This window comes from Balaenoptera physalus, assembly GCF_965194825.1.
Source record: "Balaenoptera physalus genome assembly, chromosome: 1".
In the NCBI taxonomy this organism is placed as follows: Eukaryota; Metazoa; Chordata; class Mammalia; order Artiodactyla; family Balaenopteridae; genus Balaenoptera; species Balaenoptera physalus.
The window spans coordinates 91857516-91929604 of record NC_138882.1 but is presented as its reverse complement, the minus strand read 5'-3'; the positions used below and the strand labels follow the sequence as shown (position 1 = coordinate 91929604).

At 37.8% G+C, this 72089-nt stretch overlaps 2 long non-coding RNA genes across 2 annotated transcripts; one reads left to right on the top strand and one right to left on the bottom strand.

Moving 5' to 3' along the window:
* Window positions 1–23358: 23358 nt before the first annotated feature.
* Window positions 23359–29853, bottom strand: LOC309638059. Its single transcript, XR_014250978.1, has 2 exons — window positions 24113–29853; window positions 23359–23740 (listed from the first exon to the last, which is right to left on the bottom strand). It is a non-coding gene; the product is annotated as an uncharacterized lncRNA (long non-coding RNA).
* Window positions 29854–37806: 7953 nt separating this feature from the next.
* Window positions 37807–44599, top strand: LOC309660228. Its single transcript, XR_014263288.1, has 2 exons — window positions 37807–39907; window positions 40266–44599. It is a non-coding gene; the product is annotated as an uncharacterized lncRNA (long non-coding RNA).
* The last annotated feature ends 27490 nt before the right edge of the window (window positions 44600–72089 follow it).

Genomic DNA, 72089 nt, shown 5'->3' with positions numbered 1-72089 from the left:
GATTGGTTCAGCTAGAGTAGAGAGTGCAATTCAAGAAAATGGTGGGACCCTAGTCATGAGATGAGGCAGGTTCTCCAGAGCATACAGGGAAAGACTTCTTTCTGAATATTTCTTTCTGAAAAGTAAAACTCCATTTTTAGTCTTTTTGAGATGGAATGTGACTGAACATTCCCCCTTCTATTTCTGTGCTTTGGCTCCCCAAGCCCTACTGCTCCAGGGGCTCTGACCTTTCCTTAGTTGCCTGGCATCCAGGCAAGTTCTTAGCCATCAAATTTCAATCCAGGTGGCCTCCATAAATATATCAACAGAATTTATTTTCTTTAATTTTCTTTGTCCTTGCTTGAGAATTTGCTGATTGGGAGACTGTTTGGAGGCCAGTATGCCCAAAGATGGATAACCACATCTGCTAGCCATTTGGATTAATTATTACACCTGTGTCATAAAACCTGCATTAATAAAGAGGTGGCAAGGAAACTCATACTACATCCTAGACAGGACTCTCATTCCTTCCCAACATTCTGTCCCTATCAATGGCATTCTACCATCCTGTTCTCCTGGCACATCACCTGAAGTGCTACAGCTTACTTTCTCCAGCACCCCCATGTCTAGTGTGTCTCTAAGTCCTGTTTCTTTACCTGAAAAACCTTTCAGAGCCATCCTTTCCAACTCTTTCTAGTCTATATTCTAGTCTGAGTCTTCTCTAATCATATGACACCTAGATTATTACAAATTGTCCCTCTTGCCAGCTGCCAGCCCCTTCTGTCTGCCCTTTTATACAGTAGAAAGACTATTCCTTCTCAAACATTTTGATCAAGTTACACTCCAGTGCTTTGACTGGTAAGCATGAATCTCATCTTTGATCTATTGATAGACTCTCAGAAATTTACATGGTTTTCTGTTGTCTTTTTCTTTTTAATCAAATACATATGCTTCATATGAGTCTTTAAAATTGTCCATCAACATCCCTCAGCATTCTTGTTCTTATTTATGACTGATCTTTAACCCACAATTACTTTCTGCCCCAGCCAAGCAAACCTGCTTGTTCTCTCATGTGCACAAGTGTCTGATTCTTGACTGCATGCTGCTTCAAACCTTAATTACACATAGTACCCCTAAATACCTTCCCCCTTCCTTTCCACCAAGTTCCTCTGCAAAATGCTCTCCAATGGTCATCCCTGACTCAGCCTTCAGACCCCAATATGTGGGGTTCATATTAATGAGAGATCTACAGCATTATGGGGAACTGTTGAGAATCCAGTACCCGAAAGTCCAGAGTAGGTACTGGAAATGAAGAAGGGAAATAGCCTTTGTATCTTTAACCTAGGCTGAGGCTGATGAAAAAAAAGACCACCCTTCATAATGTATAAGTCCCTGGCAGAAGTTTTTTCCATGTTGCAGAACCACGTGACACATTTGGGGAAGTGAAGAAGAGAGCAGACACTAGCCTAGGTAGTCAGATCTGGAAAATCAACTATGTCAATAAATGAGGAGATGGATATTACAGTCTCATATCCCTCATGATATATCTACATCTATTTAAACATAGCTAGCTAGCTAGATAAATAATTATAAATATATATGTATACAACATATATCATGCAATATACATTAATATATGCATGTGTATATATATGAAATAGGAATATATATGAAATAGGAACCCTGGAGGAAGCAGAAAGAGAGAAAGAATATTGATGTGCCAAACAGCACTCCTGTCAATTCCTTGCCCCTCCCAATGTATTTAAATTCTTAAATTAAAGCCATTAGTGTACAATTATAAAGAGTACTAGTGAAGCTTTTTTCCTTTTTGAGGTCAGGAATAGATAACTTAAAAACAAAAGTGTTGTAGGGTGATACAGAGCCTCTTTAAATTTTCCTTTCTCTTTATTGTTTCCAGTAGAGTGTATCATTTAGATTATATGAACCTAAGTAACGACATTCTTATGTAGGGCAGAGATGGAATCCTTTGTATTAGGAGAAAATACACAATTCTGGCTAATTCTGTTTCATACTGAGAAATTGTATCTTCCCTCTCGTCTCCTCCTCACATATAGTTTCTCCTTTTTTCACTTTTACATCTCTGCCCTCTCTCTTCCTCATCCCTCTTCTTCATTCTATTTCTTTCCCTTCTTTCTAAAACACATTGCTCTTAAATGTAAAGGGAAAGAAAAATCATTAATCACACTGCAGGATACAGTGCTTAGATGGCTGTAGTTGCTGAAGGAGGTCTGTTTAGCATCAGTCAACTTTTCATTTCCTTTCAGTGGGGATAGTGGGCTGTTCTGAGTCCCTGGGGCCAGCCATGAATGCAGGTATTGAGAGTTCAGGAGGAGACTATTAGAACCAAGTGCTGGAGATACAATAGCATTTAAATTAATCTACTACCTGGATTGGCGTCCTTCAACCCTCCTTTCATTTCTCTGGCTTAAAGATACAGATTTTACAGGGTAGATATTGGTCAGGATTAACTCTGCATTGTCTGCTAGACAACGATTCCTTCCAACATAATTTATTCTCCTCCTCAGCTGAAACTAGCCTGTCTGAACTATAAAAATTAAACTACACAGTTTCAAAAAGATTGAAACACATGACCAGTTTTTCCAACAGGACATTTGCTGAGTTCTGGAACAGCAGAGGAGGCTAGGGATGTGGGCTGCAAACTTTTAAAAATTAGAGTGAAATCTCTGTTGTCTTGGAGAACTTAGGAGATAAAGTTCCATCAAAGTGCAAGACTCAAGATTATTGCTATATTTTAAAACTGCATGGGGCAGGAGTCTCAAAGATATGTTTGAAATCTCTTCAGGGTAAAACTGAATCTCACATAGTATTTCAGGGCCCAAACTTGCCAGGCTGTCAATCAAAAACCAATATATAAGAAGCATAATACATTATGACCAGGGTGTTTTGTTTAGTCCAAGGTTGTCTTAATACTCAGAAAAATCTACCAATGTAATAACAGAATAAAGCAGGGGGAAGAACTTATCTCAACAGATGCAAAGCATTTGCTAAAACACAACTTATGTTTATGTTAGAAACTCTCAGCAAACTAGGAATAGAAGAGAATTTTAATTTGATAAAGGCCATCTACAAAAACCCTACAGATAGCATACTCAATGTTGTGACATTTAAAATTTCCCCCTGAGGTCAAAAACAAAGCAAGTATATCTGTTCTCACTACTTTCATTCACTACTGTAATCCAGTGTAATAAGTGAAGAAAAAGAAATAAAAGGTATAAAGGTTGGAAAGGAAGAATCAAAACGGCTTTTATTCATAACTGGTGTTGTTTTATATTTTTAAAAAATCGCCAAACCTATAATTTGAATCAATGAGTTAATTTAGGAAGGCCATTACTAGTAAAGTAATTCATAGAAGATAAATATGTAGAAATCAATTGTACTTCTAGATCCTAACATCAATTTGAAAATTATAAAATACCATCTACAATAGCATCAAAAATAAATACTGGGCACAAAGCTAACAAAACATTGCTGAGGTCCAAATAAATACAAAGATATCCCATGTTCATGGATTGAAAGACTCATGTTTTTAAGTTATCAATTCTCACCAAATTTGTCTATAACCAATATGTAATTAATTATTTGAAAAGATTAATAAAACTGATAACCCCATACAGGGTTGATCAAAAAAAGAATAGTGAGATATATTCATACCCAGAAAATATAAGTTGCCTAAACTTACATAAAAAAGAGATTTTAAAATAAGATTAAAAATGAACAGCCATATTTTGTTTACCTGAAACTAACCCAAATATAATGACACAAAAATGAGTGGCGTTTACGAGAAGAGGAAATCCAAATGGCTGTTGAACATGTGGGAGGTCGTGTAATCTCACTGTTAATCAGGGAAATGCAAATTAAAACAATAATGAAATGCCACCTCTCAAGTGCTTCTGTAACTATCGATGAAAATGTGGGGAAATGCATAAGTCCTAAACAGAACAAATGGGAATATAAATTTGCAAAGAAATATGTCAATGTGTAGTAGAGTGAAAATATGCATATCTATGGATCAGAACTTACACTATAATATTAGAGGAAACTCTTGCACTTGTACACCAGGAAGCATGCTTGAAGTTATTCTTTGTATCACTATTTATACTATCTGAATATTGGAAACAATCCAAATGTCAATCAATAGGAATTCATATAAGTAGTAGTATAGTCAGGGTGACCCAACCTCCTGATTTGCCTTGGACACCCCTAGGTTATGCCTGTTATATTGGTGTAATCATTAATTGACCCTATTTTAATTTTCAAAAGAGACCTGCCTTGGATAATAAATTATGTAGTCACCCTAGGTATATCCATATAATGAAATACTGAATAGTTACTTAAATGAAATAAACATTTCATAATATTTGTTAACCTGGAGAAACCTGCGAAAAAAAGCATAATGCTGAGTGAAAAAAAATCAACTTGCAAATGGATATACACCCCTTCCATACCATTTATGTAAAAAATAATTTTTATTTCCTTAGGTGTTATTTATTTATTTACTATTAGAGTATAGTTGATTTACAATGTTATGCTAGTTTCAGGTGTACAGCAAAGTGATTTAGTTATGCAAATACATATATTAATTCTTTTTTTAGAATCTTTTCTCATATAGGTTATCAAAGAATATTAAGCAGAGCTCCCAGTGCTATACAGTAGGTCCTTTGTTGGTTATTGATCTTATATACAGTAGTGTGTGTGTGTTCATCCCAAGCTTCTGATTTATCCCTCCCACCCATGTTTCCCCTTTGGTAACCGTAAGTTTGTTTCCCATATCTGTAAGTCTGTTTCTGTTTTGTAAATAAGTTCATTTGTTTCTTTTCTTTTTTGAAAATTAGATTCTACATGTGAGTGATATATGATATTTATCTTTCTCTTTCTGACTTACTTCACTTAGTATGATAATCTCTAGGTCCATCCATGTTGCTACAAATGGCATTATTTCATTCTTTTTTATGGCTAATGTTCCATTGTACATATGTACCACATATTCTTTATCCATTCATCTGTCAATGGACATTTAGGTTGCTTCCATGTCTTGACTGTTGTAAACAGTGCTGCAATGAACATTGGGGTGCATGTATTTTTTTGAGTATGGTTTTCTCTGGATATAAGCCCAGGAATGGGATTGCTGTATCATATGGTAGCTCTGTTTTTAGTTTTTTAAGGAACCTCCATGCTGTTCTCCACAGTGGCTGTACCAATTTAAATTCACAACAACAGTGTAGGAGGGTTCCCTTTTCTCCACACCCTCTCAAGCATTTATTGTTTGTAGACTTTTTGATGATGCCCATTCTGACCAGTGTGAGGTGATACCTCATTAAAGTTTTGATTTGCATTTCTCTAATAATTAGTGATGTGGAGCATCTTTTCCTATGCCTGTTGACCATCTGTATGTCTTCTTTGGAGAAATGCCTACTTAGATCTTCTGCCCATTTTTTTATTGGGTTGTTTGGTTTTTTGATGTTGAGCTGCATGAGCCGTTTGTATATTTTGGAGATTAATCCCTCGTCAGTCGCATCATTTGCAAATATTTTCTCCCATTCTGTGGGTTGTCTTTTCATTTTGTTTATGGTTTCCTTTGCTGTGCAAAAGCTTTTAAGTTTAATTAGGTCCCATTTGTTTATTTTTATTTTCATTACTCTAGGAGGTGGATCCAAAAAATATTGCTGCGTTTATGTCAAAGAGTGTTCTGCCTATGTTTTCCTCTTAGAGTTTTATAGTATCCGGTCTTCCATTTAGGTCTTTAACCCATTTTGAGTTTATTTTTGTGTATGATGTTAGAGAATGTTCTAATTTCATTCTTTTACATGTAGCTGTCCAGTTTTTGCATCACCACTTATCAAAGAGACTTCTTTTCTCCATTGTATATTCTTGCCTCCTTTGTCATAGATTAATTGACCATAGGTGCATGGGTTTACTTCTGGGCTTTCTATCCTATTCCATTGATCTATAAGTCTGTTTTTGTGCCAGTACCATACTGTTTTGATGACTGTAGCTTTATAGTATAATCTGAAGTCAGAAAGTCTGATTCCTCCAGCCTCGTTTTTCTTTCTCAGGATTGCTTTGGCTATTCAGGGTCTTTTGTGTTTCCATACAAATTTTAAGATTTTTTTTTTTGTTTTAGATGTGCAGAAAATGACATTGGTAATTTGGTAGGGATTACATTGAATCTATAGATTACCTTGGGTAGTATATTCATTTGACAATATTGATTCTTCCAATCCAAGAACATGGTATATTTTTCCATCTGTTTGTGTCATCTTTCATCAGTGATTTCTTTCATCAGTGTCTTATAGTTTTCAAAGTACATATATTTTGCCTCCTTAGGTAAGATTATTCCTTGGTATTTTATTCTTTTTGATTCAGTGGTAAATGGGATTGTTTCCCTGATTTCTCTTTCTGATCTTTTGTTGTTAGTGTATAGGAACGCTAGAGATTTCTGTATATTAATTTTGTATCCTGCAACTTTACCGAATTCATTGATTAGCTCTAGTAGTTTTCTGGTAGCCTCTTTAGGATTTTCTATGTATGGTATCATGTCATCTGTAAACAGTGGCAGTTTTACTTTTCTTTTCCAATTTGTATTCTTTTCATTTCTTTTTCTTCTCTGATTGCCATGGCTAGGACTTCCAAAGCTATGTTGAATAAAAGTGGTGACAATAGGCATCCTTGCCTTGTTCCTGATCTTAGAGGAAATGCTTTCAGCTTTTCACCATTCAGCATGATGTTAGCTGTGGGTTTGTTATATATGACCTTTATTATCTTGAGGTAAATTCCCTCTATTCCCACTTTCTGGAGAGCTTTTATCATAAATGGGTGTTGAATTTGGTCAATAGCTTTTTCTGCATCTATTGAGATGATCATATGGTTTTCATTATTCTGTTTGTTAATGTGGTGTATCATACTGATTGATTTGCAGATATTGAAGAATCCTTGCATCCCTGGGATAAATCCCACTTGATCATGGTGTATGATCCTTTTAATGTATTGTTGGATTTGGTTTGCTCGTAGTTTGTTGAGGATTTTTGCATCCATGTTCATCAGTGAGGTAGGCCTGTATTTTCCTTTCTTTGTGACATCTTTGTCTGGTTTTGGTATCACAGTGATGGTGGCCTCATAGAATGCATTTGGGAGTGTTCCGTCCTCTAAAATATTTTGAAACAGTTTGAGAAGGATAAGTATTAACTCTTCTCTAAATGTTTGATTGAATTCCCCTGTGAAGCCATCTGAATGGACTTTTCTTTGTTGAAAGTTTTTTTAATCACTTTCAATTTCAGTATTTGTGATTGGTCTATTCATACTTTCCACTTCTTCCTGGTTCAGTCTTGGAAGGTTATATCTTTCTAAGTATTTGTCCATTTCTTCTAGGCTGTCCATTTTATTGGCATACAGTTGTTTGTAGTAGTCTCTTATGATCCTTTGTATTTCTGTGGTGTCCGTTGTAACCTGTTTTTCATTTCTAATTTTATTGATTTGAGTTCTCTCCCTTTTTTTCTTGATGAATCTGGCTAAAGTTTTATCAATTTTGTTTATCTTCTCAAAGAACCAGCTTTTAGTTTCATTGATATTTGCTATTGTTTTCTTCATCTCTATTTCTGCTCTGATCTTTATGATTTCTTTCCTTCTACTAACTTTGGGTTTTGTTTGTTTCACTTTCTCTATTGGCTTTATGTGTAATGTTAGGTTGTTTACTTGAGATTTTTCTTGTTTCCTGAGGTAAGATTGTATTGCTGTAAGCTTCCCTGTTAAAACTACTTTTGCTGTGCTACAGAGGTTTTGGACTGTCATATTTTCATTGTCATTTTTTTTCTAGGTATTTTTTTATTTCCTCTTTGATTTCTTCAGTGATTCATTGACTGTTTACTAGCATATTGTTTAGCCTCCATCTGTTTGTGTTTTTTACAGTTTTTTTCCTGTAATTGATTTCTATTTCCATAATGTTATGGTTGGAAAGGATCCTTGATATTATTTTAATTTTATTAAATTTACCGAGGCTTGGTTTGTGGCCCAAGATGTGATCTGTCCTAGAGAATGTTACATGTGCACTTGAGAAAAAAGTGTATTCAGCTGATTTCAGATGGAATGTTCTATAAATATCAACTAAGTTCATCTGCTCTAATGTGTCATTTAAGGCCTGTGTTTCTGTTTTGGTTTTCCATCTTGATGATCTGTCCACTGATGAATGTGGGGTATTCAAGTCCCCCACTATTATTGTGTTACTGTTGATTTCTCTTTTTATGGTTGTTAGCATTTGCCTTATGTATTGAGGTGCTCCTATTGGGTGCATATATATTTACAGTTGTTATATCTTCTTCTTGGATTGATCCTTTGATCATTTTATAGTATCCTTCTTTGTCTCTTGTAACAGTCTTTATTTTAAAGTCTATTTTGTCTGATATGAGAATTGCTACTCCAGCTTTCTTTTGATTTCCATTTGCATGGAATACCTTTTTCCATCCCCTCACTTTCAGTCTGTATGTGTCCCTAGATCTGAAGCGGGTCTCTTGTAGACAGCATTTATATGGGTCTTGTTTTTGTATTCATTCAGCCAGTCTGTGTCTTTAGGTTGGTGCATTTAATCCATTTACATTTAAGGTAATTATTGAGGACTTCTCTGGTGGTCCAGTGGTTAAGACTCTGTGTTCCCAATGCAGGCGGCATGGGTTTGATCCCTGTTTGGGGAAGATCCCGCATGCCCTGTGGCATGGCCAAAAAAAAAAAAAAAAGAGAGAGAGAGAGGAAAAAAATGGTAATAATCAATATGAATGTTCTTATTGCCATTTTGTTAATTGTTTTGGATTTGTTTTTGAGGGTCTTTTTTCTTCCCTTCTTCTTTTGTTCTCTTCTCTTGTGATTTGATGTCTGTCTTTTGTGATGTGTTTGGATTGCTTTTTCTTTTTTGTGTGTGTATCTATTGTAGATTTTTGGTTTGTGGTTCCCATGAGGTTTTGATTTAGCAGTCTATATATGTACAAGATTGTTTTAAGTTGCTGATCTGTTGATTTCAAATGTATTTCCAATATTCTGCATTTGTACTTTCCCCTTCTCATGAATTTTTTTTGACATCATACTTTTGTGTGGATGATTTCCTACCTTTACTCTATGTTTGCCTTTACTGGTGAGCATCCCCATTCATAATTTTCTTGATTTTAATTGTGGCCTCTTCTTTTCTGCCTAGAGAAGTTCCTTTAGAATTCACTGTAATGCTGTTTGGTGGTGCTGAATTTTCTTAGCTTTTTCTTGTCTGTAAAGCTTTGATTTCTCTGTCAAATCTGAAGGTGAGCCTTGCTGGGTAGAGTATTCTTGGTTGCAGGTTTTTCCCTTTCATCACTTTAAATATCTCATGCCACTTCCTTCTGGCCTCCAGAGTTTCTGCTCAGAAATCAGCTGATAGCCTTATGGGAGTTCCCTTGTATGTTATTTGTTGCTTTTCTCTTGTTTCTTTTTTTTTTCTGTGTCTTTAATGTTTTCAGTTTGATTAATATGTGTCTCTGCGTGTTCCTCCTTGGGTTTATGTTATATGGGACTCTGAGCTTCATGGAGTTGAGTGACTGTTTCCTTTCTCGTGTTAGGGAAGTTTTTGGCTATAATCTCTTCAAATATTTTCTCAGGTCCTTTCCCTCTCTCTTCTCCTTCTGACACCCCTATAATGATAATGTTGGTGTGTTTAGTTTTGTCCCAGAGGTCTCTGAGACTGTCCCCACTTCCTTTCATTCTTTTTTCTTTGTTCTGTTCCATGGCAGTGATTTCCACCACTCTGTCTTCAAGCTCACTTATTTGTTCTTCTGCCTCATTTATTCTGCTATTGATTCCTTCCAGTGTATTTTTCATTCCAGTTATTATATTGTTCATCTTTGTTTGTTCTTTAAATCTTCTATCTCTTTTTAAAACAACATTTCTTGTGATTACTCAGTCTGTGTCTCCATTCTTTTTCCAAGATCTTGGATCATCTTTACTATCATTATTCTTTTTTTTTTTTTTTTTAAATTATTATTATTTATTTATTATTTATTTTTGGCTGTGTTGGGTCTTTGTTTCTGTGCGAGGGCTTTCTCTAGTCGCGGCAAGCGGGGACCACTCTTCATCGCGATGCGCAGGCTTCTCACTATCGCGGCCTCTCTTGTTGCGGAGCACAGGCTCCAGACGCGCAGGCTCAGTAGTTGTGGCTCACGGGCCTAGTTGCTCTGCGGCATGTGGGATCTTCCCAGACCAGGGCTCGAACCCGTGTCCCCTGCATTGGCAAGCGGATTCTCAACCCCTGCTCCACCAGGGAAGCCCTATCATTATTCTAAATTATTTTTCAGTTAGGTTGCCTGTCTCCTCTTCATTTAGTTGTTCTTGTGGGTTTTATCTTGTTCCTTCACCTGAAACATATTTGCTGTCTCAGTTTGTCTAACTTTCTGTGTTTGTGGAATCCTATCTGCTGGGTAGAGAATTGTAGCTCCTTTTGCTTCTGGTGTCTGCCCTCTGGTGGGTGAAGTTGGTCCTGAGGCTTGTGGAGGCTTCTTGGTAGGAGGGACTGGTGCCTCCTACTGGTGGGTGAAGCTGGGTCTTGTCCCTCTGGTGGGCAGGGCCATGTTAAGGGGTGCGTTTATTGGTGCCTTTGAGCTCAGTGTGGCTTTAGGTACCCTGTCTGCTGATGGGTGGATCTGTGTTCCTATCCTGCTGATTGTTTCAGCTCAGGTGTTCCAGCACTGGAGCCTGTAACCTATTGAGTAGGTCCAGATTTTGATGACAAAATGGCAACCTCTAGGAGAGCTCACACCAATCAATATTCTCTGGGCCTCTGCCACCACCTTCCTTGCCCTCTCAGTGAGCCACAGTTGACTCCCACCTCCCCAGGAGACCCTTTATGACTCGTAGGTAGGTCCAGCCCTGGCTCCTATGGAGTTACTACTTTGTGCTGGGTCCCAGTGTATGTGAGATCTTGTGTGTGCCCTCCAAGATGGAGACTCTGTTTCCCCCAGTCCTGTGGGGCTCCTGCACTGAAGCCCCGCTGGCCTTCAAAGTCAAGTGCTTTCAGGATTTCTCATCCTGATGCTAGACCCTTAGTCTGGGGAGCCTGATATGGGGCTCAGGACTCTCACTCTTGTGGGAGAATCTCTGCAATATAATTATTTTCCAGTTTATGGTTCACCTACCCGTTGGGTGTGGGATTTGATTATGTCATGAAAGCGCCCCTCCTGCCATCTTGTTGTCACCTCCTTTTTGTCTTCGAATGTAAAATATCTTTTTTGATAGGTTCAAGTCTTTTTTGTCGATGGTTGTTTAGCAGTTAGTTTTTTTTCTTGCTCATGATTGGCCTTCGTGATTTTGGTGTTTTCGTGAGAGGAGGTGAGCTCAAGTCCTACTCTGCCCTCTTTTCTGGGATCGAGGGGCTACTTTTAATTTGGATGTTTGCTGCCTCTTTCCTCAGCATGTGCTGGCCGTTATCCCTTTGATGTAGGGTGTGCAGATACAGCAGCTCTTTCATGCTCCTGGGACAGCAAGGGCAAGGCCTAGTGTCTGCTCGTGGATTTCCAGAAACACCTCTAGTGGCCAGCATGAGTACCTTATTTCCTTCACCACAAAAATCAAAAGTGCTGTGGGCCAAAGACGCCTGGGTGGCAGCAAGCACTCGGGGCTGTCCCTGAGGCAAACATGCTCAGGCAGCTGCTGGACAGGCCCCAGGAGCCACCACCAGCTGGGTCACTTTGCCAAGGGGAGATGTCCACTTGGGACTGTGCCCCACCTTCGGTGTCAAAATTATTACCAAACCAAAATTGGGTCCACTTGCTCACATACAGTAAAGCCAAGCTACTGACCCCGGGTCATGGTGATGGAAAGTGCAGTGTTTCTTGCAGTGCAACAGATTAGGAGTCTGAACAGCTAACACTCCCATTTATGTAAAATTTACAACAAAAAGCAATACTATATATACATGTATACATATGCATGTACATATATATGATATAATATGTGTGTATGTATATACATACCTGTGTGATTACAACTTTATTTTTTAAACATCTGAGATAAAAATTTCCAAAGGACAGCTTTTGTTAAATCTGGTATTTGCTATACTATTGAAATTATTTGTAATTTAAAAAAATATTTTTTTAAAAAATGTATTTATTTTGGCTGTGTTGCGTCTTCGTTTCTGTGCGAGGGCTTTCTCTAGTTGCGGCGAATGGGGGCCACTCTTCATCGCAGTGAGCAGGCCTCTCACTATCGCGGCCTCTCTTGTTGCGGAGCACAGGCTCCAGACATGCAGGCTCAGTAGTTGTGGCTCACGGGCCCAGTTGCTCCACGGCATGTGGGATCTTCCCAGACCAGGGCTCAAACCCGTGTCCCCTGCATTGGCAGGCGGATTCTTAACCACTGTGCCACCGGGGAAGCCCTAAAAAAATATTTTTAAAATAGCTTTTAACTGTTGGTAGTCCCATCCATCTTTGGCGCTTTAGAAAATGTTTTTGCTATGGGAAGGAGATTGGGCTGAGTGAACTTTAAGGTATTTTTGAATTTTTTTATTCCACAAATATAACAGACTTTCTTCATTAGAAGATGAATCGTTGTCGCTTTGAGATCATACAATAGCCTGAATTTGAACAAGCCTATGCACTTAGAAAAAAAGAGCTAGATGTGTTGGTCTCAGATAGGTCTTAAACTTTGAAAACATTTATTTAACCATTTTCTGTTACCCAGTATACAACAAAAGCAGCCTTCTGTATTTGGCTAGATCTGAGAACACTCTCTGGTGTCTGGTCTGACCTGACCAATTGATAAAAGGAGGAGGCAGTTTTTACTGCAGTGAAAGTTCCATGTTATTACTCATCTGTTTGATATGATCTGTTTGTGTCTGGGGAGCTCACAGGCGGAGTCATGAGCCTTCTCATAGATCACAGATCTGAGAATGGCTTTGTGATGAGCCTGTTTGTTGCTAAGACAGATGGGGCTGTATTTTAAAATAAGATGGTTAACAGCTGCACTCTGAACTTGTTTCTTCTTGCTTATTGAGTTACTTCTTTTGATGGAATTTGGAAAAAGTTGAGGCTCTCTGAGCACAGGGAATACCTTACCCTAGTCATGAGCAAGAGAAAAAATGTCTAGTGTGCCTCCTGTCTGGGGTTATCAGGCCTGAGTGACAAAACACTGATGTGAACCTGGGTCCAGGTGAACTTCTAAGGCCTGCACATAGCCCTGGTGAAGCAAGAAATCTGGGCCAGTGCCCCAGGCCTTTTTCTTCTCAAAGGCCTAAGCTCTTTGCTCTAGTGTAAAGCTTAGTATGACAAAAATTCCAAAATTGAATAGGACATTGAAGATAAATTATAATTTATAATTCATAAATTATATCACCTCTCTACAGATCCAGAGCCCAACATCTCCCATAATATAAATCAAAGGATGTTTTATCATCTCACTCAACAAAATACAACAAAATAAAACACAGAGACATTTTATAATAGAATTTTATTTATTATTTAATAAAATGAAGATCATAGGAGTATTTGGACTAAGACCTTGGGTTGATTCCTGGTTGTAACACTTGCTAGCCTTAAATCCAAGGGAAAGGCCTTAAACTGATTTCCTTTTCTATAGAATGGGTTTAAATGTGTTAACATTTATTATTATCCCCTGAATCATCTTACCCTGAATCACTCTAGCAATTTCATTGTACCTGAATCAGTGTCCTCGATGTACCATGTGTACCTCATTCATGTTTGCTTTCCTAAAGATTTTTTTTATGTGTATATTTTGATCCCCAAGCAGAGAGGCAACTACATGGGATGGAGTACATATCCTCATTTTCCTTATTTCATTTCTTCACCTCCATCATCTATAGTGTATATTTGCTTTGCACTGGATACTCAGTACAGCAGGAGAGTTCTAACCTCAGGCAGTACTTCCATGGCAGAGATAAAATGCCTCAGTATCTCCATTTTTGGAGCATCTTGTTTGCTATGACTTCTTTATTCCACCCAGGTACATATTAACTTATGCTGCATTTTTAAAGAAAATATTTAAAAAATAGGAAGTGGAAATAGAGTGGTGGAAGCAAGTAATTTTAAGATAATAATGATGCAGAAAGAGAGAGAAAGGTGTGGGGGTGGGGAATGGACCAATTCTGAAATGTGTCTGCCAAGCAGAATCTGGCCCGAAAAAATTTTCAGAAAATGTACAGGTACTTTATTTAGGCATGTTAGGTATTTATGTATTTTCACATGAAAACCTCCAGTGTAGAACATAGTTTTTTAATGGAAAAGTTGCTAGTCAGGCCTGAAATATTGATTTATAGGACATTAATGACATACAGTAAAAATTGATGATTTGCTTTTTGACGAGAAATCCTTAAAGCATTTCACTATAAATAAAAGAGACTTGGGATATGATATGTTTTAATGGTAATGTAAACCAATTTTTCTGATCATTTATTGGTTCATTCTTTTAACCAGCTTCCTCTACTTCTAAATATGCATACAAACAAAAATAACATGGGCAATGCATATGGGATCCTAATTTAAAGGCTGGAGGTGGATGATGGATACAAGGTAGCTAATGGCAACAGACAAGTGTGTTATATTGGAATGACCACCGGACTTAACTTCAGGAGACACAGGTATGCCCCCTATTCTGTCATTGACTGGCTTACTAGCTAACTGTCAAATCTACCATGTATGTCTCACATATAATACATAGGGACATCAATACATAGGGAAATACATTGTTTTATTAGGCATTTTTATAGCATCCAGTTGTACTCTGTATTTCCCTCCCACATGTTCACATTCTTCTTGTTCACTTGTGAATAAAGTAACTATAGTTGAGTGACTTGTCCAAGTTGAGGTAAGCCAAGGGATAAGTCCATTTCTGGAATTGTTGGAAGACCTTGGTCCTAGTCCTGATTTTACCACTTACCATCTGGTAGGCTTTAGGTATCTGAATTCATCTTTGTGAGCCTTAGCTTTTACATCTATAAAATTACTATTATTAACATAATAATAGTGCATGACAGGTTGTAGATAGAATTGAGTTTATCAATTACCAAATGAACACTGACTACAACGATTAAAGAAGACATACATAATTAATTCTGACACAAGGAAGATGGTAAAAATGCTATAAAACCATGTGCTGTAGGATTATAAGAGTGTAAATAAAGAGATATGACTTCCTGCTGAGGTAATCGAGAAGGAATTCATGGAAGAGATGGGATTTCCATTGGGTCTTAAAAGATAAAAGTGCTTTGGTGGCAAGTAATGAATAGTAAATGGGTAAAGAAGGATCCAACAGAAGGAATAGTATCTTGTAGAATGACACAACTAGTGAAAATGTAGGTTTAATTTAGAGAATTGCAAGTATATGATCAGCCCTTTAAGAATTGGCACTATGTGTGTATCTTGTTCATTGTATATCTCTGGGACCTAGCACAATATCTGACATAGTGATGGCTGAAGTTTACTTATAATTTGACAGTCACTTTACCTGTTTTGTTTTATAATCCTCATAACAATAATGTAAGGCAGAATTTTATTCTCCCCCATTATAGACAGGAAAACTGAAGCTTAGATCAATTAACTAACCCAATGCTGTGTAACTAGTAAGAGATAGAGCAGGGATTGTAATTTGGGCTTTTAACCTTTACACTCTACTGCCTCCTCAGGTAGTAGAGGAGGCTCAGTCTTTGCTTGCATTAATGCAAAAATGATATGTCTATGTATAGAATAAATGGGAAAGTGTTTTTGGAATATAACTAGAATGGGAGCCAAGCTGTGTAGGACTTTAAAACCTGCCTGCATAGAGCTAAAACCACTCTGAGGAAGAAACACTTGAGCACCGGATTGTAAGTGGACTTATAATGTCCTCTTTTTACTTCTTTCTTTTAAAAAAGGCTAGTATAGAGCCATGAGACTTTCATCAGGACTGTGACACTTTACAAGTTATGTGACCTTGAGGAGACAACCTCTCTGGGACTCAGTTTCCTCATTGGTGAAAATTAGGTGACTGGACTTAGTTATTTGAAGTCCCTTTCAGCTGTCTCATCCTGTGACTTTATGATGTTAGGACTTTATTCAGTTTCTGCCCTATGACCTGTCTACCCTTGAGGTAGTCCTGGCTGCATAATCCTTGGAGTTGCCTAATCTACCTTTCTGCCCTCTACCTGCCCAAATCTTCAAGTTTCAATATCAGATGTGAATATAAGACTGAATTTTCGCACCTTTTTTCGATATACATAAAATATCTTAGAAAATGAATACCCACCAATATGGGAAGGCAGGTATATGCATATTATGGAATATTATGGAGTGGCTTATAATAATAAACTGGATATATGTGTATATATGGGTTTTTAGGAACAAGAATCTGGTTTTTTCTTTATAAATTTCTGTACAGTTTGACTTTCTACCATAGCATTATTTCCTTTGTAATTAAAATAATGTGGAAAGGAAATAATCACCTTAACTCCCAAGAAAATGTGCTTTCACACCCTCTCCACAAAATACTGACCACTCTTCATCTTCCTCCTCTGATATTATGCCTCTTCCCCTCTCCTCACACAGTCTCTGCGTCCATATATTCTTCATCAGCTAAGCAGATTTTCATAGCGGTTTACTTAATATTAGCAAAACACAATGCTCCTTCTCCACACATTTTTCCAGATAGCACACTTTTATTGTGCTGTCGAATGTGCTTTTTCAAAAAACCCTCCTAGAGCCTGACTACCACTCCCTGTCCCCACGGAGAGCCCTCGTCAGTAGTGAACTCCCACTCCAGGAGAGCAATTTATGACATTTTATGTTGCTGGCAAGGTACCACTGGGATCATGTGTGTGTTCATATGTTTCAAAAGAAAATGTCTCTTTAACGTTTTTAGAAGAATGTTAAACTATCCGTTTTAATGTTTGACCCACAGAGAAAATCTGGGAATGTTATTGCTAATCCAAATCAAATCCTTTTGTGGCTCATAGAACAAAGGAGAGGGGAAACATAACAAAAGAAAAGCAGCCCATCATATTTTTTTCAGTACCATTTGATATGTTAAAATCTTCAAGGAAATTAGGAGCAATTTGTGTATCAGAGTGTTAGGATGTCAAAGCTAGATGTGAACTTAGAAACCATTCAATCCAACCCTTATATTTTACACACAAACTGAAGCCCAAAGAAGTGAGATTATTTGTACAAGATCACACAACAAGGTGGTAATAGAGTTGGAATTTCACCTCGCAGTATAGAGGTGCAAATACGCAGAGCTCTGGATGCAGGTAGACCTGACTTGGGGTCTTGGATCTTCCGCTTAGTAGTTGTGTGACATTTTGATTCTTCATCTGTAAAAGGGGGAATATATTAACATCCACCTCATGGAGTTGTTGCAAAGATTAAATGAAATAGTGCATATGCAAGGCTTAGTACAATCCTTGGGGCACAGGAAGTGCTCATAAAACGTTAGGCTTAGTATCCATTCAGATGTTCTGTCCACTGTGTGTATTTTCTTTGCATTTCATCAATTACCTCTATTTCCAGAGCATTTTATCTTGTTCTTACATTCATGAGGCAAAACAAGGCCATCCAAAATCATCCTCTTACATCACTGTTCTTGTCTTCCCATGTTTTTCATGGCCCAGATGTTCTCAGACTTCATCTGATTACATCCTACTGTAAAGCTGCCAAGTCACTTCTGTCTTAGAAAAAATAAATATAACAGAGTCTTTGGAGCCTAGGCCATGATAGCAGGCTGTCTAGATAGTTTTCTTATCCAAATTATCTCTGAGCTGACACTTTTTAGCCTAGAAATGACTGTGCAAGGAAGGAAGTTTATAATTGTGTAGAACTTTGCTCTCGAATGTGGTAGCCACTACCCATATGTGAATAAATTAATTAAAATCAAATAATATTAAAAATTAAGTTTCTCAGTCATACAAGTCACATTTCAGGTGCTCAATAGCTACATGTAGCTAATGGCTGTTATATTGAACAGTGAAGATTATAGAACATGTCCATCATTACAGGAAGTTGTACTGACCATACACTTATAGAACATAATTCTTGAATAAATGAATGATTGGAGGAAATGTAGTTATTAACCAGAGCCTGTAGATAAGGGTCACTATGATAAGTATAGAACAAGTCTTAAAGAAAGGTGACCTTAGAGGTGCAAAATGATTAAGACCAAATCCATGTGACAGGAAAAATATGATAAGCTTTGAAATCCAATATAAGGGACAATGAAAGGAATGATGGCTATCAGAAGATAGTGGGCATCAAACTCCTCAGAGCTTCAGTTGCTTCTTGGCCACATGAAGGTGTTTTCTATAGTCTCTTCCTTGCCCAATATTCTAGGATTGTAATCTTCAAGGGGTATTCTTAGTAGATGACAAAGACTGCCAAGAAATAGAGGGTCTTGAGATGACCATCCTAGAAAACTGAAATGTCAGCATAGGAATTTCCTTTTGGGTGTAAGGGGGAGGGCTGGGAAGTGTTCTCTTGGGTGTGTTCTAAGAGCAGCCTGGAAGAGGGCTCAGTAAGCACTTCGGTATGCATACATTCAGAGCGGCAAATTCCTTTCTAAAATGATCTTAATAATTTTCTTTCTCTTGGAAAAGGCTGAGATGGTGGAAAGATAGAAAGCAGACTAATCCCCTTCTACAAATCCAGATGGGATCCAGTTGGATGTCAGTCAGCTCAGGTCTCCTTCTCTTGTGTGGGATCCCTATTGTAACAAATTCCTTCTCCACTCAGCAGAGTATACAATCCAGGTTTTCATTACAGAGCTTCCTCAGAACTACAAACTCAGCATTGTCCATTGCTAATAATAGTTCACCCCTATTAGTCCATGACTGTAGTCTCTCCATCCTTAATTTGTGGAGTGACAGAATGCACTAAGCAACTGAACTAAACTCACTGTGCCTGGTGTTAAGTCTAAAGCTGCAAATAGTATGAGATATTTTCCTACCTGAAAGCTAACAAGTCAGCCTGCATAGTTATACAAACACACACACATACACACACACATTTCCAGAAACACCAAATCTGTGAATCAGGGAACTAACCTTTTATTTGCTCAAAGAACATCTTGCATCAGTTTCCCATGCCACAATGTGTCACATGATGACGTATTGAGAGTCACATGTACTTGCATGTGCAGCAGGGTATGCACCACAGAAGAGGAACACAGAAATTATGAAACTTGGATCTTATACTGGAGGTTCTACTACACATGACCCTCCTCCCCTCCAGAGACAGAGACAGAGAGAAATTTGCTCTAAGCTCTAGAATATAAACAGATCTCCCCCAGGGAGAGGAAAGGAGGTCTCTACCTTCCCTTCACCACCCTGAGATGAAAATAACTGGCCCTAGGTAAGAAAAGACTTTAAATCCCTCTTAAACAATACATATTTGCCAACTTCCAAGGGTTGTTTGGTATGCAATAATTCTTTAACCCACATTTCCAGAAATGTCTTTTCAGTAGTAAGCCCTGACCATGCAGAAAGATGAAAATAATTTATGGAGAATTATTTTCTTTACAATTAAAAAATGGTATCTTTAATACAGGAATCCATGCTCCTTGTTAAAAAAAAATCGAATAGTACAGAAGTATGTGGAACAAAAAATTAAAATTTTCTTTTTCACCCCCTCCATCCCCATGCCTCTCCTAGAGATAGCAGTTATTAATAAATACTTGTTTATTATTTCAGAACTTTTTATTAACCATTGCATATATGTGGGTTTCTCATACACAAATGGAATCATGTTAAATACATTTTTCTACAACTTGATTTTTGTAACCAAATGTTAGAATTTAGAATCTTTCTATGCCAGTTCATTTCATCTATCCCAATCTTTTCATTAGTACTCAGTAATGCAGTGTGTATATACCATATATTTATAATGTATTATAAGTGTATATAATAAAATTTATATAAATTTATAATACAATTTATAAATATATATTTAACCATCCCCCTATTGATTAACATTTAGATTTAGATTATTTCCAACTTGGCATTATTATAAACAATGCTGGCAGGGAGCTTTCTTATATGTATAACTTTATGTGTGAATATATGCTTGTGAATACTTTCTATAGGACTAATTTCTAATAGTGGAATTTATGGGTTCAGTGATAAGGAAATTCAATATATTCTGCTAAATTGGCCCCTTAAAAGGGCAATAGATGGAGGGAAAGATTCTGGGAAGATGGCTGAGGAAGCACCAGAAATCTTTCTCCACACCTAGACAATTGTACTGCCAGAATTTGTCTAATGTAACTATTTTGGAACTCTGGAGCCTATTGAAGGTTCCTAGTTTCCAGGGGAAGACTTGGACAGTAAATTGCAGTTAATTTCCATCAGTTTCAGCTCTTACCTCAGAAGAGGCTACACATTCTGCCCACCCCCACCCCCCATCAGCCTCATGGCAGGCAGCTGTGTATGTGTACCTGTAGCAACTTGCAGGAACCAGGTTAGGTAATAAGGATCCTGTTATCCAAATATTGAAGATCTGTGTTCTGACTGCTGATTGCTGCTTCTGATCATAAAGGTGCAAACACAGAGACAGACAGCATTTTGCACACCTCCCCCCCCCCCAATTGTTACAAGCCCCTCCGTCTTCAGCTGAAGTTATTTACAGAGGATTTAAAGGGCTGGTACCTTTTTTCTGCCCTTCATTTTTTTTTTTTTTGGAAGCCTGACTAATATTAAAGACTAGGATATTCAAAAGCAACTGCATACACAGGAAAAATTAGAAAGTCACTGAACATGCTTAGGGAAAGGTACAGGCTCAGAAAAGGCCTGAGAAAACTTACGTTTATATCTCAGGCTGGTCATCAGCATGGAGGTAGTCTATAACAAACAGTCATTTATAAATTATTAAATGAAAAAAAAAAAAAAACAACCAGCAAACCATGGGAATGGAAAGAATCTGATTTCCAGAATTGCCATGCCATTAGATTCAAATGTACAGTTTTCAACAAAAATTACAAGGCATACAAAGAAACAGAAGAGTATGTCCCATTCAAAAGGAAAAAATAAAACAACAGAAATTGTTCCAGAGAAAGATCAGGTGGAGGGCCTAGTAGATAAAAGACTTAAAAATAACTGTCTTAAAGAACTCAAAGAACTAAAAGAAGACATTGGAAAAAGTCAACAAAATGATGTATGGACAGAATGGAAATATCCATAAAGAATATAAAACCTAAAAAGAAACCAGAAAGATATTCTAAATCTAAAAAGTAAAATAATTGAAATGAAAAATTCACTAGAGGGATTCCAAGGTAGATTTGAGCAGGCAGAAGAAAGAATCAGTGAACTTGAAGATGGGACAATTGAAATGATCAAGTCTGAGGAACAAGAAGAGAATAGAATGAAGAAAAGTGAACAGAGCCTGAGGAAATTGTAGGATACCATCAACTGAATCAACATTTACACTGGGGAAGTTCCAAGAGGAGAAGAGAAAAAGAGGCAGAGAGATTATTTGAAGAAATAATGCCCAAAATTTTCCCAAGTTTGATGAAAAACATGAGTATAAATATCCAACAATCTCAATGAACTCCAAAGAGAATGCATTCTAAGATACCCAGACCAGGACACATTATAATCAAACTGTCAATATCCAAAGACAAAAAGAATCTTGAATGCAGCAAAAGAGAAGTGACTCCTAACATACAAGGGACCCTCAATAAGATTAACAACAAATTTCTCATCGGAAACTTTGGTAGCTAGAAGGCAGCAGGCCAATATATTCAAAGAGCTAAAAGGAAAAAAAAAACAACAACTGTAAACCAGAAGTTATATATATGGCAAAACTGTCCTTCAAAAGTAAGGGACAAATTAAGATATTCCCAGATAAATAAAAGATAAGATAGTTCATTACCATTAGACTTGCCCTTCAAATAATGCTAAACAGAGTCCTGCAGGTTGAAGCGAAAGAACACTAGACAGTAACTCAAAGCCATATGAAGAAATAAAGATTTCAGTAAAGGTAAATACATAGGTAATTATAAAAGCTAGTATTATTGTAAAAATGGTTTGTAAATCCACATTCTGTTTTCAATATGATTTAAGAGACTAATACATTAAAAAAGTATTAGTCTAAAAGCTACTATTGTAACTTTGGTTAGTAACTCCACATTTTGTTACTACATGATTTGAGAGATTTAATGTGTAATAAAAAAATTATTAAGCTTAGGTTTTTGGACACACAATGTATAAAGATGTTTTGTTACGTCAATAACTGGAAGGGGTGAGGACAGAGTTGTACAGGAGCAGAGTTTATTTTTTTATTGAAGTATAGTTGACTTACAATGTTGCGTTAGTTTCAGCTATACAGCAAAGTGATTCAGTTACATACATTTATTCTTTTACAGAACCTTTTTCATTATAGGTTAATACAAGATATTGAATGTAGTTCCCTGTGCTATACAGTAGGTCCTTATTGTTAATCTGTTTTACACATAGCAGTGTATCTATTATTCCCAAACTTCTAATTTATCCCTCCCCACCACCAATTTTCCCTTTGGTAACCATAAATATGTTTTCTATGCCTGTGAGTCTATTTCTGTATTGTAAATAAGTTCATTTGTATCATTTTTTTACATTCCACATACAAGTGATATCCTGTGATATTTGTCTTTCTCTGACTTATTTCACTTAGTATGATAATCTCTAGGTCCATCTATGCTGCTGCAAATGGCATTATTTCATTCCTTTTTCTGGCTGAGTTAATATTCCATTGTGTGTGTGTGTGTGTATGTATGTATGTGTATATATATATATATATATATATATATATATACACATACATACATACACACACACACACACACACACATACACACCACATCTTCTTTATCCATTCATCTGTTGATGGACATTTAGGTTGTTTCCATGTCTTGGTGATTTGTAAATAGTGCTGCTATGAACATTGGGGGTGCATGTATCTTTTTGAATTATAGTTTTCTTTGGATATATGCCCAGGAGTGGGAATGCTGGACCATATGGTAACTCCATTTTTAGGTTTTTCAGGAGCCTCCATACTGTTTTCCATAGTTCTGCATCAAATTACATTCCCACCAACAATATAGTAGGGTTCCCTTTTCTCCACACCCTCTCCAGCATTTATTATTGTATTTGTAGGCTTTGATGATGGCCATTCTGACCAGTATGAGGTAATACCTCATTGTAGTTTTGATTTGCATTTCTCTTATAATTAGCAATATTGAGCATCTTTTCATGTGCCTGCTGGCCATCTATATGCCTTCTTTGGAGAAATGTCTATTTAGATCTTCTGCCCATTTTTTGATTGGGTTGTTTGGGTTTTTTTGATATTGAGCTGTATGAGCTGTTTGTATATTTTGGAAATTAATCCGTTGGAGAAATATCTATTTAGATCTTCTGCCCATTTTTTGATTGGGTTGTTTGGGTTTTTTTTGATGTTGAACTGTATGAGCTGTTTGTATATTTTGGAAATTAATCTGTTGTCATTTGCATCATTTGCAAATAGTTTCTCCCGTTCCATAGGTTTTCTTTTCATTATGTTTATGGTTTCTTTTGCCATGCAAAAGTTCTTAAGTTTAATTACGTCCCATGTGTTGACTTTTGCTTTTATTTCCATTACTCTAGGAAATGGATCAAAAAAAAACTGCTGTTACGTTGAATTAAAGTGGCAAGAGTGGGCATCCTTGTCCTGTTCCTGATCTTAGAAGGAATGCTTTGAGCTTTCCACCATTCAGTATGATGTTAGTTGTGTGTCTGTCATATAATGGCCTTTATGTTTTTTTTTTAAATTTATTTATTTTTATTTATTTATTTTTGGCTGTGTTGGGTCTTCGTTGCTGTGTGCGGGCTTTCTCTAGTTGCGGCGAGCGGGGGCTACTCTTCATTGCGGTGCGCAGGCTTCTCATTGCGGTGGCTTCTCTTGTTGTGGAGCACGGGCTCTAGGCGCATGGGCTTCAGTAGTTGTGGCACTTGGGCTCAGTAGTTGTGGCTTACGGGCTCTAGAGCGCAGGCTCAGTAGCTGTGGCGCACGAGCCTAGTTGCTCTGCGGCATGTGGGATCTTCCCGGACCAGGGCTCGAACCCGTGTCCCCTGCATTGGCAGGCGGACTCTTAACCACTGCACCACCAGGGAAGCCCGGCCTTTATTATGTTGAGGTGTGTTCTCTCTATGCCCACTTTCTGGAGAGTTTTTATCATAAATGATGTTGGATTTTATCAAAAGCTTTTTCTGGACCTATTGAGATGATCATATGGTTTTTATTCTTCAACTTGTTAATGTGGTGTATCACATTGATTGATTTGTAGATATTGAAAAAAATCCTTGCATTTCTGGGATAAATCCCACTTGAGCATAGTGTATGATCATTTTAATGTATTGTTGGATTCAGTTTGCTAGTATTTTGTTGAGTATCCTGGTGTCTGTGTTTATCAGTGATATTGGCCTGTAACTGTCTTTTTTGTGGTATCTTTGTCTGGTTTTCTTATCAGGGTGATGGTGGCCTCATAGAATGAGCTTGGGGGTGTTCCTTCCTCTGAAATTTTTTGAAAGAGTTTCAGAAGGATAGCTGTTATCTCTTCTCTAAATGTTTGGTAGAATTCGCCTGTGAAGCCATCTGGTCCTGGACTTTTGTTTGTTGGGAATTTTTAAATTAGAGGCTCAATTTCAGTACGGGTAATTGGTCTGTTCGTATTTTCCATTTCTTCCTGGTTCAGTCTTGGGTGATTGTACCTTTCTCAATATTTGTACATTTCTTCTAGGTTGTCCATTTTATTGGCGTACAGTTGCTCACAGTAGTCTCTCATGATCCTTTGTATTTCTGTGGTGTTTGTTGTAACTTCTCCTTTTTCATTTCTTATGTTACCTATTTAGGCCCTTTACTTTTTGTTTTGATGAGTCTGGCTAAAGGTTTATTAATTTTGTTTATCTTTTCAAAGAACCAGCTTTTAGTTTCATTGATCTTTTCTATTGTTTTCTTCATGTCCATTTCATTTATTTCTGCTCTCATCTTTATGATTTATTTTCTTCTACTAACTTTGGGTTTCGTTTGTTCTTCTTTCTCTAGTTACTTCAGGTATGAGGTTAGGTTTTTATTTGAGATTTTTCTTGTTCCCTGAGGTAAGATTTATTGCTATAAACTTCCTTCTTAGAACTGCTTTTGTTATGTCCCAAAAGTTTTGGAGCATTGTATTTTCATTTTCTTTTGTGTCTAGGTATTTTTTGATTTCCTCTTTAATTTCTTCAGTGATCCATTGGTTGTTTAGTAACATATTATTTAGCCTCCACGTGTTTGTGTTTTTTAGAGTTTTTTTTTTTTTGTAGTTGATTTCTAATCTCATAGCATTTTGGGCAGAAAAGATGCTTGATATGATTTCAATTTTCTTAAATTTACTGAGGTTTGATTTGTGGCCCAAGATGTGATCTATCCTGGAGAATGTTCCATGTGCACTTGAGAAGAAAGTGTATTCTGCTGCCTTTGGATGGAATGCCCTGTAAATATCAATTAACTCCATCTGCTCTAATGTGTCATTTAAAGCCTTGGTTTCCTTATTTATTTTCTGTCTGGATGATCTGTCCATTGGTGAAAGTGGGGTGTTAAAGTCCCCTGCTATTATTCTGTTACTGTCAATTTCCCCTTTTATGGTTGTTAGCATTTGCCTTATGTATTGAGGTGCTCCTATTGTGTGCATATATATTTACAAATGTTATATCTTCTTCCTGGATTGATCCTTTGGTCATTTTGTAGTATCCTTCTTTGTCTCTTGTAACAGTCTTTATTTTAAAGTCTCTTTTTTTAAATAAATTTATTTATTTTGTTTATTTATTTTTGGCTACGTTGGGTCTTCGTTGCTGTGCACAGGCTTTCTCTCGTTGTGGCGAGTGGAGGTTACTCTTTGTTGCAGTGCACGGGCTTTTCATTGTGGTGGCTTGTCTTGTTGCGGAGCATGGGCTCTAAGTGCGTGGGCTTCGGTAGCTGTGGCATGTGGGCTCACTAGTTGTGGTTGTGGGCTCTAGAGCACAGACTCACTAGTTGTGGCACACAGGCTTAGTTGCTCCATGGTATGTGGGATCTTCCCGACCAGGGCTCGAACCCGTGTCCCCTGCATTGGCAGGTGGATTCTTAACCACTGCACCACCAGGGAAGCCCTAAAGTCTGTTTTATCTGATGTGGGTATTGCTACTCCAGATTTCTTTTGATTTCAATTTGCATGGAATAACTTTTTCCATCCCCTCACTTTCAGTCTGTATGTATCCCTAGGTCTGAAGTGGTTCCCTTGTAGACAGCATATATATGGGCCTTTTTTTGTATCCATTCAGCCAGTCTATGCCTTTTGGTTGGAGCATTGAATTCACTTACATTTAAGGTCATTATTGATGTGTATGTTCCTATTGCCATTTTCTTGATTATTTTGGATTTGTTTTTGTTGATCTTCTTCCTTTCTTCTGTTTTCTATTGTGGTTTGATGACTATCTTTAGTGTTGTGTTTGGGTTGCTTTTTCTTTTGTGTGTGTGTATCTATTGTAGTTTTTTGGTTTGCAGGTCGCAGGAGGTTTCGATATAGCAGTCTATATATGTACAAGGTTGTTTTATGTTGCTGGTCTCTTAGTTTCAAATGCAATTCCCATTTCCTGCATTTGTACTCTCCTCTTCTCATGGTTGCTGGTTTTAATATTATATTTGTGTGTGGATGATTTCCTACTGTTACTTTATGTTTTCCTTTACCAGTGAGATTTTCCACTTGTGATTTTCTTGTTTCTAGTTCTGCCCTCTTCCTGCCCCCCCCCACCCCCACCCCAGAGAAGTTCCTTTAGCATTTGTGGTAAGACTGGTTTGGTGGTACTGAATTCTCTTAGCTTTTGCTTGTCTGGAAAGCTTTGATTTCTCTGTAAAATCTGAATGAGAGCCTTGGTGGGTAGAGTATTCTTGGTTGTAGTTTTTCCCTTTCATCACTTTAAGTATGTCCTGCCACTCCCTCTGGCCTGAAGAGTTTCTGCTGAAAAATCAGCTGATAACCTTATGGGGATTATCTTGTATGTTATTTGTTGCTTTTCCCTTGTTGCTTTTAATATTTTTTCTTTGTATTTAATTTTTGTCAGTTTGATTAATATGTGTGTTCCTCCTTGGGTTTATCCTATATGGGACTCTGCACTTCCTGGACTTGGGTAACTTTTCCTTTTCCATGTTAGGTAAGTTTTGGCTATAATTTCTTAAAATATTTTCTCAGGCTCTTTCCCTTTCTCTTTTTCTTCTGGGACCCCTATAATGCAAATGTTGGTGTGTTTAATGTTGTCCCAGAGGTCTCTGAGACTGTCCTCATTTCTTTTCATTCTGTTTTCTTTATTCTGTTTTGTGGCAGTGATTTTCACCACTCTGTCTTCAAGCTCACCTATTCGTTCTTCTGTCTCAGTTATTCTGTGATTGATTCCTTCTAGTGTGTTTTTCACTTCAGTTATTGTGTTGTTCATCTGGGTTTTTTATAAGTGTTTTATATCTATGTTAAACATTTCTTCTATCTTTTTGGTCTGTGCCTCCATTCTTTTTCCAAGATCTTGAATCACCTTTACTACCATTACTCTGAATCCTTTTTCAGGTAGATTGCCTATCTCCTCTTCATTTAGTTATTCTTGTGTGTTTTTTTCTTGTTCCTTCATCTGCAACATATTTCTCTGTTGTTTCATTTTGTCTTTCTGTGCTTGTGGTATCCTTTCTGCAGGCTGCAGGATCATAGTTCCACTTGCTTCTACTGTCTGTCCCCTGCTGAGTAAGGTTAGTCCAGGGGCTTGTGTAGGGGTCCTGGTGGGAGGGACTGGTGCCTGCCCTCTGGTAGGTGGAGCTTGGTTTTGTCCCTCTGGTTGGCTGGGGTGTGTTTATAGATGCCTTTAAGTTCAGTGTGGCTTTCAGCACCCTGTCTGCTAATGGGTGGGTCTGTGCTCCTATCCTGCTGGTTGTTTGGCCTAAGGCCTTCCAGCACTGGATCCTGCAGGTTGTTGGGTGGGGCCAGGTCTTGCTGCCAAAGTGCAGAGCTCCAGTAATCAATATTCCCTGGGGCCTCTGCTACCCTTTTCCTTTCCCCCACAGTGATCTACAGCTGACCTTCGCCTCCACAGGGGACCTTCCAAGACCCCTAGCTAGATCTAGCCCAGGTTCCTATGGAGGTACTGCTTTGTGCTTGGTGCCAGTGCACATGAGGCCTTGTGTGCCCCACCCAAGAGTGGAGTCTCTGTTTCCCCAAACCCTGTGGAGCTCCTGCACTGAAGCCTAGCTGGACTTCAAGGCTAAATGCTCTGGGAGTTCTTCATCCTGATGCCAGACCCTCAGACTGTCTTGGAGGGCTGTTTTTATTTGGGAACATTCCTGTGTAGGCTGCGTGGGTTTAATATTTTTGGTATGAGGGCTGTTTTTAGTATGGATGTATGCCACCTTTTTCCACAGTATATATGCTGGCTGTTATCCCCTTGATAGGAGGGTGACTTATGTTGTGGCGTCCAGAGCCTGCACTGGATATTCAGCAGGGGCTCCCTTTTTTCACTGCACTGTAAGGGGTAGGGTCTGCTCCCTAGTTGTTGGAATAGATGCCCCCAGGTCTGTTTCTTAGCTGTGTTTTTGATCTTTGGTGTGAGCACTCCCAGGATTGGAGCACTCCCACTGGAGAGAAGCCACAGAGTATTCCTCCTCTGGAGCCATTCACCTGGGGATGTGCTCTGTTGTGTCACCTTTCACCCACTGTTCAAGCTCTCAGATTACACTGCTGTAGACACTGCTCTCAGTACCACCTTAACCATGGGTATGCTGGCAGTTGGCCTTGGTGCCTCTCAGGTTTTGTTTTCTCCAGACCACCAGCATAGATCCACTGAAGTCTGGTCCCAGGATTGCAATAATCATGGATCTGCACCCACTGTGGTTGCTGTTGGGGCAGCTCAGACTGACCGGGCCCAACCCCCTAGTGTATAGGCCCACAAATTCCACAGCTGCTAAAGCTAGACCCACCTTGGCTGCAGGAGCACTCATTGTCAGTTCAGATGTTCTGCAGATGATAAGTTTACAAAGCCATTCGCAGTGGTGTAAATCTGAGGTTTGTGCAGCCGTGAGCAGAGATTTCAGCTCTTCTTCCTTAGTTGCACAGCCCCGGGGGCTCAGCTGTGGTTTCAGCCCCACCTCTGTGTGTGTTCCAGCCACAGGCATCTGCTCCCGAGACTGCCCTGGATCACACTAGCCCACCCCAGCAAGGAGAGTGTGGGGAGGAAGAGTGGGCAGCCAGGGATGCGAGGGCCCTCCCTGGCAGGAGCCCTTCCAGTACCTGCAGAGGTAGGGGCCAGCACGTGGAAAGAGAGGCTGCAATGGTAGCCCCACCCTTTACACATCACTCAACAATAGCGCTTCGCTTCTATAGTGGTCTAGGCTTCCTCCATGAGCATTCCCAGTTGTGAAGCTCATCACTCCCATCCCCTCAGGCTGTCTCCTTGCAGCCAACAGCAGTCCCCTCCGCAGGTCTACTCTCCAAACCCCGCGTTCCAACACCCAGCCTCTGTCCACACTAGTGGACATGTCTCAGGCTGTAGTGTGCAGGGCTGTGGCACAATAATCTATGTAGGTCTCACTCTGTCCTGCTTGACACAGACCAGTTGCTGCATTCTCCTCTGAGCCCCTGAAGCTCCCCTTCTGTCCCAGTTAATCTCCCTGCCAGTGAGGATCTTCCCCAGGTGTGGGAACTTCTCCTGTCCTTCAGCTACCCCCAGGGGTGCAGGTACCATCTTGCTTCCTCTCCTCTTCCTTTTCCTTTCTTCTTTCTTTCATCCTACCCGGTTACACAGGGATCTTTCTTGTCCTTTAAGGTGTTTGAGGTCCTCTGCTAGTGTTCAGCAGGTGCTCTGTGCATATTGTTCCATTGTAGATATATTCTTTTTTTTAATATTTATTTTTTTTAAGTTGGCGTATAATTGCTTTACAATGTTGTGTTAGTTTCTAAATCAGCCATATGTATACATATATCTGCTCACTCTTGGACCCCCCACCCATCCCACCCATCTAGGTCATCACAGAGCACCAAGCTGAGCTCCCTGCGCTATACAGCAGGTCCCGCTATCTATCTTACACATGGTAGTGTATTTATGTCAAACCTAATGTCCCAAATCATCCCACCCTCCACTGCCCTCCAGGTGTTGACACATCCATTCTCTATGTCTGTGTTTTTATTCCTGCCCTACGAACAGGGTCATCTGTACCATTATTCTAGACTCCACATATATGCGTTAATATACGATATTTGTTTTTCTTACTTACTTCACTTTGTATGACAGACTCTAGGTCCATCCATATCTATACAAATGACCCAGTATCATTTCTTTTTATGGCTGAGTGATATTCCATTATATATATGTACCACATTTTCTTTATTCATCTGTCAATGTAGATTCAGGTTGATTCAATGTCCTGGCTATTCTAAATAGTCCAGCAATGAATATTGGGGTACACGTGTATTTTTGAATTATGGTTTTCTCAGGGTATATGTTCAGTAGTGGGATCGCTGGGTCATATGCTAGTTCTCTTTTTATTTTTTTAATGAACCTCCATACTGTTCTCCACAGTGGCTGTATGAATTTGCATTCCCACCAACAGTGCAATAGGGTTCCCTTTTTCTCCACACACCCTCTCCAATATTTATTGCTTGTAGATTCTTTGATGGTGGCCATTCTGACTGGGGTGAGGTGATAACTCATTGCAGGTTTGATTAGCATTTCTCTAATAATTAGTGACGTTAAGCATCTTTTCATGTGCCTCTTGGCCAGCTGTATATCTTCTTTGGTGAAATGTCTATTTAGGATTTCCTCCCATTTTTTGATTGGGTTGTTTGTTTTTCTGATATTGAGCTGCATAAGCTCTTTGTATATTTTGGAGATTAATGCTTTATCCATTGCTTCATTTACAAATATTTTCTCCCATTCTGTGGGTTGTCTTTTTGTCTTGCTTATGGTTTCCTTTGCTGTGCAAAAGCTTTTAAGTTTCATTGGGTCCCATTCACTTATTTTTCTTTTTATTTTCATTATGCTAGGAGGTGGATCATAAAAGATCTTGCTGTGTTTTATGTCAAAGAGTGTTTTTCCTATGTTTTCCTCTAAGAGTTTTATAGTGTCTGATCTTTTTTTTTTTTAATTTTTTTTAACCTCTTTATTGGAGTATAATTACTTTACAGTGGTGTGGTAGTTTCTGGTTTATAACAAAGTGAATCAGTTATACATATACATATGTCCCGATATCTCTTCCCTCTTGCCTCTCCCTCCCTCCCACCCTCCCTATCCCACCCCTCTATGTGGTCACAAAGCACCGAGCTGATCTCCCTGTGCTACGTGGCTGCTTCCCACTAGCTATCTATTTTACGTTTGGTAGTGAATATATGTCCATGCCACTCTCTCACTTTGTCCCAGCTTACCCTTCCCCCTACCCGTATCCTCAAGTCCATTCTCTGGTAGATCTGCGCCTTATTCCCGGCTTGCCCCTAGGTTCTTCATGACCATATTTTTTTTAATTCCATAAATATGTGTTAGCATACAGTAATTGTTTTTCTCTTTCTTACTTACTTCACTCTATATGACACACTCTAGGTCCATCCACCTCACTACAAATAACTCAATTTCGTTTCTTTTTATGGCTAAGTAATACTGCATTGTATATATGTGCCACATCTTCTTTATCCATTCATCTGTTGATGGACACTTAGGTTGCTTCCATGTCCTGGCTATTGTAAATAGAGCTGCAATGAACATTTTGGTACATGACTCTTTTTGAATTATGGTTTTCTCAGGGTATATGCCCAGTAGTGGGATTGCTGGGTCGTATGGTAGTTCTATTTTTAGTTTTTTACGAAACCTCCATACTGTTCTCCATAGTGGCTGTATCAATTTACATTCCCACCAACAGTGCAAGAGGGTTCCCTTTTCTCCACACCCTCTCCAGCATTTTATTGTTTGTAAATTTTTTGATGATGACCATTCTGACTGGTGTGAGGTGATACCTCATTGTAGTTTTGATTTGCATTTCTCTAATGATTAGTGATGTTGAGCATTCTTTCATGTGTTTCTTGGCAATCTGTATATCTTCTTTGGAGAAATGTCTATTTAGGTCTTCTGCCCATTTTTGGATTGGATTGATTGGTTTTTTGTTATTGAGCTGCATGAGCTGCTTATATATCTTGGAGATTAATCCTTTGTCAGTTGCTTCATTTGCAAATATTTTCTCCCATTCTGAGGGTTGTCTTTTCGTCTTGTTTATGGTTTCCTTTGCTGTGCAAAAGCTTTTAAGTTTCATTAGGCCCCATTTGTTTATTTTTGTGTTTATTTCCATTTCTCTAGGAGGTGGGTCAAAAAGGATCGTCCTCTGATTTATGTCATAGAGTGTTCTGCCTATGTTTTCCTTTAAGAGTTTTATAGTGCCTGGCCTTACATTTAGGTCTTTAACCCATTTTGAGTTTTTTTGTGTGTGGTGTTATGGCGTGTTCTAATTTCATTCTTTTACATGTAGCTGTCCAGTTTTCCCAGCACTACCTATTGAAGAGGCTGTCTTTTCTCCCTTGCATATTCTTGCCTCCTTTATCAAAGATAACGTGACCATATGTGCATGGGTTTATTTCTGGGCTATCTATCCTGTTCCATTAAGCTATATTTTTTTTTTTTGCCAGTACCATACTGTCTTGATTACTGTAGATTTGTAGTATAGTCTGAAGTCTGGGAGCCTGATTCCTCCAGCTCTGTTTTTCTTTCTCAAGATTGCTTTGGCTATTTCGGGTGTTTTGTGTTTCCAAACAAATTGTGAAATTTTTTGTTCTACTTCTGTGAAAAGTGCCTTTGGTAGTTTGATAGGGATTGCATTGAATCTGTAGATTGCTTTGGGTAGTATAGTCATTTTCACAGCGTTGATGCTTCCAATCCAAGAACATGGTATACCTCTCCATCTGTTTGTATCATTTTAATTTATTTCATCAGTGTCTTATAGTTTACTGCGTACAGGTGTTTTGTCTGCTTAGGTAGGTTTATTCCTAGGTATTTTATTCCTTTTGTTATAGTGGTAAATGGGAATGTTTCCTTAATTTCTCTTTCAGATTTTTCATCATTAGTGTATAGGAATGCAAGAGATTTCTGTGCATTAATTTTGTATCCTGCTACTTTACCAAATTCATTGATTAGCTCTAGTAGTTTTCTGGTAGCATCTTTAGGATTCTCTATATATAGTATCATGTCATCTGCAAACAGTGAGTTTTATTTCTTCTTTTCCATTATGGATTCCTTTGATTTATTTTTCTTCTTTGATTGCTGTGGCTAAAACATCCAAAACTATGTTGAATAATAGCAGTGAAAGTGGGCAACCTTGTCTTGTTCCTGATCTTAGTGGAAGTGGTTTCAGTTTTTTACCATTGAGGGCGATGTTCGCTGTGGGTTTGTCATATATGGCCTTTATTATGTTGAGGTAGGTCCCCTCTATGCCTACTTAATGGAGGGTTTTTATCATAAATCGGTGTTGAATTTAGTCAAAAGCTTTTTCTTCATCTACTGAGGTTATCATGTGGTTTTTATACTTCAATTTGTTAATATGGTGTATAACATTGATTGTTTTCCATATATTGAAGAATCCTTCCATTCCTGGGATAAATCCCACTTGATCATGGTATGATCCTTTTAATGTGCTATTGGATTCCCTTTACTAGTATTTTGTTGAGGATTTTTGCATCTATGTTCATCAGTGATATTGGCCTGTAGTTTTCTTTTTCTGTGACATCTTTGTCTGGTTTTGGTATCAGGGTGATGGTGACCTCATAGAATGAGTTTGGCAGTTTTCCTCCTTCTGCTATATATTGGAAGAGTTTGAGAAGGATAGGTGTTAGCTCTTCTTTAAATGTTTGATAGAATTCACCTGTGAAGCCATCTGGTCCTGGGCTTCTGTTTGTTGGAAGATATTTAATCACAGTTAAAATTTCAGTGCTTGGATTGGTCTGTTTATATTTTCTATTTCTTACTGGTTCAGTCTCGGAAGGTTGTGCTTTTCTAAGAATTTGTCCATTTCTTCCAGGTTGTCCATTTTATTGGCATATAGTTGCCTGTAGTAATCTCTCATTGTTATTTATATTTCTGCAGTATCAGTTGTTATCTCTTTTTCGTTTCTAATTCTGTTGATTTGAGTCTTCTCCCTTTTTTTCTTGATGAGTCTGGCTAATGGTTTATCAATTTTGTTTATCTTCTCAAAGAACAAGCTTTTAGTTTTATTGATCTTTGCTATCATTTCCTTATTTTCTTCTTCATTTATTTCTGATCTGATGTTTATGATTTCTTTCCTTCTGCTAACTTTGGGTTATTTTTGTTCTTCTTTCTTTAATTGCTTTAGGTGTAAGTTTAGGTTTTTTATTTGAGACTTTTTCTTTTTTTCGTGATGTAGGATTGTATTGCTATAAACGTCCCTCTTAGAACTACTTTTGCTGCATCCCATACGTTTGGGTCATTGTGTTTTCATTGTCATTTGTTTCTAGGTATTTTTTGATTTCCTCTTTGATTTCTTCAGTGATCTCTTGGTTATTTAGTAGTGTATTGTTTGGCCTCCATGTGTTTGTATTTTTTACATTTTATTTTTCCTGTAATTGATATCTATTCTCCTTGTGTTGTGGTTGGAAAAGATACTTGATATGATTTCAATTTTCTTAAATTTACCATGGCTGATTTGTGACCCAAGATATCTATCCTGGAGAATGTTCCATGAGCACTTGAGAAGTGTATTCTGTTGTTTTTAGATGGAATGTCCTGTAAATATCAATTAAGTCCATCTTGTTTAATGTGTCATTTAAAGCTTGTGTTTCCTTATTTATTTTCATTTTGGATGATCTGTCCATTGGTGATAGTGGGGTGTTAAAGTCCCCTACTCTTACTGTGATACTGTCGATTTCCCCTTTTATGGCTGTTAGTATTTGCCTTATGTATTGAGGTTTTCCTATGTTGGGTGCATAATTATTTACAATTGTTATATCTTCTTCTTGGATTGATCCTTTGATCATTATGTAGTGTCCTTCTTTGTCTCTTGTAAGAGTCTTTATTTTAAAGTCTGTTTTGTCTAATATGAGAATTGCTACTCCAACTTTCTTTTGATTTCCATTTACATGGAATACCTTTTTCCGTCCCCTCACTTTCCAGTTGTATGTGTCCCTAGGTCTGAAATGGGTCTCTTATAGACAGCATATATACGGGTCTTGTTTTGTATCCATTCAGCCAGTCTATGTCTTTTGGTGGGAGCATTTAATCCATTTACATTTAAGGTAATTATCAATATGTAGGTTCCTATTACCATTTTCTTAATTGATTTTGGTTTGTTTTTGTGGGTCTTTTTTTTCTCTTGTTTTTCCCGCCAAGAGAATTTCCTCTAACATTTGTTGTAAAGCTGGTTTGGTGGTGCTGAATTCTCTTAGCTTTTGCTTGTCTGTAAAGCTTTTGATTTCTCTGTTGAATCTCAATGAGATCCTTGCTAGATACATTAATCTTGTTTGTAAGTTTTTCCTTTCATCACTTTAAATATATCCTGCCACTCCCTTCTGGCTTGCAGAGTTTCTGCTGAAAAATCAGCTGATAACCTTATGGGGATTCCCTTGTATTTTATTTGTTGCTTTTCTCTTTCTGCTTTTAATATTTTTTCTTTGTATTTAATTTTTGTTAGTTTGATTAATATGTGTCTTGGTGTGTTTCTCTTGGTATGCGACTCTCTGCACTTCCTGGACTTGCGTGGCTATTTCCTTTCCCATGTTAGGGAAGTTTTGACTATAATCTCTTCAAATATTTTCTCAGACCCTTTCTCTTTCTTTTCTTCTTCTGGGACCCCTATAATTCGAATGTTGGTGGGTTTAATGTTGTCACAGAAGTCTCTCAGACTGTCCTCACTTCTTTTCATTCTTTTTTCTTTATTCTGCTCCTCTGCAGTTATTTCCACCATTGTATTTTCCAGCTCGCTTATTCGCTCTTCTGCCTCAGTTATTCTACTATTGATTCCTTCTAGTGTATTCTTCATTTCAGTTATTGTGTTGTTCATCACTGTTTGCTTGTTCGTTAGTTCTTCTAGGTCTTTTTTTTTTCTTCTTTTTTTGGCTGCATTGGGTCTTCGTTGCTCTGCGCGGGCTTTCTCTAGTTGCAGCAAGCGGGGGCTACTCTTCACTGCAGTGCGTGGGCTTCTCATTGTGTTGGCTTCTCTTGTGGAGCACGGGCTCTAGGCACATGGGCTTCAGTAGTTGTGGCACGTGGGCTCAGTTGTTGTGGCTTGTGGGCTCTAGAGTGCTGGCTCAGTAGTTGTGGCACATGGGCTTAGTTGCCCGGCGGCATATGGGATCTTCCCAGACCAGGACTTGAACCCGTGTCCCCTGCATTGGTAGGCGGATTCTTAACCACTGCACCACCAGGGAATTCCTCTTCTAATTCTAATAGGTCTTTGTTAATCATTTCTAGTATTTTTTCAATCCATGCCTCCATTCTGTTTCCAAGGTTTTGGGTCATCTTTACTCTCATTCTTTTTCTGAATTCTGAATTCATTCTGAATTCTTTTTCAGTTAGGTTGCCTATTCCCTCTTCATTTATTTTGTCTTGTAGGTTTTTATCTTGCTCCTTCGTTTGTAGCATATTTTTTGTTGTCTCTTTTTTTTGATGGGTGGGGCTGTATTCCTGTCTTACTGGGTTTTTTTGGCATGAGGCGTCCAGCAGTGGAGTTTGTAGGCTGTTGGGTAGAGCCGGGGCTTGGTGCTGAGATGAGGACATCTCGGAGACCTCACTCCAATAAATATTCCCTAGAGTCTGAGGTTCTTTGTCCAGAAGTTTGGACTCGGCGCTCCCACCACAGGAGCTCAGGCCCGACTCCCGGCCTGGGAACCAAGATCACGCAAACTGTGCAGTGCAGTAAAAGAAAAGAAATTAAAAGGAGTAGTACAATAAGAAAGAATAAAAAATAAAATAAAATTAGAAAAATATAAAACATATTAGGAAAAATTAAAATAGAAGTGAAACAACTACGACAAGGTAAAACAGAACCACAACAGAAAAAAGAAGAAAATGGGGTTGAGGGTGGGGTGGGCAGGGACAAGCCAAAAGGAGCAGAACAATAACAAAGTATAAAGAATAAAATAAAATTAGAAAAATTAAAAATAAAAATATAAATGGGTCAAAAACAACAAAGTAAAATAGAACCACAACCTAAAAGAAAAAAAAAAAAAAGCTGGTAAAGGCCTTGCTTGTGGGGGGTGTAGCTTTGGCAGGGACGGAACTTAGTTGGGGCCATGGCTTAGGGTAGGGCCAGGGCCTAGGCGGGGATGATGTTTAAGCATGGGGTGGGGCCCAGGTTCAGGACCTGCGGGCGGGGAAAGGCCACACAGCCTGAGGGGGGCCTGGGAATGCAGGAGTTCAGGAGTTTGGAGGTAAGGCCCTGGGTGGGGTTGTGTAGGCGGGGTTTAGGCTCATTGTGGCCTGAGGGTGGAGGATTAGACCTGGGACCTCAACAGGCTCCCTGGGGCCTAAGTGGGCTGGGGAAATGCTGGCTGTGCTCCCTTTTGTTCCTCTGCTCTCCCGAGAGTCTCCCCTGTCCCCGTTGATCCCCTAACCATGGGTAAGCCCCACCTGGTGTGGGAACGCCTCCCCTCTGGGTGCTGGTCCTGTCCAGCTGGCCTTTACTTTTCCTCCCCCCTCCCTCCCTCCCACTCCCTCAGGACCCGCATGGCTGGAGGGGTTCTTGCTGGGCAGAGGATCAGGCCCGGGATCTCAGCAGGCTCCCCAGGGCCCAAGTGGGTACAGGAAACTCTGGCCATATTGCCTTCTGATCCTCTGCCCTCCCAACTGTCTCCCCCTTTCCCTCTCCAGGTGTGGGACCCCTTCCCCTCCCCCAGCCACCCCTCAGGGGCACCAGTCCCATCCTGCCTCCACTTCTTCTCTTCCCTCACTCCCTCCCACATTTTGCCTGGTCACCCTGGGGTTCCTCCCATCCCCTTAGGTGTCCGTGGTCCCCCAGCAGTGCCCGGTAGGTGCCCTAGTTGTGCAGAGACACAAACTCCATATCCTCCTAGTCCATCATCTTGACTCCTGTAGATATATTCTTGATGCCCAGTTAGGGAGAGGTGAACTCCATGTCCTCCTACTCTTCCTCCATCTTGACTCCTCCTCCCCCTAGCTGCTTTTAATATTCTCTCTTTATCTTTAACTTTTGTAATTTTTATTATAATGTATCTTGGTGAGTTCCTCTTTGGGTTAATCCTATATGAGACTCTGCACTTCCTGGACTTGAGTGACAGTTTCCTTTCACAGGTTAAGGAATTTTTCAGCTATTATCTCTTCATATGTTTTCTTAGGACCTTTCTCTTTTCTTTCTGGGACCCCTACAATGTGAATATTAGTGTGCTTGATGTTGTACCAGAGGTTTCCTCCTCATTTCTTTTCATTCTTTTTTTTTTTTTCTTTTAGGCAACAGTGACTTCCACTACTCCATCTTCCAGGTAACTGATTCATTCTTGTATCATTTAGTCTACTATTTATTCCTTCTAGTGTAATTTTCATTTGGTATTATATTATTCATCTCTGTTTGTTCTTTATATTTTCTAACTCTTTTTAAAAAAACTAACTTCTTGCTCTGTGCATTCATTCTCTTCCAAAGTTCTTTGATCATCTTTATAGTCATTTCATTGAACTCTTTCTCAAGTGCCTATCTCCACTTCACTTAGTTCTTCTTCTGGGTTTTCATCTTGTTCCTTCATCTGGAACATATTCATCTGCTGCTTCATTTTGTCTGAGTTGCTATTTGTATTTTTAGGTATATGGTAGCTTAGTTACATTTCTTGACCTTGGAGAAGTGGCCCTCTATAGGAGATGTCCTATGCGGCTCAGCAGTGGACTCTTCTCTCTTCACCTAAGGTATATGCTGTTGGGGAGTTCCCCCTAAGAGGGCTGCGTGGGTCTTTGTGTTCTGGCGGGCTGACTATGTGGGTGGTCTGATAGGCTTGGTTGGCCCCTAGTCTGATTGGTTGCCAGGCACTTGTGCCGATGCTGTTGGCTGCTGTTTAGGGGGGGCCTGGTGATGAAGTGGCGGGTTTCAGAATCCTAGGGGGCCCCGGGACTAGTTCTGGCTCACTGGTGGGCAGAGTCAGGGTCCTGAAGACTCTGGGGCTGTGTCCCACTCCCTGGCAGATGAAGCCAGATCCTGGGGTTAATTCTGGACTATTGGCAGGCAGAGCTGGTTCCTGGAGTCTGACTGCAGGCCCCAGGGATCCCAGAGCTTGTTTCAGTTATTTTGTGACAGGAGCTGGTTCCAGACACAGTTGGGTATGGAGTCTGGGGTGTCTGAAAGGTTGCATTGGGCTGCTAGTGGACAGGACCAGGGCTCAGGTGGTCCCAGGGTAGGGTCTGGTCTGTGTTGTCAGAGTAGTTCTGCAGGCTGCAGGATTGTAGTTTTCTTGCTTCTGGTGTCTGTTCCCTAGTGGGTAAGGCTGGTCTAGAGGCCTGTGCAGGCTTCCTGGTGGGAGGGGCAGGTGCCTGCCCACTGGTGGGTGGAGCTGGGTCTTGGCCCTCCGGTGGGCAGGGCTGTGTCTAAGGGCATGTCTAGAGGCATCTGTTGGCTCAGGAAGTCTTTAGGCAGCCTGTCTGCTGATGGGTGGGGCTGTGTCCCTGCCCATTTAGTAGAATTTGGCAACTATTTCTTGATGGTTAAGGTTCTGTCCCCACCCATTTAGTTGTAAAGTGTCCTAGCACTGGTGCCTACAGGCCGTTGGGCGGTGCCAGGTCTTGGCACTAATGATCCAAGATGTCAGCCTGCAGCAGCAGCAATGTTCATGCGGCCAACTATTCCCAAGTATGTCTGTCACCAGTGTCTATATCCCCAGGGTGAGCTGCAGCCACCCACCACTTCTCCAGGAGACTCTCCAACACCAGCAGGTAGTTCTGGTCTGGGCTCTTATCTATAATAATTATTGCTTTTGCCTTGGGTTCAGCTGCATGTAAGATTTTGTGTGCACCCTTTAAGAGTGAAGTCTCTATTTCCCCCAGTCTGTGGAGCTCCTGCAGTTAAGCCCTCTGGCCTTCAAAATACTCTGGGGGCTCGTCTTCTTGGTGCCAGACCCCCAGGCTGGGGAGCTTGACATGGGGCCCAGAACTCTCACTCCTGTGGGAGAACCTCTGCAATATAATTATTCTTCAATTTGTGGATCACTCACCTAGGGAGTATGGAATTTGATTATATTTCGAGTCCACCCCTCCTACCCATCTCATTGTGGTTCTTTCTTTTTGTCTTTAGTTGTAGAAGATCTTTTCTGGGAGGTTCCAGTCTTTTTCATCAATGGTTGTTCTGCCAATAATTGTGATTTTTGGTGTGCTCGTGAGAGGAGGTGAGCTCAGGGTCTTTGTACTCCACCATCTTGTCCACTCCTCAAGTTTCTATGTTATTAAAATTAAGCTGGTGTAAATTAAATTTAGAATATGTATGTTTAGGCTGTTAAATATAATCTCATGGTAACCACAAAGGAAATAGTTATAGAATATACACAAAAAGAAATGAGATGGAATAAACATATTTCACTACAAAAAAATCTGCTAAATACAAAAGAAGACAGTAACGCAGGAAATGAGAAGAAAAAAGCTATAAGTCATACAGAAAACAAATAGCAAAATGACAGAAGTGAGTTCCACCGTATTAATCATGACTACTTTTCATCAGGCAAAAAAGGGGGCCCAAATAAATCAGAAATGAAAGAGTAGTTACAACTGACATCACAGAAATACAAAGGATCATAAGAGATTACTATGAACAATTATAGTAACAGTTATAACCAACAAATTGGACAACCTGGAAGAAATAAATTCCTAGAAACATACAATCTTCCAAGACTGAATCAGGAGGAAACAGAAAATCTAAACAGACTGATCACTAGTAATGAAATTGAATCAAAGTGGTGCTGGGAAAACTGGACAGGTACATGTAAAAGTATGAAATTAGAACACTCCCTGACACCATACACAAAAATAAACTCAAAATGGATTAAAGACCTAAGTGTAAGGCCAGACACCAGCAAACTCTTAGAGGAAAACATAGGCAGAACACTCTATGACATAAATCACAGCAAGATCCTTTTTGACCCAGCTCCTAGAGAAATGGAAATAAAAACACAAATAAACAAATGGGACCTAATGAAACTTAAAAGCTTTTGTACAGCAAAGGAAACCATAAACAAGACCAAAAGACAACCCTCAGAATGGGAGAAAATATTTGCAAATGAAGCAACTGACAAAGGATTAATCTCCAAGATTTACAAGCAGCTCATGCAGCTCAATAACAAAAAAACAAACAACCCAATCCAAAAATGGGCAGAAGACCTAAATAGACATTTCTCCAAAGAAGATATACAGATTGCCAATAGACACATGAAAGAATGCTCAACATCATTAATCATTAGAGAAATGCAAATCAAAACTACAATGAGATATCATCTCACACCGGTCAGAATGGCCATCATCAAAAAATCTAGAAATGATAAATGCTGGAGAGGGTGTGGAGAAAAGGGAACCCTCTTGCACTGTTGGTGGGAATGTAAATTGATACAGCCACTATGGAGAACAGTATGGAGGTTCCTTAAAAAACTAAAAATAGAACTACCATACGACCCAGCAATCCCACTACTGGGCATATACCCTGAGAAAACCATAATTCAAAAAGAGTCATGTACCAAAATGTTCATTGCAGCTCTATTTACAATAGCCAGGACATGGAAGCAACCTAAATGTCCAACGACAGATGAATGGATAAAGAAGACGTGGCACATATATACAATGGAATATTACTCAGCCATAAAAAGAAATGAAATGGAGGTATTTGTAGTGAGGTGGATGGAGTTAGAGTCTGTCATACAGAGTGAAGTAAGTCAGAAAGAGGAAAACAAATACAGTATGCTAACACATATATATGGAATCTAAGGGAAAAAAAAAAAAGGTCATGAAGAACCTAGTGGCAAGATGGGAATAAAGACACAGACCTACTAGAGAATGGACTTGAGGATATGGGGAGGGGGAGGGGTAAGATGTGACAGGATGAGAGAGTGGCATGGACATATATACACTACCAAATGTAAAATAGATAGCTAGTGGGAAGCAGCCGCATAGCACAGGGAGATCAGCTCGGTGGTTTGTGACCACCTAGAGGGGCGCCATGGGGAGGGTGGGAGGGAGGGAGATGCAAGAGGGAAGAGATATGGGAACATATGTATATGTATAACTGATTCACTTTGTTATAAAGCAGAAACTAACACACCATTGTAAAGCAATTATACTCCAATAAAGATGTTTAAAAAAAAAAGAAAGAAATTGAATCAGTAAAACGAACAAACAAACAAAAACTCCCAACAAACAAAAATCTAGGACCAGATGGTTTCACAGGTGAATTTTACCAAGCATTTAAAGGAAAGTTAATGCCTTTCCTTCTTTATTCCAAAAAATTGAAGAGGAGGAAACACTTACAAACTCATTCTATGAGGCCAGTAATACCCTGATACCAAACCCAGATAAAGACATTACAAAAAAGAAAATAAAGGCCAATATCCCTGATAAACATATATGCAAATATCCTCAACAAATATTAGCAATCCAAATTCAAGAACGCATTAAGAGGATCATACATCATGATCAAGTGGGATTTAGTCCAAGGATGCAAGGATGTTTCAGTATTCACAAATCAATCAACATGGTATACCACATTAAGAAAAAAAGTATAAAAATCATACGATTATCTCAATAGATGCAAATGTTGACAAAATTCAACATCTATTTTTGATAAAACTCTCAACAAAGTGGGTGGAGAGGGACCATACCTCAACATAATAAAGGCCATATATGACACACTTACAGCCAACATCCTACTCAGTGGTGAAAGGCTGAAAGCATTTCCTCTAATATCAGGAACAAAACACAGATGCCCACTATCACCACTTTTATTCAACATAATATTGAAAGTCCTAGCCACAGCAATCACATAAGGAAAAGAGATAAAGTTATCAAAGTTGGAAAAAAAAGTAAAATTATCTCCGTAACTGTATAGCACAGGGAACTCTGCTCAATACTCTGTAAAGACCTATATGGGAAAAGAATCTAAAAAAGAGTGGATATATGTATGTATAACTGATTCACTTTGCTGTATAGCTGAAACTAACACTACATTGTAAGTCAACTATACTCTAATAAAAATTAATTTAAAAAATTATCTCTGTGTGCAGAGGATATGATCTTACATGTAGAAAACCCTAAAGATTCTAAGAAAAAAGTTAGAACTAATAAATTCAGTAGAGTAGCAGGATAAAAAAGTCAACACACAAAAATCAGTTACATTTCTATACGGTAACAATGAACAGTCTAAAAAGGAAATTAAGAAAACAATTCCATTTGCAATAGCATCAAAAAGAATAAAATACTTAGGAATTAACTTTACCAAGGAGATAAAGTACTTGTACAATATAAACTACAAAGCATTGCTGAAAAAATTAAAGAAGGCATAAATTAATTGATGGATGTCTATCCATCTTCATGGTTTGGAAGACTTAATATTGTTAAAATTTCAGTATTATCCAAAGCAATCTATAGATTCAGTGCAATCCCATGACATTCTTTGCAGAAATAGAAAAACACATCCTAAAATTCATATGGAACTTCAAGGGACATGAAATAGTGAAAATAATCTTTCAAAAGAAGAACAGTGTTGGAGGACTCAATGTCCTAATTTCAAAACTTACTACAAAGCTACAGTGATCAAAACAGTGTGCTATTGCCATAAAGACAGACATATAGACCAATGGAATAGAATAGAGAGCTCAGACATAACCCTCATGGATATGGTCGAGTGATCTTTGATAAGAGTGCCAAGACTCTTCAATGGGGAAAAGATAGTCTTTTCAACAAATGGTGCTGAGACATCTAGATATCCTCACATTAAAGAATAAAGTTGGACCTCACACCACATGCAACAGTTAACTCAAAATGGTCAGAGACCTAACTGTGAAAGCTAAAACTCTTAGAAGAAAACATAGGACAAAAGTTTTACAACACTAAATTTGGCAATTATTTCTTACATATAACACCAAAGGCATAGGCAACAAAAGAAAAAAATTTTAAAAATTGGACTTCCTGCAAATTAAAAACTTCTGGGCTCAAAGGACACTATCAGCATACTGAAAGGGCAATCCACAAAATGGAATAAAATATTTGGAAATCATATATGTGATAAGGTATTCATATCCAGAGTATATAGAGAACTCCTAAAACTTCACAACAGTGAAAACTAAGAAACAACCCAATTCAAAAATGGACAAAGGACTTGAACAGACATTTCTTCAAAGAATATACAAGAATAGCCAATAAGCACATTGAAAAGATGCTCAACATCACTAACCATTAGGGAGATGCAAATCAAAACCACAGTGAAATATCACCTCACACCCACTAGGATGGTTACTATCACAAAAACAAAATAGCAGGTGTTAGTGAGGATGTGGAGAAAGTAGAACCCTTGAGCACTGTCGGTGGGAATATAAAATGGTATAGGAAAACCATTCTGTGGAACCATCATGGTTCCACAAAAAATTAAAAATAGATTTGTCATATGATCCATTGATTTCTCTTCTGTGTATGTACCCAAAAGAATTGAAAACAATGTCTTGAAGATACATAGGTACACCTATGTTCATAACAGGATTATTCACAGTAGCCCAAATGTGGATGCAATTAAAGTGTCTATCAACATATTAATAGATAAACAAAATGGGGCATATACATACAATGGAATATTATTCAGATTAAAGGAAGGAAAAGAAATTCTGATACATGCTACAATATGGATGAACCTTGAGGACATTATGCTCAGTAAAATAAGTCACAAAAAGACAAATACTATATGATTCCACTGAGGGACCTAGGGTACTCAAGATTCAGAAACAGAATGAATGGTGGTTGCCAGAGCCTGGGGGTTGGGGGAATGAGGTGTTATTATTTAATGGGTATAGAGTTTCAGTTTTGCAAGATGATGATAAGATTTCTGGAGATAGATGGTGGTGATGGTTGTACAACATGAATGTACTTAATACCACTGAACTATAAAAAACTTAAAATTTGTTAAGATGGTAAATTTTATTTTGTATGTATTTTACCACAGTGATAAAAGGTGAGGCAACAGATGGAGTGTACATTTTCCCAATACTTTCACTTATACTCCACCATATTGCTCTGTTTAATTTCATCAATTTGATTGGCCATTTTTAAATATTCTCTTTTAATAGGAAAATATCTGCCTATGCCCTTGAAAATACTTAATGTTATTTTCATGGGAATCCTACTTCCCAAGGATCACTCATTTGCTGTGTTGTCCCAGCTCCCAGAACATGTCCAGATGTAGTAGGGACTTCCAGTTAACACCTGCTCTTGTCCTTTCTGAGTGCACTTGAACACAACAGGCCTAAAAGCCATTGACTTGCATGGTTATAGGCTGGAGTCCCTTCTACTTTGATGTTCCAGTTCTTCCTTCCATAGCTAATGATTATTGGACATCAGTTGGTCCCCAAATAGTGAATTTAGTCAGGGATGAGGAAAGACCAACTCAGATGCTTTCAAGGTATATCGAGATTGAAGAAATGGAGACAGAAACGTTTAAGGCATAATTAAAAGAATTTAAATTTGCTGAACAACATTGAACACCAATTAGTTGCTTGTTTTCTCCTCAAACCTCTCATATTCTCCTGTTTCACAATCAAAGAAACTAAGACTCCAAATTTTTGGTGAATATCACCAACAGATCAACTCACTTAGAATCCTGTTGTTTGTGACTTTATCTTAGTTAATTGTAAGAAGAAAGTTTCCATCTTATACACCTTTGAATTCTTCTCAGCACTGTGCATAGTGCCTAATACATACTCAGTTTTCAATAAATATTGAAATAAAGGAACAAGTTCCTAGGCAAGACACACATGATATGTCCTGGCTACTTTTCTGATCTGGTTTGATGTATTTAAGTACAAGTTATCTAATTTCCACAATCCACTTGGCAGGACTGACGATTTCCTGGGCCATCTTCTTATTTTTTCCTTCTTCCACAGGGGGGAAAAAAAGAAAAGAAACCCTTATAGGTCTTTTCTTTAGGTAACTGAGCATTTGTGGTACTTAAATTGCCATTTCTCCTTTTCTCCAGTTCTGGCTAATTTTTATTCATTTTATTGTAGATTCACATCTGCAAGAGAAAAATGCCATGTGTTCTTTTTTAAATCTGCTTTTCATTTTGACCACTTTCTCAAACACCTGGAGGACTAATGTGGACCACCCAGAGGAACGCTATCTAAAACCTACCAGCAGCTTATGGTAGTGTAAGATCAGTGGGTGACACTGTAGTCCTGAGTTATTATTCCATCTCTGCCATTACCTGGCTTTAACATTGGACAGGTCACTTAACCTCCCTGTACCTTACTTTCCTAGCTAGGGGTATTATCATGCTCAAAAGAAATAATGTATTTTAAAAACTTTGTACTTTGAAAATTATAAAATGTAATAAAAGTATAGAGCATTGTTACAAACAAACTTTTTATAAAATGGAGTCTTACAAATTAAACAAAATCTTATGGGTCCTTGTGATCACCCACATTGCCATCTGGGAAGGAGAGAAGTTCTTTGTTTTGTTTCATTTTGTTGCTGCGTTCTTTGGCAAAAGAGAAAACTTGTCTAGCTTGCTAGAACCATAATAGAAGCAACAATAGTAGCCGCAGCCTACATTTTGCAAGAAACTTTCCATATCATCTTTAAAATATCTCATACCTCCAGTGACCAATAGTTAAATTCTCACATTAAAAATCTATGTGGAGGGCTTCCCTGGTGGCACAGTGGTTGAGAATTCTCCTGCCAATGCAGGGGACACAGGTTTGATCCCTGGTCCAGGAAGATCCCACATGCTGCAGAGCAACTAAGCCCGTGCGCCACAACTACTGAGCCTGTGCTCTAGGGCCCGTGAGCCACAACTACTGAGCCCACATGCCACAACTACTGAAGCCTGTGTGCCTAGAGCCTGTGCTCCGCAACAAGAGAAGCCACCACAATGATAAGCCCGCACACCACAACGAAGAGTAGCCCCCACTCGCAGCAACTAGAGAAAGCCCACGCACAGCAAGGAAGACCCAACACAGACAAAAATAAAATAAAATAAATTTATAAAAAAAAAAAATCCGTGTGATTGGTTCTCCCCTACTTACCTCAGATTTTGTGCTAAGCATATGGGACAGCAGATCTGAGTATTTAAATAAATAATACAGTGAAGCAGAACTTATAGAACAAATGCCACCTTCCTCTCAAATAAAAAGGCCTCATGGTTATTATAATAACCATTGAATTCTTACAGGAATTCTCACTAGGTAATTAATTTTGTGGATATTGCTATATATTTTCTCACCCTCAGCTTTCCTGGGAATATCTGAAATAACAGGTTTCTTAGGCTCTCTTTGGATTACAAATGATGGGAACCTGACTCAAAATAACTTAAGCATAAAAGGGAATTTACTGATGTGGTTGTGAAGTCCAGGACTAATTTTGGCATTGGCTTATTCCTGTGATATAAATAATACTTCATAATCAATTTCAAGCTACCAGTATGACATTACCAAATGTAGAGTTGGGAAGAAAGGTGCACAATTTACTTTTGAGAACCAGCTCAAGCCAACTCCAGCACACCTCTGCCTGTACGCTAGGCAGGTGATGTGTGCCAAAGCTACAGAGGTGAGTAGAACATGGTCCCTCTCCTGACACAGGGAATGAGAAGGGAAGAAGGGGCCACTCAACAGTTACGCAAACATTCATAAAGAGCTTGCCAGATGCCAGGCACTCAATTCCATTCTCTATTTGTTACTGTAGCTTAGTGTCTGAATCCAAACTGCTTGAGTTTAAACATCAGTATTATAATTTGTGTAGTGTTTGATTTTTGAGGAAGTTTCTTGACCTTCCCGTATCTCAATTCCCTAATCTATAGAAAGGGGGTAATAATAACATCTGCCTCGTAAAACTGTTTTGGGAATGAGATAAATTGATACATGTAAAGCATTTAGAATAATTTCTTATTCATGGGGAGTGTTCATCAAGGGTTCACTGTTCATAATTAGTATTGTCACTTTCTAATCCTAACAAAAGCCCTTTGATAAATGTGTATTATTATCTCCAGTGAAGAAACTGAGAGGTTAAGGGGCTTGCTCAAAGACAAATAATGCCGTTAAGCTGACATTTGACCCTGAGGAGTCTGTAAATTCCAAGTCTCATACTTGCTCTATATATTGCACAAATAACAATAGCACTGTTTATCATAAGTCCATTCTGAACCAGGAGCTTTAAATATATTTTCTAATGTCTCTTCACAATTGTACAATGGATTGGGGTTTTCTATTTCCATTTTACAGATAAGAAACTGAGGGTCAGAAGGGTTAACTAATTTTGGGGGGGGGGTCAACTTTTTAGAACGTTGGGTTTTTTAAAATTTTTTTAATTGAAGTATAGTTGATTTACAATGTTGTGTTAGTTTCAGGTTTACAACAAAGTGATTCAGTTTTTTATATATACATATATATATATAATCTTTCTTTTTCGGATTCTTTTCCAGAAGCGTTAGGCTGAAGATGGAAAGGTCAGCCTCCATCACTAGGAGGCCCCTGAAGGTTTCTGAGAAGGGGAATTATACAAACTGGCCTATGTTTAGGAAAACAAGCCTTGTAGCAATATGTAGGATAGACTGGAGAGATAAGAGTCGGGAGCCAGGAAGAAGAGTTACATGTTACTGCAATAGTTTATGCAAGAGATTATGAAAGCCAGAATTAGAGTGGAGTTTGAAAGCAAAGAGTAACTCTGAGAAATACTGAGAAATATCATTAACAAGATTATTCCCACTAATGAAAAAAACAACTATATACATAAGCTACTGGCGGCACATCAGTAACAACATTTTAATTCACCACATCTTAATTGAGCACCTACTAGAAGACAGGTGTTGTATTAATGACAGGAATATAAAGATAAATATGAAGGAGTTTCTGAACAAAATTTTTTCATTACTTACTATTTGCCATGTACTATTCTAAGCATTTTACATGCATTATCTAAATTAATCTTCACAACAACCCGATACAGTCATTACTATTATTTTCTCCAATTTACACATGAGGACATGAAAGGTCAGAGAGAAAAAATAACTTGCTAAAGGCCACATAGTTAGAGAACGACAAAGCCCACTGTATTCCTACTACCTAGGACGATCCACAAATAACCACATTAAAATAGGCAAGACATTCCTCTCTGGCCTGGGCAGGAACAGTAGCTTCTTAGCTGGTCTTCATGCTTCTGTTCCTCCCTTACCCATCTCTTCTTTACTCATCAGCCAGAATGATATTTTAAAAAACAAACATAGGTCACTTCCTTGCTTAAAACCTTACTGTGGTTCCTCACTGCACTTAGAATACAACTCCAAGTCCGTTCCTGGGGCCACTCAGCTCTGCCTAATTGGCTCTCATAGTCCAACAACACCCACTTTCTTGCAGGCTCTGGACTATTCTAAGCACTTTTCCATCTCAGGGCCTTTGCAAATGCTGTTCCCTCTACTTGGGCTCATTCCCCCCACCCCCATTCTTTACTAGCTAAAATTCTTATATATTCTTTTTTGGTTTTTTTTTTGTATGTGTTTACTCGTTTGTTATCTGAAGCACCATGCTGAGCCATGCTGGAGCCTAAGACAAGAGGAAAAATAATAACATTTATCCTGAAATTGAATGTTTTGATTTCTTGCTACATGGAATTTTTGCATTAATTCTTTTTAATACTGAATTAAAATTTGATTGATCTTGATGACTGAGTTTTTGGCATCCCCTTAAAACTTGCACCAGAGGCAAGTCCCTCACTCCTCTCACCCTTGTCTCAGCCCTGGGTATCGGTCTCCCACTAAACTGCTTCACAGGGACAGGGACCATGCTGTTTTGTTTACTAGTGCATCCACTCTGTGCAGCAGAGTGATTGGCACAGAAACAGCAACAAATGAAATTTGTTGAATGATTGAAATGAATGTTCAAATGTATCATCTTATTTCATCATCATAGTAACACTGTGTTTGGGTATTCTCTCTGGTTTATAGATGAAGAAACTGATGCTTAAAGATGTTAAGTCACCTGGCCAAGGTAGATACACAGTTAATTAGTACTTAGCAAAGCTGAAATTGGAATCCAAGCCTCTGACATTAGATTCAGGGTTCCCAGTTCACCAGACTCTACCCTGAGGTACATTCAAACAAAGGCTAGTACACATTTATCAAGGCTGTTGAAGGAAGAAGTTCTGAATTATATGGGAAGCTAGATTTCTTGATTTACCACTTCTCTTCAAATACTTAGTTTTCTTTAATTCTATGATGATCACCTTATAATGCAGCCCATGGGCTTTGACAGTGAATAGAACTTGGTAACCTCAGCATATTCATCTGCAAAGTAGGAATAAAGATACAGATCTAACTGACTTGTTTTGAGCATTAAATAAGATGGTATGTCAGTTGCCTAATACAGTGTTGCCATATAGGAGATACTGAATGTTATTAATTTTGATAATAATAAAAATAAACAACTTGGGTGAAAGAAGAACCCTGGAGTTTGAAAGTGAAATAACTTCTCCTTCCCTCTACTTCCATGGAAGGTGCCAGTTCTCTAGCTGGAAGAAGAGAATTAGACTCTTTATGTCACTTCTGTACTTCCCTTCCCGATGGGAGGCAGGTCACTTCACCCGTTCTGAAGTTGAGAGAGTTAGGCTCTGAGAGTGACAGAAATAAAACCAGAAACAAGATGTCCTGGTTTTCATTTAACACTCTGCCTCCCTACTTTTAAGTGGAACTAATTTCCAGTAGCCTCCAATCAAGCCTTTCCTGGCCCTTCTCTTCTAGTCAGCCAGATGACCTGATACTTGAGGGGGACAGGGAGGAGACTCCGTCTTACAGAGAAGGTCTCTCTGGTAAAAGCAGCATTATCTATAAAATATCTCCACATGGAGAGGAGGGAGAAGAATAATGTTTTATCTCCTGATGGTAAAGTCAGACAGAGTGTTTCACAGGAGAGGGTATGGTTTTAATCAGCTGGGGTTGCATATGGGAGCCCCCTGGCTCCTCTCCTTCACCTTTTCTTATGCCAGAATCTTACTCCAAAAAGGCTGAACCGGGCCAGTAATAGAATTATATCCAGTGCGATACTTGCCCCTGGGGTCAACTTCATAACCTCCACAATGGTGTGGGTCTCGTAGCAGACACCCAATAAATGCATGTTGAGTGACTGATAAAACCTAAGTGTATAATGGACAACTTTACACACATGCTCACAAATTTACAGTTCTCTGGTACGAGGCATCTGTCTTCAGATACTTTCTCCTTTGAATTCCCTTTCATGCTTTTTCTTTTACTTTCTTGGTTCATCTGTTTTGCCCCCTCCCATCTTCACATATGTGCGTGTGCGCGCACACACATGCACATACACCTCAAGATCAAAAAGATATAGAGGTATATTAGATCAATTTTATTTACACTAAAAGCAAACTGCAGTCTGACGGTGTAAGGTACCACGCCAAAATTTCCTATTCTGCTGCTGGTTCAGTTTTTATAAAAATGTTAGCAAGGCCTGACTGAATTTGCTCCATTATGTAGACAATTTAATATTCTGTATCATTTTAGAAGGAGTTGGTGAGGCATACTAGCTATTCAAACCTAAGTGAAGCACACAGAGGATCAGATTCTGAGACCAGAAAGTAAACAGAGGGGAAAAGGGGGAGAGAATAGGAATTGACAAGGGGTGGCAAGATAGACTGAGGGCAGAATGGGGCAGAAGCAGCATAGAGAGAGGGAAGGAAAAGGTAGGGTACTTACCTAGCTGCCATTGCTAAAAACAGTGTAATCTGATAGACAAGGCAAGAAACCCACCATGTATTATAGGTCACAGTGAATACACATACCCAGTAGACATGGGGATGTGGTGCAGGGTATTTAAGATAATGTGAAAGGATATATACAACAGGTGGGTAAACACAGGAATGGGGAATCCTATGTGTGTAACACTGAGGAGTCCCGATAAGTAGCAACCTGGAGATCTTCCAGTGGATAAGTAACTGTGCCCTAAGCCACAGACACTGGCACTTGATGTGGCGCTGACTGGTAAGAGCAAGGCATGCCCCAAACTTGGCAGAAAATTCAGTGTAGTTGATTATAAACATGGCCCTTTCACAATGTAAACTTTGCAGCTCATCCCATCAAGACGTCAAATCTATTCTCCATCCATTGATTCTCCACCCATTTGACTGTTTATCTTATTTTGTCCAACACGTTGCAAATAGATGCTTGAAAATAACTTACTCATTGGGACTTGTCTTCTCTCTTGCTGTTTTTGGAACCCCAGCCATTGCCACCATGTGAAGATTCCTAGGCTAACCCATTGAATGATGGGAGAGGTATGTCCCTGTCACCCTTATCACCCAAACCAACATACCTCTGCCCACCATCAGTAGCAGAATCATTTAGCTGATCAGCAACTGTCTGCAACACATGAATAGGCCTGGCCAAGACCAGCGGAAGAACCACCCAGCCAAGCCAAGTCCAAATTGCCAACACACAGAATTATACGCTAAATTAATGATTATTGTTTTAAGCCACTAAGTTTGCGAGTGGTTTGTTATACATTAAAAAATAACTGATATACAAGGGTATCAGATGTCACTAGTCCAGTGACTTGGGAACAAGAATTCAGTAAACAGAACTCAGTTTTGGGAACAAACCAGGAGGCCAGTAACAAGAACTTGAATAAATAGGAGCACAGGGAGATCAGCTCAGTGCTTTGTGACGACCTAGAGGGGTGGGATAGGGAGGGAGGGAGGGAGGCTCAAGAAGGAAGGGATATGGGGATATATGTATACGTATAGCTGATTCACTTTGTTGTACAACAGAAACTAACACAACATCGTAAAGCAATTTTACTCCAATAAAGATATTTTTAAAAAATGTAAATAGAGGAAGGGAGCTATCACCATAGATAACTATAGGATAAACTAGGTGTGGTAGACAGGGAGGAACCTAGCAAAATCTGTTTATTAAAAATACCTCTTTGTTCCATTAAAAAATAAATAATAAATAAATAGGAGGGCAGGGTCTTAGAAGCAGAAGCAAATTTTTCTGATTTTGGGACCTCACAGTTGGGCTGGGCAGCCCTAAAAGTGAGCATGTTTTAACATCATAATGTGGACTAAAATTTGCTAAGTGCCCCCACGGTCAGGTCAGGATTATTGCTAGGAACCTTGATTTTAAAATTTCCCAAGCCATCTGTTTTGTGCCTATTATACAGAGGGGGTATTTCATATCTTTTCCAAGCTCTTCAGATCCCAAACCACACTTTGTTTTTCTTACTCTCTCACCTCACGACCTTGTCTCCCGTGTCATGAAGAAAATAGAAACAACCAAATGAGAACTCAGTCAATGTTCTGCCACAAAATGTACAGACTTAAGCAACTTCATCCAGATTTGCCTCCATCTCCCCAACATGATGTAAGCAATCTTACCCATGCTCTAGATCCACCTAGAGGATTTGTGTCACTTATCTCCTCTCTTCTATATCTTCACTTCCTTTCCTTTTACTCAGTTTCTCCCATCAGAATGGAAATATTCCAGTAATTTCCATTGAAAAAACCCTCCTTTGTCCCACTTTGTTCTTGTGACCCCTTTACTTTCTTCCCCTTTACTTTCAGACTTTGGGGAAAAATGGCACACACTTATTGCTCCTATGTCCTCCCCTCATTCACCTTTTAACTTTGTTCGTTTTTTTTGCTTCTGCCCTCAACACTCCATGAAATTACTCTCATTCAAAGCTGGGAACCAAACTGTACCTGAAATATCCAATGACATCCACCTTGTTCTTCCTGATTACACATGGAAGTTTATGATAATCTGTCAGCCATCCTGGTTTTTCTTAATATATTGTCCTAGAAGTGATCCAAACTACAGGATGTCTGCTCAGTCAATTATTTATTAGGAATTATCATCCTTGGTTTAACAGTTGAAAGGGACAGACTACATGACTACAGCTGGATTCTGGTTAATGAGGGATCTGTATAATACTGAAGTTTTTTATGTCTGAGAAGTCATAGCCAGAGGTAAACTACTTTAAAGAAGGCCATATCAACACCATTAGTCCAAAAATAACCCATGGGCCTAAAGTCCAGGAGACCAGTACAGGTAGGGGGAGAAAGAGAAAGCTGCAGTCTAAGTTTTGTGTCTGGGAGTTAATCACATCTGGAAAGGGTCATGCAATAGGTTTTTTCCACTGGAACGTGGAACCTAGCAGTTGCAAACACTCACGCATGTCCAATTTTACTTGCCACCTTGCTGGTGCCACCCTGTTCTCCTGTTAACTCAAGTTCTTGTCACTGGCCTCCTGGTTTATTCTAGAGAAAACTAACTTGCAAACAAACCTAGCAGCAAGAGAGAAATGAAAATAGGGGGGTTGTTTCTAGCTTCTGCAATTCAGGAAAATGTGTATGTGGGGAATGGGAATGGCCACAGAATGCTAATAGACTATATCCACAAACAAATATTCCTAAATATTAAAAGCAGCACTCACAAAAAAGCAAATAGGCAAGGTCCTTTAAAAGCTATTAAAACAGGGAAATTTTCAGAAATTAATAGGCAGAACTGAAAGTAAATCTATAAGGTAAGTGAGTAAATGTAATGCACTGCTGTTACCTAATAAAAGAAAAAGTCTGTCCAACTGAATAACAAAGCAAAACTCAACATAATACTAAATACAAGACACACACCTAGAATAAATTTACTGGAAAAGACTGTGCAAATATATACTAGTTAGATGCAAGAAAAAAAGATCAAGGTCTAATTTTAAAACAAGATTAAATTCAAGTAAAAAAACATTAGAAAACAAAGAGCACTTTATAACATTAAATGTTCTATCAACAATAAATACAAAACAGTTATCATTATAGCGAATAATTTAACATCAACATCTTAAAGCAAGAACTATAGAAGATAAAAAGAGGAAATTGGTAGAAACAAACTAGTGAAGAGACTTCAATTAGCCCATCTATATAACTCTTTCACCATGACAGATCAAGGGCCTGTAAGACATTTCCCAAAATTAAACAAACATTATGCCATAAAGAAAACTTCAAAAATTCCCTAAGTGGGGCTTCCCTGGTGGCGCAGTGGTTGAGAATCTGCCTGCCAATGCAGGGGACACGGGTTCGAGCCCTGGTCTGGGAAGATCCCACATGCTGCGGAGCAACTGGGCCCGTGAGCCACAACTATTGAGCCTGCGCATCTGGAGCCTGTGCTCTGCAACAAGAGAGGCCGTGACAGTGAGAGGCCCACACACCGTGATGAAGAGTGGCCCCCGCTCGCCACAACTAGAGAAAGCCCTCACACAGAAACAAAGACCCAACACAGCCAAAAATAAATAAATAAATTTATAAAAAAAAAAAAATTCCCTAAGTGGATAATTTACAGATTACAATCTCTAAACACAATATAATAAAACTGGAAATTAACACCAAATCAGACCACAAAAACATCTTATTACCTGGAAATTAAAACTTAAAGAATTCTTAAAAGAGAAAACCCAAGTGCAAATTACAAAGAATTGAAACACCCAGAAATTCTTAAAATGTTACATATCAGAACTATGGAATAGCAAATAAAACAGGGCTTATAAGAAAATTCATAACCTTAAATATTTATATTAATGAATAATAAAGAATAAAAATAAGTATTTAACCTAAGAATTCAGGAAAAGAAAAACTAAATAGTGGGAAGCAGAAGGCAGGAATTAATACAGAAAAGGAAAAATTATAAGCTAGATAACAGATGATAAGTAGAAGAGAGAAAAGGAAAATAAATTCAAAGCTGACAGTTGGGGAAAAAACACAGTGGGTACCACTAGCTAACAAACTGAAGAAAATACACAGAGAAAACACCAAAATCACAAAATAAATTATTGTGAGTGACTAATCACAGACTTAGAGGAAAATAAAAGATTATGTATTCTTTGCTTAGTGTTATATAGACAAATTTAAAAACTTGATTGAAATGGACAGTTATCTAGAATAATATACATTATAAGATCTAACTCTAGAAGAAATGGAAAATCTAAACAATGTCCATAAAAGAAATAGAAGTTGTCAGTGAGCTACCCTGTCAAAAAATACTCTAGATCCAGATGTTTTTGTAAGGAAATTCTGCCAAGTATTTAAGGGTTCCTAACTGTTCCTGAAGGTAGAAAATGCATGCATTTTATTAAGTATTACATTGATATCAAAACATGTAAAAGATTGCCTAAGAAAAGGAAACTATAGACCAAACTAATTTATTAATATCAGTGCAAGAATCCTAAATGAAATATTAACAAATATAATTCAGGTGTTAAAGGACTAATAGCTAGATGAGATTTATTCAAGAAAGGCTGGAAGGTTCCATTGGAGTAAATCTAATATAATTTATTGTATTAGCATATCTAATGAGAAAAGCGATAATAACATAATGTTAACACTTCTCTAGTGCTTTCTATGTATGAGGCATTATTCTAAGCACTCTACATATATTAACTAGCATCCATATAAAATAAGAATCACTATTCTCTTCATTTCATAGATAAAGAAACTGCCTTTGAGAGGCATTAAGGAACTTCTCCAGAATTATACACTTAGTGATAGAAGCACTTTCTGGAACCCAAGCAGTAACTGACTTCAGACTCTATCTTCCAAAATATTAGGGTGCTCTGCCTCTCTTTCATCATTATCAAAGTTGCTAAAATACCATTTGACACAATTTAACATCTATTCCTGATTTTTAAAATATACTCATAAAATAGAAAGAGATGAATACTTCCTTAATATGAGGAAATATATATCTCTGTTCAAAACACTGGTTACACCTAATGGAGAAACCATTAGAAGCATTCCAACCAGAGTCAAGAAAACATGAAAGATTTATTCCTTTGATGCTATTGTAAATGAAATTGTTTTCTTAATTTCTTTTTCCAATAGTTCCTTGTTTATAGAAATGCAACTAACTTTTGTTATGTTGATTTTGTATCTTGCAACGTTACTGAATTATTTATTAGTTCTAACAGTATTTTGATAGATCTTTAGGTCTTTCTACATATAAGATCATGTCATCTACAAACATACAATTTTATTTCTTCCTTTCTGATTTGAATTCCTTTCATTTCTTGTTCTGGCCTAAGTGGTCTGGTGAGCACTTTCAGTATTGTTTTGAATAGAAGTGGCAAGAGTGGACATCCTCATCTTGTTCCTGATCTTAGAGGAAAAGCTTTAAACTTTTCATCATAGGGTATGATGTTACCTATGGGCTTGTCGTAAATGGTCTTTATTATTCCATCTATACCTAGTTTCTTGAGCATTTTTATAATGAAAGGGTATTGAATTTGCTAAATACTTTTTCTTCATCTACTGAGATTGTGATCTTTATCCTTTATTTTATTGCTGTGGTGTATCACATTGATTGATTTGCATATATTGAAACATTCTTGTATTCCAGGGATAAATCCTACTTGATCATAATGTATGATCCTATTAATATGTTGTTGAATTAATATGCTATTAATTTTGTTGAGGTTTTTTGCATCTATGTTCATCAGCAATATTGATTAGTAGTTTTCCTTTCTTGTAGTATCTTTGTGTGGCTTTGGTATGAGGGTAAGTGGCCTCATAAAATGGGTTGGGAAGTGTTCTCTCCTCTTCAGATTTTGGGAACAATTTGAGAAAGACTGGCATTAATTCTTTTTTAAATGTTTGGTAGAATTCACCAGTGAAGCTATTTGGTCTGTGTTGGGATGTTTTTCATTATTGATTCAATCTCCTTATTCATTATTGGTCTGTTCAGATTTTCTGTTTCTTCAATATTCAGTCTTGGTAGGTTTTATATTTCTAGGAATTAATTTTTCTAGGTTATACAATTTGTTGTCATATAATTGCTCATAGTATCTTTTATGATCCTTTGTATTGCTGTATTATCAGTTGTAATGTTTTCTCTTTCATTTCTGATTTTATTAAATTGAATCTTCTCTCTTTTTTTTAGTTAGTATAGCTAAAGATTTGTCAAATTTATCTTTTCAAAATACCAACTATTTCTTTCATTGATTTTTTCCTATTGTTTTTCCAGTCTCAGTTTCATTTATTTCTACTCTAATTTTTGTTTCCTTCTGTCTGCTAATTCTGGGCTTAATTTTTTTTTTCTAGCTCCTTCAGGTGTAATGTTAGGCTGTTTATATGAAACATTTCTTTTTTAATGTAGGTGTTTTTTGATATAAACTTCCCTCTTAGTACTCTTTTTGTGACAGGTAAAATACTTGTACACTGAAACTACAAAACATGGATGAAAGAACTGAAGAAGAAACAAATAAAAGGTAAGATATCCTGTGTTTGTAGATTGGAAGAATTAATATTGTTAAAATGTCCATACTACCCAAAACAACCTGTAGATTCAATGCTATACCCACCAAAATTCCCACCAATGGCATTTTTTACAGAAATAGAAAAAACAATCCTAAATTCATCTGGAATCACAGAAGACCCAGGATAGTTAAAGTGATCTTGAGGAAGAAAAACAAAGCTGGAAGCAGCACACTTCTTGATTTCAAAGTATTTTGCAAAACTACAGTAATTAAATTAGTAATGTACTGGCATAAAAACAGACATATAGACCGATGGAACAGAATACAGAGCCCAGAAATAAACTCATGCATATACTGTTACTAGTCTTTGACAGGAGTGCCAAGAACACACAATGGGGAAATGTTGTCTCTTCAACAACTGGTGTTAGGAAAACTGGATATCCACATACAAAAGAATCAGATTGGACCCCTACCTTAAACCATACACAAAAATCAATGCAAAATGGATTAAAGACCTGAACATAAAACCTGTAACTGTAAAACTCCTAGAAGAAAGCATAACAGAAAAGCTATTTGACATTGGTCTTGGAAATGATTTCTTGGATGTGACACCAAAGCACAGGCAACAAAAGCTAAAATAAACATGTAGGATTACATCAAACTAAAAAGTTTCCACACAGCAAAGGAAACAATAGAATGGAAAGCCAAGCTATAGAATGGGAGAAAATATTTGTAAACCATGTTTGATAAGGGGTTAATTTTCAAAATATATAAGGAACTCCTACAAATCAATAGCCAAAAATAAATAACTCAGTTTTTTAAATGGGCAAAGGACTTAAATGGACATTTATCCAAAGAAGACATGCAAATGGCCAACAGGTATATGAAAAAATGCTCAATATCAATATCATTAATTATCAGGGAAATACAAATCAAAACTACTCACATCTGTTAGGATAGCAAATAAAGGGTAAGTGTTGACAGTGTTGTGGAGAAATAGGAACCCTTGTTCATTGTTGGTTGGGGAATGGCAAAACGGTATGGAGGTTCCTTTAAAAATCAAAAATAGAACTACCATATTATCCAGCAATCCCACTTCTGGGTATGTATCCAAAAGAATTGAATTCAGTATATCAAAGAGATATTTCCAGTCGCATATTCTTTGTAGCACTCTTCATAATAGCCAAGATATGGAAAAAACCTGAGTGTTCATCAGTAGATGAATTAATTTTAAAAGTGTGGTATGTACATAGGATGGAATATTATTCAGCCTTTAAAAAAAGGAAACCCTGCAATATGCAACAATGTGGATGAACCTTGAAGACATTTGCTAAGAGAAATAGTGGTTGTCATGAGCTAGGGGGTGGGGGATATGGGGAGTTGTTATTCAGCGGGTATAAAGTTTCAGTTATGCTATATTAATAAGTTTTAGAGATTTGCTGTACAACATTAATAAGTTATAGAGATCTGCTGTGTGGCTATAGTTAACAATATAGTATTGTGCACTTCAAAATTTAAGAGGCTAGATCTCATGTTAAATGTTGTTATCACAAAAACAAAGGGACACAAGGAAACTCTGGGAGGTGGTGAATATGACTTTTACCTTAATTGTGGTGATGGCATCATGGGAGTATGCATATGTACAAACTCTTCAAATTATACACATTAAATATGTGTAGTTCTTTGTAATCAATTATACCTAAATAAAGCTGTTTTAAAAAAGAACAGAGGAGTACTCACTTCGGTAGCACATTTACTAAAAGTGGAACAGTACAGAGAAGATTAGCATGGCTCTTGCACAAGGATGACATTGCAAATTCGTGAAGTGTTCCATATTTAAAATAAAAACAGAACAGAAGAAAAAGAACAGAGGAGGATGCCCATTATCACCACCATTATTTAACATTGTTTGGAGGTAGTAGAAAACTCAATGAGACAACAGAAAGAAATTTGAGATGTAAAAATTAGAAAGGAGGAAGAAAGTTATCCTTTTGTGTAGATAGTAAATTCCAAGATAATACATTTTTAAAAATTATAAACAGTAAGATAAATTCAGGAAAGTGGTAGAGACCCCCTAGACCAATCAGTGTCCAGTCACATGAGTGACCAGACAGGAGACCAGCAGAACTGCCCAGCTCAGCCCAGTCCAAATTGTTGACCCACAGAGATGTGACCAAATAAAGTAATTATTGTTTGAAGCCACTAAATGTTTGAATGGTTTATTATGCAGCAGTAGATAACTGACATAGTATATGACAAATACTGTATATCAAATCAGTGAAGAAAAGATTCACTCTTTAATAAATCTATTTGGAGAACTGGATAGTCATATAGAAATAAGTTAATTTAGATACATACCTTATGTTTTAACAGAATTAATTCCAAGTGAAGAACATATTCAAATTAGAAATATGAAAGCATCAAGTACTTTAAGAAATCATTGGAATTTTTTATAGCAATGGAAGCATGAAGAAGAGCATTCTAACTACATACTAAACAGAAATCATAAAACGAAAGATTGATAAATTTAACAACACAAAAATTAGAACTTGGGATTTCCCTGATGGCACAGTGGTTAAGAATCCACCTGCCAGTGCAGGGGACACGGGTTCGAGCCCTGATCCAGGAAGATCCCACATGCTGCAGAGCAACTAAGCTCGTGTGCCACAACTACTGAGCCTGCGCTCTAGACGAGAGCCTGTGAGCTACAACTACTGAAATCCATGTGCCTAGAGCCTGTGCTCTGCAACAAGAGAAGCCACGGAAATGAGAAGCCCGTGCACCACAACGAAGAGTAGCCCCCCCTCACCACAACTAGAGAAAGCCCGCGTGCAGCAACGAAGACCCAACGCAGCCATAAATAAATAATAAATAAATAAATAAAATTTATTTATTTATTTATTTTTTTAAAAATGAGAACTTCCTGCATGGCAGAAAATCATGATGGGGAAAAAAGGATCAAAAGACAAATTATAAACTGGGGGGCGGGGGGGGATATTTTCTATACCTATCACAGACAAATGACTAATTTCATTACTAAATTTAAAAATCTCCTATAAAATCATTATTAAAAATGAATAGATCCAATAGAAAAATGGACAAAATGATTTTAATATACAGGCCACAGAAAAGGAAATACAAATAGCTCTTAAATATACGAAGATAAATTTTTAATAATGGTAAGAAAGATGTTAAAGATGTTAAAGATTCACTACTATTCTATAATTTACTTAAGTTATGCAAAGGGCAAAGTTTGATAGTACAGTGTGCTGGTAACTGGAAAAATAGGCACTTTCTTTAGGACTATAAATTGATAGGAATATCCATCAAAATTATAAATGCATACAGAATTTTATTTCTTGAGATTTATCCTATATAGAATGATTTGCATTGTATGAAATGTACGTTAAAAGTTAGTAATTTCAGCATTTTTCTAATTGAAAAATATTGGAAAAGACTTCATCACTAGGAGCCTAACAAAATAAATTATGGTATGGCCTTAAAATTGAATATTTTTTAGCCATAGAAAAGAAAAGGGAAGCTCCTTATGTACTAATTAGAAAGATAAATAAATCTATTTTTAGAGATAAAGCAAAATAAGGAACATTCCAGAATGGTACTTATGGTCATGACAAAAGAGAGATTTTATTCACATATATGCTTGATTTATATATATATAAATATATATTAAATATTTATATATCTATATTATATATAATGTCCTGGGTATCCTTGGGAGGCTACTGAAGAAACTAGTAATAACTATTTACAGGGATGGAACCGTGTAGCTGGGGACCAGGGACAGGAGGATGAATTTTCACAGTGTACTACCTTATGTTTCTTGATATTTTTAACCACGTGAGTGTATTATCTATATAAATTTTTATTTAAAGAAAAAAACTATATACATAATATATAATAAATATGTATATATTTTTAAAATGGAGAGAAGAAATATGAAAACAAAAGTAAGATGCTCTTGAGTAAGAATGATAGGTTGGGTGGGAGGATTTATCTTTCTCTGTGTCAAGAGTTTTAGAAAGATAGAATTATTAAGGTAGCATTGTATTGCTTCAGAAATTAACAAATGGATCAATGGGCCAGAATAAAGAGTCCAGAAAAAGATCCACACAGATGGTAATGCTTAAACTATAACAGAACTAGCATTGCAGATAAGTGGTGCCCATATAGAAAAAAAAAAACAAAACCTTGAAATTGGATCCCTATCTCCCATTATATAAAAAAGTCAATTCCAGATACACTAAAAAGAAAATTTTCATGATGTTGGGATAAAAGACTTTTTTAGGAGGACAAAAATATGCAAGTCAAAAGGGAGAAAAATGATACATTTGGCTACAATAAAATTAAGAACTTTTGTTCATCAAAATTCAAAACATAAAAGTAAAAAAATCAAGCCACAAATACACACACACACGCACACACACACATACAATCTATGAATCAATAAGTAAAAGACAAATCAAAAATGGCCAATGTCATGAACAAACATTTCACAGAAGAGGAAATACAAATCACATAAATGACCAATAAACATGTGAGACGATGTATTTTTACTAATCAAGAAAATACACATTAAAACCACAATGATATACCACTTATGCTCAACAGATTGTCAGAAATTAAGTTGACACTGACTTTGACAAATCTTTGGAAAACTGAGAACTCATATACTGTGGTAGCAGTGTAGTTTGGTACAAACACCATAGGACAAAATTCAGCATTATCCAGCAAAGTTAAAGGAGTTCATACCCTACAACATAACTATTCCACTCCTGGGTACACATCCTTGGCAAACTTGCCTATATTGTAACAGGGCATGTGGAAAAGAATGTTTGTGGCAGAATTATTCTTAACAGCAAAAAACAAAATGAAACACACCAAACAAACAAAAACTAGCAACCACCTACATATCCATTTACTGAAGAATTTAAAAACAAATTGTAGAATAGTGTATAGCAGTGAAAATGAGTGAACTATCCAACAGCTGATAATGTAGATAAACTGCACAATGTTGAGCCAAGAAAGTTTCAGATTAGTATGGATTTCTAAAAATAGTCCCCAACTTATGATAGTCTGACTTACAATTCTTCAACTTCACAATGGTGCAAAAGGAATGCACATTCAGTAGAAACCATACTTTGAATTTTGATCTTTTCCCGGGCTAGCGATATGTCATACAATAACTCTCTCGTGGTGCTGGACAGAAGCAGTAAGCCCTCAGTTCACTGTCAGTCTAGCGATCATGAGCGTAAACAACCAACACACAACCATTCTGTTTTTCACATTCAGTACAGTATTCAATAAATTACATGAGATGTTCAACATTTTATTATAAAATAGGCTCTGTGTTAAATGATTTTGCACAATATAGGCTAAGGTAAGTGTTCTGAGCACATTTAAGGTAGGCTAGGCTAAGCTATGATGTTCACAGGTTATGTGTATTAAATGCTTTTTTGTCTTAGGATATTTTTGATTTATGATGGGTTTTTGGAATGTAACTCCATCATAAGTTGAGGAAGACCTGTAGCAGGGAAGGAGACTTGATGTGATTTGGGAAGGGAGCAGAAGCTTTAAAGGAATTGTTGACATATTTTTTTCTGAAAGTTTATACTCTTCTATTTCCCCCACCCTGCCAGCCCCTGGTAACCACCCTTCTACTTTCTGTTTCTGTGAGTTCACCATTTTTTTTTTTTTTTAAGATTCCACATATACCATGTGATATTTTTTTCTCTGTCTAGCTTATTTCATTTAGCATAATGTCCTCCAGGTTCATCCATGTTGTCTCAAATGACAGGATTTCCTTCTTTTTTAAGGCTGAATAATATTCCATTGTATATGTCTCTCTATATATAGAAATATAGAGAAACAGTCCACCCTTGTATCCACAGGTTCTGCATTGGTAGATTCAACCAACTGAGATATTCAAACAACAACATCAAAAATACCCGAAAAAAATTCCAGAAAGTTCCAAAAATCAAAACTTAAATTTGCCACATACCAGCAACTATTTACATACTATTTACATTGAATTTACAGCTATATACATAGCATTTACATTGTATTCGGTATTATAAGTAACCTAAAGATGATTTAAAGTATGCAGGAGGATGCACATAAATTAAATGCGAATTCTATGCCATTTTATATAAGGGACTTGCACATCCATGGATTTTGGTATCCATGGGGGGTTCCTGGAACCAATCCTCCTCAGATACCATGGGACAATGGGACAACTGTATATGTACGTGTGTGTGTGTGTGTGTGTATATATATATATATATATATATATATATGTGTATATATATATATATATATATATATATATAAATATATAAAATATGGTCACATTTTCTTTTTCCATTCTTCCATTGATGGACCCTTGATCAGTTTCCATATCTTGGCTAATGTAATAATGTTGCAGTGAACACGGGAGTGCAGATATATCTTCAAGATCCTGTTTTCATTTCTTTTGGATGTATACCCAGAAGTGGGATTGCTGGATCATATGGGAGTTCTATTTTTAATTTCTTGAGAAATCTTCATACCATTTTCCATGGTGTCTGTACCAGTTTACTTTCCTAAAACAGTGCAAAAGTGTTCCCTTTATTCCACATCCTTGCTAGCATTTGTTATCTCGTCTTTTCGATAATAGACATTCCAACAGATGTGAGGTGATATCTCATTATGGTTTTGATTTACAGTTCCCTGATGAAGAGTGATGCTGAACACTTTTTCTTATACCCGTTGGTCATTTGTATATCTTTAGTGGAAAAATGTCTATTTAGGTCATTTGCCCATTTTTAAATTAGGTTATTTGGGTTTTTTTGTTTTTGTTTGTTTGTTTGTTTGCTATTGAGTTGTAAGAGTTCCTTGTATATTTTTGATATTAATGCCATATTGGATATGTGCTATGCATATATTTTCTCCCATTCCATAAGCTGTGTTTTCATTTATTATTATTTAATGTTATTTTTGCTGAACAGAATATTTATATGTGCTATCAGTAGGGAATGGAGCTGTCATCCTTAAGCACCAGATGACAATATGTGAATTTTATTCTATGGGAAATGAGGGAGTGATTGGAACTTTTGGAAGCATGTTATAATTGGGGAAATTGACCCTGGCAGCAAATATCTTCTCCCATTCAGTAGGTTGCCTTTTCATTTTGCTGATGGTTTCCTTTGCTGTGTAGCTTTTTAGTATGATTTAGTCCCAGTTTATTTTGGCTTTTGTTGTGAAATATATTTATTTTTAAGTTGAGTGAGGGATACATGGTTTTTTAAAATTATTATTCTTTAAATAACATATATATATATATATATATATATATATATATATATATATATATAAATGGTCACAAACTGTTTTTTAACATTTAATGGCAGAATAAAATTCCCAGGAATTTATTAACTATTAAAGTTATGTGATGGTCCTGTATAGGACTTAGACAAACCAAGAAAGCCAGATGGTAAATATTTGTACCTAGGATTGTATGTAATAAAGTAATTAGCTAGCAAATTTTATTATCAGTACACAGCTCAAATCCTGACATATAATAAACATTCTATATATGTTTGTTGGATGAATAGATGAATAAAAAGTAGGGACTGAAAATTCTTGAGCTGGGCCTTTAAAACTATAGGCTTCATTTTATTACTAATGGGAGATAAGGCTTTAAGAAAAGATGATGGAATGCTTTGAAAATGTGCCCTGTGGTATATAGGCCACTAAAACTACAGAATAATAAAATGTTTATAATTGGAGGAAATTATGGACATAATGAAAACAACTCATCAATTAACTTAATCTGGCAGCCTTGTAGCCCCCACACAGACATACAGCTTAATAACTTTATTCATAGAGAGCAGATTAATTTTAGGAGTATCCTGTGAGAAAATTCAATCTTCATAAGAAAATACTTAATCATATTCCTAGAAATACAGCTCTCTTATGTAGCATTTAGTATTTTATATGTATAAAATGCTGTCAGGTACTTTGATACTTTGTATCAATTACTTATAAAATTTCAATGATCATATTCATTGAGTAATAATTGAGGAAACAAAAAACAAAGACAGTAGACTGTCTACTTTGTCTACAACTTATTATGGAAATATTCAGCTGAGCCCACAGACTGTACTAAAATAACAGAGTTAAGTACTCACAATTAAGTGATCTGTGGTTCAGGATATACCATATGTGATCTGCTTAAATTAACGTGAAGCTTTTTTTTTTTTTTTTTTTTTTAATTTATTTTTGGCTGTGTTGGGTCTTCGTTTCTGTGCCAGGGCTTTCTCTAGATGCGGCAAGAGGGGGCCCTCTTCATCGCGGTGCGCGGGCCTCTCACTATCGCGGCCTCTCTTGTTGCGGAGCACAGGCTCCAGACGCACAGGCTCAGTAATTGTGGCTCACGGGCCCAGTTGCTCCACAGCATGTGGGATCTTCCCAGACCAGGGCTCGAACCCGTGTCCCCTGCATTGGCAGGCAGATTCTCAACCACTGCACCACCAGGGAAGCCCTAACGTGAAGCTTTAATGCCCAAGTGATTCATTTAACAAAGGGAGTAAACTAGAGGAAATGTGTCAGCGGGTTCTGTTATGATGTTGTTCCTACAGCCATCTCCCATGTGTTTTTTTTCTCCCCAGGCTCTTCGTGTTCCTTTGTTGTTTTGGTAGCTGTCCACCATATATTGTACCCTCCTAGAACCAGGCTTTCCTGGCAACACCCCAGGCAAACAAACCTACTATTCCTTTTCCTCCCATCCTTAACAGAACTTTCCCATTTCATACCTAATCCCTCAGTAATCTGATAGATGGCTAATTTTTATCTTCATTATTGATAAAGTCATATTTTTTTTTTGGACTTATGGTAGTTTAGCGTGTCATCTCTCCCAGGAATATTACCATCTTAATAGATGATGGTCAATGATTAGACACATTATAATGTGGATTAGTAAACTTTCTTCCTTCTCTATCACTGCTAAAATCCAGTATCGTTCCTCAGCTTTCCTGAGATGCACGTTTCCTACCTATCACAAATATGATTCACATTCTAGATAATCACTTTCAAACACTACAATTCCTAGTATGTGCTAGAAGCAGATATTCTTCTGTAGGGGAAGCACTTAATAGTTGACAAAATGTTTGTACTAACTCTTTGGATTCTGGCAACTCTCATATTTGTATATTATTTTCCTGTGGTGTCAAGGACTGAATGCTCATTTTCAGGGCTAGTCTTTCTTATGGCAGAGGAGTTATGATCCAAGGATGCAGGAATGTCCTCCCTGCTACACACACAACTCCCTGTTTGCCCTTTCCCTGTAACACCTAAAATGTCACACCATTAGAAATTCTTTCCTTTAGGCTGAAAGAGAAACACACTTAAACAGATTTCTTGGTATTGATGGAAGAGGTAGCTCCTTGTTTAGTCATTATAATCTAAGTATTCATTATTTGATTGTTTTCCCACAGGGCAGTAGCAAAGTCTCCCAAGGAAATATGTTACAATTGAGGGACATTCACCTGGGAATGGCTGAAGTTAAGTTTCAAGTATGGAGCTCTGCCCAAGGAGGCCACTCTAGTAAAAGCATTGAGCAGGGAGATTCAAGACTAGCAAAGGAGGCAGGAGACAATCTGCCACCTTGAAAGGCTACCAAAGGAAGGGATGTACTGCTGAATAGCCTAACATAATGGCCCCAAAGGCTGATGTTTATCTGCTCTACTGTTAGACCCAGTGTCTTCCTGTTCACCTGCTCAATACTTCCTAGGAGTTTAGGAAAAAGGAGAGTATCCACAGTTTCAAGGGGTCAAATGACAGCCCAAAGAAGGTTAAAAATTACTTTTAAAAAAAGTAAAGGGATGCAGAAACAAGTTTTAATACCAGGAGACAGGACAAAGAATAAGGTGTGAAAGGTGTCCCTGTTATAGTTCATTTCAGAGTTCTTCATTCTGGCAATTACCTATGTATTGAGGAAGCTCTAGTAGAAGTTATGGTGCCAGGTAGTGAGGAGAATGAAGAGAAGTATAAGACATATGAATATCTGATAATGCATGAATATCAGTGAATGGTGGAGACAGTGGATACTACAGTAATTGAAGAAAGAGAATTCTTTGGGGGCACATGTGTTTAATGGAGGAGTAGACATTTGAGTAGAACTTCAAAACTGCTTGAAATTATGTTAAGAGGAGGCAAGAAATCAATCTGGAAAAGGGAAGTAATAAAGCCAAGGCAGGGAGGTAGTAGAGCACAAGCTTTCTTCAGGAGGCAGAGTAAGCTGTTGTAAAGTGGTAATGGTACAGGTTCTAAGACCATGTGGGGTCAGAATCTACTGCATAGGTCAAATTCCAGCTCTCCCATTGGTGACCTTGAGCAAGGTACATAAAACTTCTTTGTGCTTCAATATTATCATCTGAAGAGATAATAACAGTACCTATCTCATAGGAATACTGTAAGAATAGAAAGAAAAAATATACATGTAAAATGCTCAGTACAGTGACAGATACATCAATTTAATAATTTTACTTGTTATTTAATGTTATTTTTGCTAATACAAATACAAATACAATATGTTATAAATAATTAAATACAAATACAATATGTTATCAGTAGGAAATGGAGCTAGAAGGGCAAGATTGCTCCTTAAATGACACATGACAATATGTAGATTTTATTCTATGGGATAGCCAAAGCAATCCTGAGAAAGAAAAACGGAGCTGGAGGAATCAGGCTCCCGGACTTCAAACTACACTACAAAGCTACAGTAATCAAGACAGTATGATACTGGTACAAAAACAGAAATATAGATCAATAGCACAGGATAGAAAGCCCAGAGATAAACCCACACATGTATGGTCACCTAATCTATAACAAAGGAGGCAAGAATATACAATGGAGAAAAGGCAGTCTCTTCAATAAGTGGTGCTGGCAAAACTGGACAGCTACATGTAAAAGAATGAAATTAGAACACTACCTAACACCATACACAAAAATAAACTCAAAATGGATTAAAGACCTAAATGTAAGACCAGACACTATAAAATTCTTAGAGGAAAACAAAGGAAAAACACTCTTTGACATAAATCACAGCAAGATCTTTTTTGACCCACCTCCCAGAGTAATGAAAATAAAAACAAAAATAAGTGAATGGGACCTAATGAAACTTAAAAGCTTTTGCACAGCAAAGGAAACCATAAACAAGACAAAAAGACAACCCTCAGAATGGGAGAAAACATTTGCAAACAAAGCAACTGACAAAGGATTAATCTCCAAAATATACAAACAGCTCATGGAGCTCAATATCAAAAAAGCAACCCAAATAAAAAATGGGCGGAAGACCTAAACAGACATTTCACCAGAGAAGACACACAGGTGGCCAAGAGGCACATGAAAAGATGCTCGACATCACTAATTATTAGAGAAATGCAAATCAAAACTACAATGAGGTATCACCTCACACCGGTCAGAATGGCCATCATCAAAAATCTACAAGCAATAAATGCTGGAGAGGGTATGGAGAAAAGGGAACCCTTTTACACTGTTGGTGGGAATTGATACAGCCACTCTAGAGAACAGTATGGAGGTTTCTTGAACAATTAAAAATAGAACTACCATATGACCCAGCAATCCCACTACTGGGCATATACCCTGAGAAAACCATAATTCAAAAGGACACGTGTACCCCAATGTTCATTGCAGCACTATTTACAATAGCCAGGACATGGAAACAACCTTAATGTCCAACGACAGATGAATGGATAAAAAAGATATGGTACATATATACAATGGAATATTACCCAGCCATATACAATGGAATATTACCCAGCCATAAAAAGGAACCAAATTGGGTCATTTGTATAGATGTGGGTGGACCTAGAGTCTGTCATACAGAGTGAAGTAAGTCAGAAAGAGAAAAATAAATATTGTATATTAACACATATATGTGGAATCTAGAATAATGGTACAGATGAACCTATTTGCAGGGCAGGAATAGAGACGTAGATGTAGAGGATGGACATGTAGACATGGGGGTGTGGAAGGGGAGGGTGGGATGAATTGGGAGATTAGGTTTGACATATATACGCTACCATGTGTAAGATAGATAGCTAGTGGGAACCTGCCATATAGCACAGGGAGCTCAGCTCAGCTTGGTGCTCTATGATGACCTAGATGGGTGGGAGGGAGGTCCAAGAGGGAGGGGAAATAGGTATACACATAGCTGATTCACTTCATTGTACAGCAGAAACTAATACAACATTGTAAAGCAATTATACTCCAATAAAAATAAATTTATTCTATGGGAAATGAAGGAGTGATCTGAGCTTTTGGCAGCATGTCATAATTGGAGAAATTTACCCTGGCAGCAAGGTGCTCAGTGTGTTGTAACTGCTGGATGGAAAGGGAGCTTAGAGACTAAAGGAAAAGAGATTGAATGGAAACAATGGCTGCAGCTGACACATGGGTTAATATGGGACTGAACTAGGAAATGACAACAGAAGTGAGAAAGCGGTTATAGACTTGAGAGACATTGTGAAAGAAGGAAGGAGGGTGTGTGGTGTCTATTTGGATCTAGAAAGGAAACCAAAGTTATATCTGATATTTTGAGCTTCAATGGCTAAGACTAATATGGTACCATAATAAAAAAGCAGAAAACCAAGATGAAAAATTATTTAGGGAAGAAGAAGGAGAATAATTAGTTCAAAAACTGTAGCATCTAAGTGAAATGTACTCAAGGCAGCTGGAGATGCAGAATGAGAGTTCAGGAGAGAGCTTGGACTGGAGATATGTTGACTTCCAAGTAATGGTAGAGAGAAGATTGACAAATGACTTCTCTGCAAACAAAAATGTCAAAGTAAGAGCCGTCACTAATGTCTGAACCTCGGGGATTGTGCAGATTTGGGCTTTGGAAGAACAGCATTATTCTTTTTGCTGTGATTGTGCTGTTATAGAACTATTAGTAATGAGGCATAAAATCATATTTTTCATTCACTTATTCTTTCATTCATTTGTTCATTTATAAATATTCATCATACTATTTTTAAGGTTTCTAATGCTCAGTAACTAATTGCTAAGTGAATGAAATCCATGATAGTATAAAATCCTACATAAGAGCTTATCTGACAGTCCTACAGACTATCGTCACCTTTGGGGTGAGCATTGCATGGAGATTTATCTGACATCAGGGCCCATAGCACCTTGGCCTTGCACATTCAGGCTGTAACTTTGGAGAAATCTCAAAGCCCTTTTAAAAAGCTTCTCTTTTCTTTATGACCAAGCACTTTCATTCAGCATTTACCAAAATTATTTTGACTCTTCCGTTTTGTGTAATCAGCAACCAGATTTGGAGTGTGAGGCAGACAGACTGCCTCTAAGAGCCTTACTTTGGCAGCACATGTGCCACAACTCACCCTTACTCACTTTGGATGGGGTAGCTCCCTAGTGGGACAGTGCTTTCCATTTTAACACTATGAATAGAGGTTGTCAGTAGCATAAAATCACCAACTAAACACTGCAAGGTAGCTCACTTCTTTAAAACAAAACCTTACGCTAATTGTTCTTAAGTGCCTAAGCCACACAGAGTCAAAGAGCACTTTGTACCCTTTTCTACCTCCCAAGACCTACCCCCATCC